The sequence below is a fragment of the Micromys minutus genome, assembly GCF_963924665.1.
Source record: "Micromys minutus genome assembly, chromosome: 1".
NCBI classification, from domain to species: domain Eukaryota; kingdom Metazoa; phylum Chordata; class Mammalia; order Rodentia; family Muridae; genus Micromys; species Micromys minutus.
Genome location: NC_137969.1, coordinates 231660043 through 231732131, shown reverse-complemented (window position 1 = coordinate 231732131; position 72089 = coordinate 231660043). Strand labels below are relative to the sequence as shown.

Sequence of the window (72089 nt, the reverse complement as noted above, 5' to 3'; positions counted from 1 at the left end):
GCTCCCCAATACAGATTACTACTGCCACCTGGAAGCCAAGAAGAGGATGTACCTCCAGAGAACCAGAGAGCCGAAACTTGGCCCATTGAGTTTCAAATCGAACACCACAGTTGGTATTGACCTGGGGCTCTCAGCTCTGAATCCAGAGAGGTGGGAGACGCCGGCAGAAGCAACCATGTGGAACAGGGCAGTCAGTTCTTAGTGGGTGCAGCTTCATGTACCAATTCTGACTTGCCAAGTGTCTTGGGTACTTTTTTATTCCTAAGAAGAGATGCTATGACCAAGGCAACATTCATTGGATTTATTTGGAGCTCGCTTGCTGTTTCAGGGGTGTATCCATGACTGTCCTGGCAGGGAGTATGGCAGCAGACAGGTACACACATCACTGGAGCGATGGATGAGGGATTTCATCTTATTCACAAGTTGAAGACAGAGAGCAAGAGACCGGCCCTGGCATGGGCTTTTGAAACGACAAAGCCCACCCTGAGTGACATATATCCTCCACAAGGCCATACCTAATCCTTCTCCAAACAGTTTCACCAACTAGTGACCAAACATTCAGATATATGAGACTCTGGGGGCATTTCTTTTCAAACTATCACACCAGGCCAAGGATAAATCTTAAGATTGTGTTTTGTTAAGAAAGTCCTTAGTAATGCCCTGCTACTGATCCATATAAGGCATTTTGAGTGGCATGCCTTTAAAGGAGAACCCATGGGTTATATAGCCTTGGTGTTATTAACCGTCTCCAAGAGGGAAGGATCAATGTTTCCAGGAGATGGTTTGCAGAATTTAATGCTCTCATGATGCTCTTAAAAAACAGAATGTGCTATGGTCAAGGTTGGATGGGCTTGGAAAATACTGCACTCTGTATGTGTACACCATGCTTACAAGCAAAGGCATCGCCAAGTCCTATTCCATTATTGTGCCCTGTTGTGCCCCAATAGGATGCCCTCTCAGAGTCAGGGAAGAGTTAGCCTGGACATAACCTACATGATTATTCCAAAGTGAAGAACCATTTAAGGTATCACTCTAGGGTTCTTAGGGTTAACTGTAAAAGGAACCGTGAATCCATCCATCAGTTTCAGAGTTCTTAAGCTATGGCTGTTTAATACACTGTACTAGGGGTGGTTTGGCCATTTGCCTTTCAGGAGAGAAAAAAAAAAGACTCCCAACTCTCCCATAAGCTTTGCTCCTTTGCACAGAGATCATCTCAGTGATTCACGCTCCTGCATCCCTTCAACACCTGTCTTCAGCAAACACTTGGAGAGGATCCAGGAGACAGACAGAAACCCAACAACAAGACTTAGCATGTCAGCATGTCTGTCTGTACAGATGCCACACACCAGACCTGTAGGAAGATATTATTTCCTGTTGCTGATATAGTTTGGACATATTCAGCCACTAGAGCACCAGTATGTGTCATCCTTTTTACAGTAACTCTGCCTGTTCAAGAAGGGACCCTAATACCCCTTGAACATGAGTCTGCCCTCTCGGGGATACCTTCTCCTCTTCCCTCTTTTCCAGTGAGGCAAGAACAGAGATGCCAGGGTGGTTCTTTAAAGGCTGACCACACAGCAAGAACTCAGAAGTAGAAAAGGGTCCCCAAGGGGAACACTTCCAGTACCAGAGTGCTGACACCACAGAAATGTGCTGAGGTGAAGAAACAGGTCCTTTGGGACCTCATCCATGTAAAGGAGTCCAGCAAAGGCAATCTAAAAAGCTTAGCAACCAAACTTGGTAGGTCCAGTGAAGTTAAAGAAATCTTTTTTTCTATAAGAGGTAATTTATATTCTAACCTTATCCTTAAAGGGTTTCCTCAACAACAAAACTATAGAAAAGCATTAAAACCCAACTGCAGTTCTTCTATCTTACTAAATTTATAGTGCCAAAAATCACAGCCTCCATGAGAAACAGTCACAGAAACCTACATGGACTTTGGTTGCAAGGTTTCCCCAGGAGTTCAGGAGCAAACAGACCAAGAAACAGAGGGACTTGGAGGCTGGAGACATGTCTTGTTAGATAAGGTGCTTATTTCACAGGACTGAAGACCTGAGTCCTGTCTCCAGTGACCATGTAAAAATCAGGGGCATTGTCGTGCGCCTGTAACCCCAGTGCCAGGGAGGCAGAGATAGGAGCATCCTCGGGACTTGCTTGCCAGCTAAGTTAGCTGACTCGCTGGGCTCCAAACTCTGTGACAGATGCTATTCCAAAAACTAAGTTGAGAGGAGACTGAGAAAAACGCCCTAGATTGATCTCCAGCCTCCATGGTTATATACACACACTCTGAAACATGTATACACATACATACACAAAGGAACTGATAAACTAACCAGGTATTTCATTTGCACAATCCATTGTTATAGAAAATACCGTAAACTCTGCCTCAGCATCAGAACACTGAAACTCTGGAACAACTGAAGAGACTGCAGACCTTCCCAAGACAGCCAAAATAGTTTATTTTTTGAATGATTTTGTAATGTTCATTTAAAAACACACATTAGTGAGACTGACTGTCTCGTTAACCCTTTAAGTCATTAACTGTAGGCCAATAGTACTACAAGCTAATAAATCACATGAAACACCTTGATGGCTCTCTTAACGAAGGATGGCCTGACAACACAGACTAGGCAGAGCTGAGGTCCCAAACGAGAAACAACAGACAAAAATGTAGACTGGTGACATTTCTTGGATCTATGAAGGGACAAAGGCATAAAGTGCTTCAGAGAACTTTTAAGTTATTGCTTCTTAACTTCAACTATGTCCACATCAAACCAGCTGACGAAGAAGCCGGAGTACGTTGTGTTCTTTAAGGATTTCAACATTCTTAGAATAGTATAGTAGGGAGGACATCAAGTGACGTGTGATAATCACATAGCCATGAATGAAGACTGGTCATATGAACACAAATTCTCTTTTCTGGTACAACTGCACAAAACTGTCTCCCTGTCCAGTCCTACTCCCTGGATCCCCGTGTCAAGGGCATAGGATTGGGTTGAAAGAAAGGAAAAAAAAAATGACCAGGTAGAAAGAAGTCGGGGAAAGTCATTATTTTAATTAACCTTTTCAACAGCTGCCTCAGCTTCCCTACTTTCTACTCCTTTATCAGCCCTTGTAAACATCAGAAATGAAGTCCAATATGAAAGTCATCTCCCTTCCAAAGTTGATTTTTGACATCTAGTTAAAACGATGGGCTTGGGGAAGCTAATGCTGGAGTGCAGGTCAGCCATCTTGTCCACTTAGTTCATTTCCATGTCTCCCAACTTTCTAGCAATTGGAAAGTCACTTCTACTGACTCAGCTTCTTATTTAAAATAGCAATGTCTTTAGGGAAGTTAATTCTACCAGTTAGTCACACCTGAGTATGAATTACTGCTTCTCACCTGATCCTACTGCATAATTGGAGGCTTGCAGGGGGAGGGGAATGCAGAGCTTTTAGAACAAAGACACTTGGAAGAGCACCTCAGTGACCTATATAATTACAGCATTCTTTAGAAACTCAAACTGCTTCTGATGCTATATTAAGCCTACCAGCTTAGAGTAAAACATGTCTGTTCTAACTAGTTTTTAAAATTTAGAAGATGTCTTATAAAAAAATCCTGACAAATATAAAACATTAAATTCTTAAATAAAAATAACTTCTGTGTGGCAAAGAAGTCACAGTATTGTGAGGAGAGAGATAATAATCAGCAAAAAATACCTCCTACTCTTATCATAAAGAGCCTATATTCCTAATATATAATGAACTATCAAAATCCGCAGAAAAAAATAATAACAGAATGGATAAGAATAAAGTCCATTTAAAAATGGAAAAAGGGTGTTAAAGTTTGCTGAAATAGAAATGCAATGATTCTTAAGCCTATGAAAAGATGCTCTATCCCTACTGTAATGAGAGAAATTCAAATTAAAATAGACTTGATACTATTTTTCTCTCATCAGATTGGCACAACTCCAACCATTTGATTCTCTATTTTGTGGATGAAGCTCTGAGGAAACAGTTACTCTCATATATTCCTGGTGACAACAGGAACCCATGCAACCCTGGCAGAGGACAATTTGATAGCAAAATCTATCAAAATCATAAATGAATAAGCTCTATAATTCTGCAGTTCTATTTCTAGGAGTCTGTCCTAAAAATATGCTCATATGTTTACAAAATACCATATGTACAAGGTTATTAATTGAAGCAGTAGTTCAACATTAGACTGAAAAGTGATTGGAAACAGTCCAACTCACCAGAGATAAGAATTGGAAAGAGAAACTATCAAACACCACACAGTTCTGTAAAGATGCTGCCTATCAATAAACATTGCTAAGTAGCAGAAAACTAGGCATGCTGTGATTATTTCAATTATAAAGTAGACCAGAAATTCCAAGCAAAATAAATCTTCATTGATATCTATTTGCATGCAGATCATTGATATCTATTTTCATTCGGAAGCTTATCTAAGAATCTAATGACAGAGTGCTTGGGGTTGGAGCTATTATTGGATGGTTGAAGGCAGGATGGGGCCAAAAATCTTGAACCATTTGAGTACAGTATTCCTCCTTTACCAGTAATTTCCCTTTCTAATGTTTCAGTTACCCCTGGTCAGACACGTTCCAAAAGCATGAAATAGAAAGCTCTAAGTGCTGTTATAAGATTTCATGCCGCACCACCCCATCCCATAGAGGATGTGAACTATGTATGCTCTGCCTAGCATATTCACTGTATATACTGCTCATCTGTCAGACGCAAAGGAGCTGTGTCAGTCAACAAATCAAGGGTCAATGTAACATGATGTTTGTGTTCAAGTCACCCTTAGTTAATAAGTAATGATTCTGGTAATTTTATCACAGTGCATTGTTATAATTGTTCCAGTTTATTTTTGTTGTTAATCTCTAACTATGCATAATTTATTGGTTAAACTTTAACAGGAGCATGCATTTAAAGGAGAAAGCCTGGCATATGTGGGTTTGATACTATATGCTGTTTGGGAATCTGTTAGGGTCCTTAAACATACCTGACAAACTACTACATAGTACCCATTCAAAGATTAATTTGCACAGTATATCAAGAAAAAAAGATCCTGACCCTGACTCAAAGAGCTCAAGCAGTGCTTGTAAGTTTCCAAACATATCCATACAAAGCAATTCACAATGTACCTTCAGAACCCATGTTGCAGCCAGAAAATGAATTAGGTAGCCCAGCTACAGGCCTCAGGCCAGTTATTTCTCTGTTGACTGAAGTCATCAGAATCATTACACCTCTACCGCCAAGGCTCACTCAGGAGCAGGGGCCAGCTATACCTCCTCCCGGCTGGAGCTCTGCCATCTTTAAAACATAGAGAGGACGCCTCTGTGATCACCATGTATACGCCCCAACTGGCAGGTAAAGCTTTCTCCACACCCAGAGCCAAGCCCTTCTTCTGCTTCTTTTCCTCCCATAGGTGTTTACATCAGAGTGAGAGGCAAATACTGTTATAAGTTCCAGAACTTTCTTTATCTGGTTACCTCACTTTAGACTTCCCTAATGCATTTCTGGAGACAAATCATAGGAGCAGTTTGACAAAACACCTTGTGGCATGGAGAAGATACAGGGAAGGGAGTGATTGTAAAGGAGTGTGCCAGTGACCATGTCACCACCTGAGGAAGACTGGGAGTCCTCACCACCAGGAGCATCCTGAGAGGCAGTGAGAGCACACAGCAGGATTGGTTCCCTGGAGGAGAGAGCTGGGACACTGGCCTACCCTCATCCCTCCATGGCAACTCAATGGTGGTATTTTACTGCCTTCCATCTTGTGAAAATGGGCGATGGGCTTCTTGGGTCTAAGAGTGTCTGTGGACAGAGGAGCAAACAAGGACATTATGTCCAGGAAGTAAAGTAGCCTTGAGGTAGGCTGAGTAGACATGATATAAACCTTGGCCAAACCATCTGTCTTTAAAAAAAAAAAAAAACCATAAACGAGGTAACTTACCACAACCAGATGTATTCATTACAGTTTAAAGGATAGAAAGCTAAGATCATGATATAGCACTTGTTCCATATTTGATGAATTTCCAACATCAGCTTCCCTGATGTGTCTTCTTAAGGCAGAAATAAAGACCACCTCACTCATACCTCTCCTAACAAGGGCACTAACCCTGCCCTTGGGGGATATTTTCCAAAGGCTTCTCCACTTTTACTGCACTGAGAGTTGGGATCTCAATATAGAAACCTAGGGGTACACATTCAGCCCATACCTTACTCAGAGCCTAAAAGATTGAACTGAAGGAGAAAGGACATATATGTGCTAAAGTACACTGTTAGGGAAGGATGAAGAGAGTGGGGGACATATGGCCCATGGAGGTGTGGCGAGACCTGGGGGCAAGGGAGATGCCTCTGGGGGGCTCATGTTGGGAAGCCCTTCCCCCTAAGGGACCAGCCACACAACAGTATAGTACAGAATAGAGTTTATTCAGGTCATGGGAGAGTTAAAAGGGTGCTAGAGGCGGGGGGGGGGGTGGGGAGGGAAGGAGGAAAGGAGGGGTAGGAGTGAGAGAGCAAGAGAGGCAAGAGAGCCAGGAGGCAAGAGCAAGAGAGAGAGGAGGGGTCAAGCAGCCCCTTTTATAGGGTCAGGTCACTGGGGTGGAGCATACCTGGCTACTGCCTGGTAATTGAGGGGTGGGGTATACCTGGCTATTGCTAGGTAACTGAGAGGTGGGGTTTACAGAATCCCAACATACACCATGGTAAATATGGTTAATATACATCTCAGACACTTATAAGAGTGTATTTTAAATGTTCTTATCTACAAATAAGTATTTGGAATAATAAATATGCTAATCAACCTGTGAAAAAAAACCCTAAGATCACCTCAGCTTACTGACTAGAGAAGCATCCCTGCCTCAATGCAAGGGTTTTATTTGGTTGGTTTAAGGATTTGGGGTGCTGGGTACTGAATCCAGGGCATGCTAAGCTCATGTTCCATCATTGAGCTATAATCCTAGGCCCCCAAAAAATCAATTTCAGAGCAAATACAATTATCAGGCATAAAGATCATTTCACAAAGGTAAAGAAATTATTTGTTAAGCTAATGTAATCCCAATTATCTAATATCTAGTATTCAAGCAACTGATAATATTGAAAGGAAGATAGACAAATGCACACGTGCTCATATGTTTTCATCCCTCTTTCTCAGTAAGCAATGACACAAGCAGATAGTTATCAGGAGTAATATAGATGACTTTAGTGACATCACTGCCTCATTTGACCTAGTTGACATTCAGAGAACAAGGCACCCAACAGCAGAATACATGCACTTTTTCTTTGAGTACACACAGAATATTAGCCAAGATAGAATATATTCGACATTACAAAAGAAAATAACTTTCAGTAAACTTAAAAGCATTTAAGTCACACAAAGTACGTTTTCTGTTCATATGCATTTAAATCTGAAATCTGTGTCATAAAGATTTCTGGGAAGTATTCAAATATTTGAAAACTAAATAATGCATTGAGACATCTATAAGTCAACAAAGCCATCAAAAGAAAATGCAGAAAAGTATTTGTAATTGTGTGCAAAAGACAATAGGACATCTTAAATTTTATTGCATCCTACCAAGGTGGTACTTAGAGGAAAACACACAACACTAAACACCAACCACTTATATCAAGAAAGAAAGAGGAACTTAAAACCAATCACCTTGAATTCTGCCATAATAAACTAAGAAAAGAACAAAAAGGGGGAGGGAGATCCATGAAAACAATAGCTAGTTCTTTAAAACAATGATTTTTTAAACAGATAAAATTTCATCTCTCTATAGGTAGACAGATTGTTAAAGAAGAAAGATACAAACCACTCTTCAGTGGAAGAGCACACCTCCAAGAGTGAACAAGCAGCAATACTGGATTCAATATATTAAAATAAAAGTGCACAAAGTTGTGTGCAGAGAGGAAAGTGGGTGAATCTAGGCAAAGATAAGGAGGAGGGGATTATATCAAGACACACTGTACAGAATCCCCCCCCAAAAAAAACTAATAAGAATGTGAAAAGGGAATAAGAGACATAGAGCCTCTTCAAAGGTTCTAATCAAATCAAAATTGTAATAACGTAATATCAATAACTTTGTGCTAATAAATTCAACGACCTTGTCAAAATGGCTGAAATTTCCCAAAGACACAAATGGCTAAAACTCACTCTAAAACAAATGTCTAATTGAAGTAGTCTTCTATAAAAATTTACACACACACACACACACACACACACACATTGCAGGCATGGTGGATTATACCTGCAATTCCAGTACATGAGAGAATTGCCATGAGTTGGAAATAAGCTGGGCGGGGGCGGAGAATTCTTTGGTCCTACCATTGGGAATTCAATGACTCCATTGGTGAATTGTACCAAATCCTCGGGAAAATAATTCTACTAATTATATAAAAATTAAAAAATTAAAAAGAAAAGGAGAGTAAATCAAATTTAAAGGAGGCATAAAAATGAAGTAATAGAAATAAAAGCAAAACCCATGATAATAGAAATTATAAAAAAGAAAATTCATAAAAGCCATAGCTAGTTCTTTAAAACAGTTCTTTTAATTTCCCACAAAACTAAAATAGAATGAAAATTTAATATATCTCCTTCCAGACAGGCAGTATTTTTCAAACACAATACAGTGTCAATCAAATACAACCCAACAAGAAATCGACAGCCAGCATTCCTCGTGAATGTGAGTGCAAACAGTCCTTAAAAATAATTTAGTACGTTCAACACAATAATATGATTTTTTAAATTCATGTATTATAATGGAGGTTTGTCATAGAATTCAAGGTTAGTTTGATATCCAGTCACTGTGATTCATTACATTAACAAACTGAAAGAAGAGACTAACCAGTAATATCAACAAAAGCTTAAGCATTTGGGAAAAAATCTTGGCTTCCAAATTCTCAGCAAGTTAGGAATAGAATTTTATCAACCTGACAATATCAACATAGTTAATAGTTTTTCTCTAAACATGTTACAGGAATCTTACCCACTATAGTTGGACAAGAAAAGCAAACAAAAATGATCTAAGTTGTGTTTATTAAGCTTTGTTAGCACCCAGTGATGATTTCATTATGATATTTTTATATAATCATTGGACTTTGCTCTGTCATCCTCATTATCCTCCTCATCCTTCTCCACCTCCCCTCACTCATTTCCTCCCCACATAATCCTTTTTCTGCTCTCGTGTATCTATATCCACATCATATGTAGTTTAAACTAGATTTCACATATGCAAAAAAACCTGAGATTTGGTAAATTGCCTATATTAGAGAAGGTAAATTTATCTTTACATGTAGAGATATGTACCTGTGTTTTGTTGTTGTTGCTGTTGTTGTTGTTGTTTTATTGCTGTTGTTAGTTTTTTTTTAATTATTGGGTTCTCAAATTTTTGTTTGATTATTTTTTGATTTCTTTGTGTAAATAGTTTTCATGGGATATATTTTAATAATGCTTCCCCTCCCTCAACTCTTCCCAGATCCTCTCCATCTCCCAACCTACCCAATATCTATCTACCTCTATTTATCTTTTTATCTCTAAAAAAAATTAAAATCAAAATAAATGGATAAACAAAAACTAAGTAAATCAAAAAACACCAATACCAAAACAAAACAGAAGGCAGAGGCGGGTGGGGTGGGGGGTCTGTTTTGTGTTGACCAACTATTTCTGGGCATAGGGTTGCTCTGCAATGTGGTTTATGTGCCCACGACAATACATTGGGGGGGGAAACTGATTCTTTTTTCTTTCCCAGCAGGTTTCTGTTATACATAGCTTCTTGGTGTCGATAGATGTGATGACTTCTTCCCTTCCTGTTTGACTGAGGGGACATTATTCTAGACATATCTGTAGGGAGTTTCCAGAGAAGCTTAACTGAGAAGCCCCACCCTATGTATGAGCCAGATGCCCCGACTGAATAAAAGAGGGGGAGAAGCAGGAAGCCTGGTGAATATTGATGTTCATCTCTCTGCTTCCTGAGCGCAGATGCAGTGTGAGCCACTTCACACTCCTGTTGCTGTAGCTTCCCGACCAGGGTAGGCAGCTCCCTCAAACCGCAATCCAGAGTAAACGCTTTCTTCCTTGAGTTGTTTCTGTAAAGAACTTAAACACAGCACCAAGAGAAGCAGGTAACACAGTAGGACTGGTTTCCTCCTTGGTTCATAGCACGCTGCCTTTTTCTGTCAACATATGGTCTTTTCTAGGCGTGTGTCTGTGTCCAAATGTCTGCTCCTGTAAGAACACAAGTCATATCAACACAGATCCCATTCAAACAACCTAATTTGCACTTCCTAGTCTCCTTAAAGACTATATTTCCAAATATAGTTATATTTGGAGGTATTGGAGGTTCGGGTTTCAAAGTGTGAATTTGAGGTGGACAATTCTGCCTTTAACGTGCCCTCGCCCCCTCTCCTCCTTCCTCAGCCCCCTCCCAGGTCTGCAGCTGCTAGAAGACCCAGGGTCCTTGTCTGTTCCCTTCACCATCACAGATCAGGTCAGACAGAAGTAGGCTATTCTTACACGAACCATCTTCCGCTTGGTTCAAAGCCCACAGACATTTCTCCCCCCAGGCCCTATCATCAGATTTCCACCTCCCCCACCCCAACAGGGACCCCCAAACTCCAAGCTTCCCCTCTCCTTCCTTTCTACCCCAGTGATGCACACCGCCCTCCCCCACCCCTGCTCGACCCATCTCAGGATTACCACATTTAGGAAACCAAAATGACCTATTTAGGCTGTGACCCACTTACAACAGAAATGCCAGTCACACTGTCCAGAAGGGGAAAACCGGATGGCCACAGATGCAATTGCCGGAGATATGAGAGAAGCTTTCAGTGGCTCACCTACCTAAGATGCTATTGCACAGCATCCTGAAGGATGGCTCCTAAAGAAATATGAGCAATCGCCAGGAAACCCCAGCCCCACAACCCTGCATCTGCGCACTATGTGAGGGTTGCCAGCCTTGTATACGGTCAGGAAATGAGGGAAATAGGTTTCATTTGCCTTCCTTTGTTTGGAAGTGGGATGAACATCTCCAGCCATCTGGAGTAAATATCTCCTTAAGAAACATGACAGCTCATTTACTCAGACAGGTAAACTGAGGTATCAAGAGGAATCCTTGTACACCAGCCTTCCCTAACTCCCTCAGACCAAGGAAGGGCAGGATTTGCCTGGAGGCTTCGGGATCTGACTCTTCTCGGTAAATGTCAATCTGGGTTAATGCGGGACTCGGGGCAGTGGTCTTACTTTTCGAAGGGAGTGGTCTGTTTCCCAGGGACACTTGTGTCTCCAGGATCTGAGGCAACCCTAAGCTAGTTACCCTGCCCAACGGGAGTTTAAGTCGTAGGAAGATAAAAGAAAACGGCTCTGTGTCTTTAGGCTCCTCCAAGACTTCTGATAATAGGACAGACTCGGACTGAACCAGAGTCTGTCTCTTCTGATGACGGGAGCGACCTTCCTGGGTTTTACCCCTCGGGCTTGTATTTAGCCAGATCAATCTACTCATTGCCATCAAAAGAGTCATGAATGGCGCAATTTTGTTATTATATTCAGACCTCAAAATGTAACCTGTGGTAGTCAATAGCTTTGTTTTAAGCCGGAAGGGATAAACACCTAGTACGGGCCCCACCCTGGTGTGTGTAGCTTTTGCTATTCCGCCTAAACTCCGGGAACAGGCCGCACTACCAGCCCCCGGCAGAGAATATTGGATCCAAGGATTAAAAAAAAACACAAACACACGCAGTGGCTCCATTTTGACCTGCCTTATTGGCTCAACTGCTGTAATGGTTTACAACTATTGTAAGGTGGTAGCGCTAACATAGCAATCCACAGAGCATGACTCTCGAGCTACAAAAATAAAAAAACAAAAACAAAATCGTGCTTTCAGCGGACAGCTGCCCCTTATTTGGGCAGCACAGCAGAGCTAGCCCCGGTGGACGGGATGCAGTTGAGCCAGCCCCAATACTTGACTGCCTTGAGGTGGAGAGGGAACCGGAGCGATGCCTTCCCCACACCCAGCCCTTGCCACTGGAAGTAGTTGAGAGAGCTGACCCTGAAGTCATGAGGGCAGGAGGACCATCCCAGGCCCCTGCCAGCTGCAGCACTTTGGACAGTAGGACCCGGACCTTGACTGTGCTTCACCCTAGAGCTGGCCCTGGAGATGTGGGTGTAGGTAAGTCATCTCCGAGGGCATAAGATCAGAAGAGCTGACCCTGCCTACTGCAGTTGGTGGCATTGACCCTACCCACTGCAGTTGGTGGCATTGACCCTGCCTACTGCAGTTGGTGGCATTGGGTGGCCTAGCAAAAATAGTGCTGGAGAGCTTGCCCTGGTAGTTCAGATAAGAGAAATCTGGCAGGCTGACTGGCTCAGCTACCATGCAGGTCCAGACCCAGGGGACTGAGTTGACCCACCCCAAAATGTACATCATCTGTAAATGTTGGGGTATGGGAAAGGGCCAGTCCTGCAGATCCAACTGCAGGATCTCAGGACACCGGGCAACAACAGGATAGCAGGGAGGAGTTCAGGTGAGGGTTTAATATTGACTGTGTCATAAAAGCCAGAAGCCTTAAGCCAGATCAGTGACTCATTGCAATGAACATTTGCAAGCAAAGATGTGTGGACAGAGGGGTATGCTATGAGACATACTGTGACGTACTGCAACTTCTATAAGATGTTGTTGATGCTTTGTTGTTTGTGTGTCAGTGTCTGTGTGTCTGTGTCTGTCTCTGTGTGTGTGTCAGTGTGTGTGTCGGTCTCTGTGTGTGTGTGTCGGTCTCTCTCTCTCTCTCTCTGTGTGTGTATGTGTGTGTGCTTGTGTGTGTCAGTGTCTGTATGTGTGTGTCTCTGTGTGTATTGGGGGAAGGAAGGAGGTTACAAGGGCAGATTCAAGGAGAGAGGGAAAGGAGTGGGATTGGGATACATGATGTGAAACTCACAAAGAATCAAATAAAAGTATAAACACCAAAAGAACAACAACAAAAACACCTGTGCTTTTAGTACCCAATGGCTACAGAAGTACCCTGGATCTACATGGGGGTGTCTGAGATCTGGCCTGCTAGAAGAAAACCTGGGTCTCCTAAAGCAGTGGCTTTTTCAGCATTTCTCCTGACTGCATAACCCACAAAACACTCTGACAGAGAGATGAGAGCGTTATAAAGATCAGGATGTCCTCTTCCTCCTAGAACTCAACTCCCAGTACACCCTCTTACCCTAAACTCTAAGTCCTCTTATCTTCAAAGGGAGCAAAATAAATTAACCACATCAGTATCCTTTCTCCTCCTTCGCCTAAACCTAGCACCTCTGTCTTTGGTTTGTCACCATCTACACTGACCATCCAGAACATGGTATTTGGAAGATTAGACAACCCTCTAGTCTTGGTAGATGTCTAAATCCCTTCCATTCATGTTTTACTTTTCAGAGGAGGAAACAAGCCTTTACAGGTGTTAGCACACTTATAAATTTAAATGAGCACAATAACAACTCTATTGACTCTAGTTATTTTGTTCCATTTTGTGAAGTGTAACTGCTGCAAATAAAAACGGACTGTGTGGAGTCAGTGTACATCAGTCCCGATAATGACATCGTCAGTCCCATCGTGTGTTTGTTTCAGTTCATGTTCCCTGGGCTTGCAGAAAAGGAAATGGACTGCTTCATGGAGCATTTTCTAAGTGCTCCAGGTAGATGTGAATGGGAATGTTTATTAGTGTCATGAAATGCATCCGGAGACTATAGTGCTATTTCTCTCACTCCAGACAGAAAGGACACCCCAAGCCATGTGGTGTGTGCGCAGGATCTGCCATGCATGATACCTGGGCCCAGAATAAATGGTTATGACACGGGCCCCTGACTTACAATGGTTCAAGTAATGACTTTGTGATTTTACAGTGAAGTACATTCTGTAGAAACCAGATTTACAGTTTTCAATTTTGCCCTCTCTTTATGCCAGCAACCTGTGACCATTCTCACTATTTTTTTTAGTGAGTATGGCTAAGTGTTTGTATATAGGTAGCTGTGAGATGCACAGGAACCTATGTACATATGTGTGTGTACATGTAGACCAGAGGTGTCAGGTATCTATCTCTCAATTGCTTTCCACTTCATTTACTGAGCTAGGGTCTCTTACTGACTCAGTAGTCTAACTGGTCTACCCTGAATATCCCCTATCCCTAGGATGATGGGTAGGTTACTGCACCTATCTAGCTTCTGCGTGGGTTTTAGGGATCTCACACTTGCACAGATAGCACTCTATCCACTGATCCATCTCCCCTGCATCGTATATAGTAACACTCTCACAGTAAAGAGCAGCAGCAAACTGAAGCTTCCAGTCAGCTCTGCAATCATGACAGGAAGTAACTGGTATTCCAAGGTGTACTGAGTGGTTCAGCCATGAAGTTTGGTAGTTTACACATATGTAACACTGTTTGGTGTAGGATACAGTAAGCTTAACCCCACTGTAAGTCAAGGCAAATATTCTTATTTAGATCTGTCTTCTGAGTGCAGTGTGGCCAATGGCAGAAAGAATATCTTTCTGTTATGAGCCTCTCTGGATTCAGGTTAAGCACAGATCCCTCCTTAGCACTGGACTATGTATATTCAAATCTCCGCCCTGCCTTTCGTGAACAAACATGGCAGAACATCAAGTGTGCAGAAGCATGTGCTTGAAGTCTGAAGTTAAAACAAAGTGTCTAGATCTCCTAGAGTCAGCCATTCCTTTAGAACCTCACATTTTTCATCTCATCGGTGGAATGGAGATAACAGGGCCTACTGTGGAATTGATGTGATAGTTAAATTTAAAATAAACCACCTAGCATGCTTAGCTCTGGGCCTGGCATTTTAAAAGTCAGTGTAAGCTTCTGCCAGCATCAGTGTGTGCTAGTCAATGCCTTACATGACACTTGTGTTTAGTCTCCTCTTTTTCCAGCCACTACTGCAGCAACAAGTTCATAATGCCCATCTCCTGGTCCATACAGATACAACCTGAGAGCCCAATAACTTCAGATATATATTATGGTTTCTCACCTCCTACCCCAAATGTATTGTTCACATGAAGAAGGACGCTGTTTGCTACCATGCATGCATATAGGCATTTAAATCATAGTGTTCACACAGTGGGGAGAACCTTAAACCATGGTGCTATGACAGAACTATATTACATATCTTTCACAAAGATATGATGATGTCCTATCCTAAGACTATTTAGCTCCATTCTCCATCACCATAACCAAATACCACAGACTGGTTAGCTTGCAAAGAAAGCAGGTTTTATTCAGGTCCCAATTCCAAAAGCATGCTCACCAGTAAAAGGTTTCGTATGGCGCTGCATGGCAGAGGGCATCTGGTGAAGAGAGCCTACATAAGAAAAAGATACAGGTTAGCTTCTTAAAGATACTGTCTCTGAACATAAACTACGTAATTGTTCCTGCCTGCAGCAGAAGACTCCGCAAAAGTAATAGTTTGGGTTTATTCCAGTGTCTGGCATGAGAGTACACTTTGATGGGGAAGGCATGGCAGCAGGAGTTTGAGACATCTGGTCACACCACCTCTAAGGTCAGGAAGCACAGACCAGTGAATGCTGACAATCAACCTCATTTCTCATTTTTTATCCAGACCAGACCCTAACCCATGCAATTGTGCTGACCACATTAAAAATGGGTCTTCCCTCCCCAATTACTCCACCTAGAGACTCCCTCAGAGAGATGCCCAGAGGTTTGTCTCCTTGGGAATTCTTGCTTCTGTCAAGTTTCCCGTCAATATTAATTAGCACAAACCATTAATTTGTTAACTTGTTAATAAATATGTGGATGACTACATTCATGAAGAAAACCCCTCCTCATTCTCTTTTCAGAGGTGTCATTCCTCAAATACTATTAATGCATAAAGCTTTGTGTATAAAACTTCTTACATAAGAAATGTGGGGGACACATTTAAGCACTAACACCTTTCAAAGTAACTTTATATGGATGTAAATCCATCAAATTAGATAAGAATTGTGTGACACCTGAGTAAAGTCATTCCTAAAGCTAGTAACTTGTGTTCACTAAGGGGAAGCATTTGAAGTCACAAAGAGGGGAGATTCTGCTATGGAAAGACATAGTGATCCCTCTTTAAGGCAAAAAATGCCAAGGGCTGCCAACAACCACCAGAATTAATAGTAATAGAAGTAATAGAAAAGAATCCTTTCTGAGAGCCTTGAGAAGAAATCCAACTCTTCCAACTACCTGATTTCAGACTTACAGTCTCCAGCCCTGTGAGAGGATAATTTCCATTGCTTAAGCCACTAGACTATGACACTTGTTGTAGGAAGAACACATGCAGGACAGGAGCATGTGGTCATGTGTTTCTCCCATACATTCCCTGAAGAAGGTTACACTGAGACACACTTCATACAGATGTCTCATGGGATCTGTTGCCCAACTACCAAAGCCGGGCATCATTGCATTAATTTTTATTCTTCCCTTTCTTGGGTCTTTCTTCCTCTTGCTCTGTGGGAAGAGGCCTTCAGTTTATTCCACCTATTCTCCACTGTGACTAAGAAATTCAGAATGGATTATCTTGGTTTCTCTGTTACCTGACAAGCTCATCTTTTCCCCAGAAGCCTAACCCCAACCCCAGGTCTTAACCATCCCCAGGCATTAATGTAGGTGTTTCAGTTATTGCCTAAAACAGGAATAAAAATTAACCCCGGCCAGCCCTGAGCCAAATTCTTCGAACTGGCATGCAGTTTTTATTACTTTCACTATACTCATAAATAAGTAGAACAGCCCTTTTTCCTCATGAAGACCTATAAGAAAGTCTCCTATAAATGCTTTGAGCTGACCTCTTAGCTTTCTTATGTCCCTTTCTTTAGAATGCATTTAACCCAATATCAAGACATTAGAGAAATGCCCTTCAGAATATTCACTTGCTGTCTCTTTAAGAATGACTCTAGCCATAAGTTCAGGCAGACCAGATACCCAACCCCTACTTGGTGTTCTATAGATATTTACTGAGTGAATGGGCAAATAAATGAAAATATCAAAGAAGACTCGCTGCTAAACAGCCAAAATGAAACAAACGTACTATAAGAAAACAAATTATAGGCACATTTGGAGAATAACAAACTTAGAATTCCCAGGATGTTTTCTGGCTTAGCATGTAAAAGGATGACTAACCAATCAGTCAGGTTTCTGTGGCTTTGATCCCTGCCTCCTTCTACCCACATACCAGGTATGGTTCTCAATAGCATACCACAGAATCCATCCTGGTGGTTTAAGAAATGAAAGTGTTCTTATTAAAGATACCAGGGAATTTATAGACTTCCTTAAAAGGTGCAGTCTCAGAACAATATGGAATGACACCATGAGGGTTTCTCTGAGGAACGCATGTCCAGGGGAGAAAATCACAACCATAAGTCAGCTTCTTCTGGCCAAGTAAACTGGTTTCCTTCTGTGACCCAAAATCTAGAAAATACCCAAAACAGCTTTGGCCTTGGGGAGATGTACATAATCTATACATCACTCCATTATTGAGCCAAATACAAGAAACTGAATCAAACATGCCTCTCTTACCCCATTGGTCTTATGTTAAAATCCTAAGCCCTTTGGGGAAATTCTGAGTAGTATCTCTTTTTAAGACTTTCAGACAATCTTAGTCCATTTTATACTGTTATAACTGAATTTCCAAGGACTGGGTAATTTCTAAATAAAAGAAATTTATTCTTCAAAGTTCTCGAGGCTAAAGGAGTCCAAGTCAAAATAGTGTAATCTAATGAAAGCCATTTTACTATATCATCCAACTGTTGGAGAACAGAAAGGCCAAAAGAAAAGAAGACCAGACCCACAACCTCGATTCCTTTTATAATCAGCATAAATCTATCCATGACAGTGGAGCCCATGTGACATAAAGACCTCCCATCAGGTCCCCTACCAGTGCTGTTACATTAGAACATAATCTGCAGTGTGTTTCCTGGGAACGAACATTACTAAAAGGCCCAAGCTGACTATTCTAGCCCAGGGTCACTGATGCTCAAAGTCTGGTTGGTGGACAAATGGTGTTAGAATTACCCAGAGCTTGTTAGAATTACAGTATCTAGAGCTCTATCTAAAGCAGCTGAGTCAAAATCCAAAGTTGGACACAACCCCTAGATTAATCATGTTAAAGTTGATGGATTCCTGATGTGGTACACTCTCCTCCATTGCAAGAGTGCTCAAGTCTATTGAGTTATTAGAATGCCCTAGGGAGTATTTTAAAAATAGATTCCCAGATGTCACTCCTCATCTAACAGGCCTGAGGTGTTAGGGTAGGACCCAGACTTCTTTATTTACATCTTTTAAGATTTTTGGCAAGTTTTTTTGTTTAGCCAGAGTTGGAAGCTACCACCCCACCATGTGAAGTTCTAATCTTTCAATAACCGTCCTTACCGATTGGCATCTTTTCAGTCCCGGGAATCCCAATCTCCATCCAGAGTCATCCCAAGACTCCATCTTGATAAGTCACTCAGGAAACCTGAGGATGTCAGACCCCACACAGAGATCCCTAAAGAATTAAGCCCTGATACTCCTAGCACTGGGCCTCACCCTACCTTATGACAAGGACACTGGAAGCCACCTGTAACCCACACTGAGTCCAAACAATATGAGAGTGTGTAAGAAGGAACTGACTTATGACTAACAAGTTGACAGTTACAGGTTCTTGGTATTTCATTAAACACTTGTTCATTTTGGAACTTTCATATGTTCTGAGCAGTGTTCTATTTTCCTCAAGGGTAAATGTTTCTTTGAGCCCAAGAGGAGATAATTTATGCATTCTCCTACCAGGGACTATGCCCAAAGAACTACTGATAAATAGGAAGGCAGTGGGTCTGAAGCAGGCTCACAGTGCTGGTGAGGTAGTCCTTGGTTTCCATTGTCAGAAACACTGGCCTACAGAGATGTGAGGGTTAGTCACATGACTAGGCTCTATTGGGACTAGCATGGACAGAGAGCCAGTTTGACTAGGAAGAGGAGAGAGGTGAGGAAAGTGTCTTTGACTTCAAGGCTACAGGACCTTGGAGGCTGCAGGACTTGGGATCAGATGTTCCTCCTTGCACGTAGCTAGCTAGCCTTGGATGTCAGTGGAGATGGACAAGCATCATTGATCACAGTGTCTGGACAGCTGCAGAGAACATGAAGGTACCAGCTCCCATACCACCTTCACTGGCACAACAGTTGCCTCCTGCTGAGGCTAGGGAGAACAAAAACACTGTGTGCCCATGTTCTATCCTCCTTGTCATTGTTACCAAGCTGAACATCTAGGCTGGAAACTTGGAGAACAGTGAAAGTTACAGCTACCTGCTCTATACCTAGTGGGACCCTGGAGTTTCTCTCCCTCCTTACTCATCACAGCCTTTCCGTGCTTATTCTACTGTGACAGAGTCACCCTCTTGTTACAGCATTGCCATTATTGCTCTGTGGATCTATAATTGGTGTCCAGGAAAGACTCAGAGTATATTACAGAAAATTGCATGGAAAATGCTGTGTCAGAATGAGCAGGGGTCATCTCCAGATAGAAGAAGGACCATGCCTAATATTAGTATTGTTTCTATTTGTACTTTCTTTTCCCTATACAGAATCTACTTTTAGCTATGTAAAGCTAATTGGCATGTTGTGCCCTGGGTCTTTTTATATGTTGAGAGTGGGGCCCTCTATCTACATCATTCCTAATGACAAACCTCATGTGTCATCAATTACCTAAGGATAGGGATATCCTCAGGCTAAAGCCAAACCTAATTAGAAGGCACTAGAATGGGAAAGACCATATGGAGCATTAGAGAATCTGAGACCCATAAAGATACATGGGCTGAGGTGGCATTAGAAATTTGTACACGAACTACATGTACTCAGATCTTATTCTTCCCTCTAGTTTCCCTTAATGCTCCAATTTCATTTGAATTTCTGTATCTCTCCCCTTCACTAAATAACCAATGAAAGAGTTTGTTTGGTCTTAGTCCAATCTTGAAGGGAGGACTAGCATTTCTCTGAGCCCCTGTTTCAATGGTCATAGTCATCAGGTCTCAAGGATCCTTCGCTGAAAGAGAGTTGAGAAAAAGCTTTTAGTGGAACCCATGTCATGTGCTCCTTTCCTCCCTGTAAGGCTGCATGACTCATGCTGAAGTATGTCTTTTAGCTATAACAAACAGTTTTAAAGTGGGGTAGTTCTAACAGGATCATAACTTATGTATATACACACATACACACACACACACACACACACACACACACACACACACACACACAGTTGCTCCTGGAGTGGCTGCTATAGAGCCCCTGAGCCTTACCCTCTCCTCTAGTTACTTCCCAAATCTCTGATACCGCAGAGAAAGGGAAAGAGTGGAAAGTGCCTACTGACCCTTGAAGAACCCATCTTTGGGCATACTCATTGATACTCATCTTTATCCCAGATAAACAAGAAACTATCCAATGTTTACAGACAGTAAGACTTGGGTCTTCCCAACTGCCAGACCTCTTCAAAGCACCTCCTGTATGTCTGCTATGTGCCAAGCCCCAAGAAAGGGCTGTGGAAATACACCCATAAATCAGAGAAACTTCAGTACTTGCTTCTACCTGTACATTTGGAATCATCTGAACAGGGTATTTTTTAAGAAGTCCTGGCCAACATTCCAAAACATTCCACTTATGAAGATCTAAGGCGAGACCTAGGAAGTTTGTGCCATTTAAAGATTCCCCAAGGTTGATACAGACATTTCAGGAGACAATTTAGTTTCCTTTCTTATTACTTAAACACATTTTTAAACAATGCGATTGTATGAATGGCATTTACCTGGTGTAGGAAGATATCCATTGATAACAAAATGAAGCTCCCTAACTTTTAAGGTTTTATTTTATCTACATATATGTGTTTATGTCCGTGAGAGTATATGCCACATGCATGTGGGTCCACAGAGGCCAGAAGAGGGCTTCAGATCTCCTGGAGCTGGATCACATGCAGTAGTGAGCCACCCAACATGGGTGCTGGAAAACAAATCTAGGCCCCTTGATAGCACAGTAAATGTTCTTAACCACTGAGCCACCTCTCTAACCCCAGTGTTTCCCTAATTGTCTTAGTTTACTTTTCTATTGCTGTGATCAAATACCATGACCAAAAGCAACTTGAAAAGGAAAGGGTTTATCCTGTCTTACAGCTTGTAGTCGAGGGAAGTCAGAAAAAAAAACTGAAGCAGAAGCCATGGAGGAACACTGTTAATTGGTTTGCTCTTTATGGCTTGCTCAGCCTGCTTCCTTACAGCACCAAGGACCACCACCCAAGGATAGCACTGTTCACAGTGAGCTGTTCCCTCCCACACCAATCATCAGTCAATAAAATGCACCACAGGCTTGCCCACAGGACAATCTAGTAGGACATTTTCTCAATTGAGGCTCCCTCTTCTTAAATGACTCTAGCTTGTGTCAGGTTGACCTCAAAGTAGCAAGCACACTAAGTAAAAGGCTCTCTTGATAATTCTGAAAGTACAGTCAGGTTTGGGGGCTGGACATCTGCCAGTGATGCCTTTCTCCAGTAGTTCTTGGGAACTGATGTCCACTTTGATGGCAAGAGAGCAGGGAGGCAAGAGATTCACATAAAAATGTTACAGACTTTATATGCTTCTTCTCCCAGGTGCTGCTGTCTTGGCATAGGCTACTGTTTGCCTCAGAAGACTAACTTCCAAATGGTAAAATATGGATACCAACAAAGCTTGTTCTGGGGCAGAAGAGCTACTTTGACTTCTTCAGACAACATAGGAGCTGTAGGAAGGAAGAATCTGTACATAAATGAATTCCATGAGACCTTGTGCAAAGCCCATATCTGATCAGTGATATAGTTATGTTTCAGCTTTATCCTGTTGCAGGGGGATGGCCTAGTGATTCATCATCTACGTGGCAGCTGGGCTGCCTGAGTCAGTGGTCAACATGGGGGTACCTGACCTACAATACTGGCTTATTCTCAAGTCAACAAGGTAAGCCCAGGGTTCCCTACAGACAGACACAAGAATAGTGGGAACAGGCCCACACCCCCACACATATGGAGTGCTGACTTTTTGTGGTCAATATTTCTTTGTAACTCGGTGAGTGAGAACATGGTCTATTAGTGGGTTGTGGTTGTGGACGCAGCCCACTCTTGTCTCGGGAATCCTGTGCTCTGGCTTAGGAAGGAAAATTACTATGACAAATGTGAAGACAGGTTAAGAGAAGAGATGCAGGATGGGATAATCTTGAGTACATCCTTCCTTACAAAGATAATAGTTCGCTTAGGTCAGAGCACCTATATACTGTCACGTGCCCAGTACTTTCCTATGCACTTAGTGTGTAATGACACACTCAATTCTCAAAGCAACTGCTATGGTTCAAAGGCATTCCTCAGATTACTGGAAACTGGTACCTAGTGAAGCAGCTGGAACCTCTGGGAAGTGACTAAGTCATGAGAACTCTGCCTCAACCAAAAGGTCAATCTTAGGAACTAATGGATGTTACGGGAGATGCTTTGTAAAGATATCAAACTTGCCTTAGGATGCTTGCTCTCTGGTGTTGTACAATGGCCTCCATCATCAGATGAACACAGTTATCTAACAGTGCACGCTCTTGGATTTCTAAACTATGAGCCAAATAAACTGTGCTATATAATCACCTAGTCTCAGGTAGTTCAGAAATAGAAACAGAAAATGGAGTAAGATAACAACCTAGAAGGATTCTTGTTATACAAGAAACTGATACTTGGTGCCTTTTCTTCAATAATTCAACTCAAACAACATGATTCCAGAGCAATGGTATCTGGTAAATGTACAATTGTCATCACAAGAGGTGGGGACCTGCTCGGTTTGACAATTTCCATGATGTAAATACCCTACCACTGCCAATTCAAGCTATAGATGTAAAATTAAAAGACTCAGAGATAGGCAATGGCCCATCATCCTTTAGAAGTCCCATCATGTACATATGCTCCTCCTAATGTCAAGGACATTGGTAACAGTAAAATATAGTAAATATTTAGAAATGGGTGAGTTTCATGTGTTTACATTTATTTTATTTTAACTATGAGTTGTAAAATTTAATTTTTAATGACAAATAGCCATCTCCTAATTCTTTTGGGAATTGGTTTTCAAAAGGTGGTACACACTGCCCATAACCAACTGAGGGTTACCACATTATACAAAACATTGAGATAAAAGAAGGTATCACTGCCACTTTAACACCCTGAGTAAATTTCACTTGGAAGACTGATCCTATCGCACGTACAATACCAGATTCAAGATCATTGGAAAAAATTTTTAATAAATGTCTTATTCATTTTATTGGGTATTTTCTGTACTTACATTTTGGATGTTATCTGCAATTCCCTCCCCCGCCCCCTTCTATTGCCTCCATGAGTGTGCTCCCTCTCCCAACCACCCTCTCCCACCTCAGCACCTTTGCATTCCCCTACATTAGGAAAGTGAGCCTTTGCTGGATCAAAGGCCTCTCCTCCCATTGATGCCAGAAAATACTATCCTTTGCAGCATATGCACCTGGAGCCATGGGTCTCTCTGTGCAAACTTATTGGTTGGTGTTTTAGTTCCTGGGAGCTGTGGTAGGTTTGGTTAGTTGATCATTTTGTTCTTCTCATGGGTGTGCAGACCCTTTCAGCTCCTTCAGTCCTTTCTCTAGCTCCTCCACTGGGGTCCTTCTGCTCAGTCTGATGGTTAGCTGCAAGCATCCTTCTCTGTATCAGTATGGCTCTGGCAGAGCCTCTGAGGAGACATCCATATCAGGTTCCTGCAAGTAAGCACTACTTGGCATCAGAAATAGTGCTTAGGTTTAGTGGCTGCATATGGAATGGATCCCCAAGTGAGACAGTTTCTGGATAAACTTTTCTCTAATCCCTGCTCCTTTATTTGTCCCTTTATTTCCTCTCATGAGCATTTTATTCTCCCTTCTAAGAAGGACTGAGGCATCCATCTTCTGGCCTTTCTTCTCTTTGAGCTTCATAATTTCTGTGAATTGTTTTTTGGGTATTCTGAGCATTTAGGGCTGGTGTCTGCTACAGATCAACTATGATAAAAACTACATAGTATTGGTACAGAGACAGGCAGGTAAATCAATGGAATAGAATCAAAGACTCAGAAATGAAGCCACACACCTATGGCCACTTAATCTTTGACAAAGGAGCTAAAAACATTCAATGAGGAAAAAAAAAAAAAAAAAACAGCCTCTTCAACAAACAAATGGTGCTGGTTCAACTGGAAGTCATGCAGAAGAATGCAAATAGATCTTTTCTTATCTCCTTGTACAAAGTTCAAGTCCAAGTGGATCAAAGATCTCCACATAAAACCAGGGACACTGAAACTAATAGAACAGAAAGTGGCAAAGAGCTTAGAACACGTAGGCACAGGGGAAATTTTCCTAAACAGAACTCCAGTGGCTTATGCTCTAAAATCAAGAATCAACAAATGGGACCTCATGAAATTGCAAAGGTTCTGTAAGGCAAAGAACACTGTCAAGAGGACAAAACAGCAACCAAAGATTGGGAAAAATCTTTACCAATCCTTCATCTGATAGAGGGCTAGTATCCAACATAAACAAAGCACTAAAGAAGTTAGACTCTAGAGAATCAAATAATCCTATTTTAAAATGGGGTAAAGAGCTAAACAAAGAATTGTCAACTGAGGAATCTCGAATGGCTGAGAAGCACCTAAGGAAATGCTCAGCATCCCTGGTCATCAGAGAAATACAAATCAAAACAACCCTGAGAGTCCATCTTGTTTACATTTCTATTGCTGTGGTAAAATAATATTATCTAAAGCAGCTGGTAGAGGAAAGGGTTTATTCACTTCTACTTCCAGGTGAGAATCCATCACTGAAGGAAATCAAGACAGAAATACAGGACATAAAAAAATGCTTCTTACTGGCTTGCTCTCATGGCTTTCTCAGCTTCCCAAGGAGGTACCCACAGTGGACTGGCAATGCCCACATCAAGGATAAGAAAATATCCCACAGGTTTGCCTGAAAGCCAGTCTCATAGAGGTGTTTGCCCAGTTGTAGTTTCCTCTTCTCAGACAACTCTACCTTATGCCTGGTTAAAGACAACAACAAAAATTAGCCAGCACAACAGACAGAACTTTCTAAAGATGTTTTTCATGTATCTGACCTGGCTTATGGAAAAAGTTCCTAAGCACAATGGCATCAACAATGTGGTTCTCTCATAACAGTAACAAGCATGGCACGATAACCTCGAAGGCTGCAGTGGTGGCACTCATACCTTGGCAGTAATTATCAACTCATTAATTGTATTTAAGACTCACTCAGTAAGAGGAAAATCATGCCTGATACTGGAAACCTAAGCAGCTACCCAGGACTGGTGAAGGCATGGATCTTGGAGAAGAACCTACAACTACCATTTTTCTAATCCAACATAGTCAATAACTCTATTCTAATCACACAAATACATGTGGTCCTCACCCCAAATCAAGGACACTTAGTTTTACAAAAGATGGAAATAGAAAGCCACAACCAATCAAAATGCAGAGATACTGAGTCCAGTCCCAAAGGATACATCTGTAGTACAACTCCCACATCTAAGGCTCAGGGATCATTGCAGAAGGACTGAAAAAAGATTTTAAGGACCAGATGAACACAGAATTTGATGTGAAATTGAGTCTCCTTGGGAAGTCAGGAGCCATATCCATAAACTTTCACCAACGTGGCTACACAAACATGAGATGAACAAGGATGATACCGATTGACATGCTAACATGGATAAGGGAACACTCACTAGGCCCCAGTACTACACAAAGAGCTACAGGCAACTAAGAAATGCTGCAAGTGGGGGAAATGGTCTTCCTCAAGGAAGAGAACAGCAATTGGTTATCCAATATAAAATAGATAATATTTTAGTCAATATAGAATGATCAGCCAAGCAATGTCTATAAAAGGGTTTGGAGAGGAACTTGGAGGAAGGGTTAGGGTTAGGATTAGAGTTAGGATTATGAAAGGGAAGGGGGAAATGATGTAATTATAATTTTAAGGAATAATAACATTTATGAGCAATAGGTATTATTGTGGTATCTCTCTAGATGCATCCTCTGATCATGTTTAATCCATCTGTTATTTTTTATTTTCCTACCATATAGTCCTCTCCCCTTTTTGCTTTCTCGCTTTACTCATTTATTCTGCCAAGACCCTCTCTTCTCACTCCTTTCCCTGACCTCCTGAAGTCTCCTGAGACTGTTCCCTATTTCATTTCATACCTCAGACTCAGAACAAAAGTGAACCAGTAGGAAGTGAAGCCTGCCTGTTTTCATTGGGAGTATTTGCTTTTTGAGCACACTGCCTACTCATCCTGAAAATGACGGGATTAAAGTTTGTTCAGAAATCTTGGAGATGGGAAACAAGTAGAACTAGGATGAAAAAAAAATCTCATTATGAATTGCCTAAAATTCTGAAAAATCTCAGAAAACCAAATCAACTTTAAAAATCAATTGTATTTCTACTAACAGTCTAAACTTGAAAAGCTAAGTTTATTTATTATGACATCCAAAAATAAAATACTTAAGGATAAATGAACTATAAAACTTAAATACCCTAAAAAGCTATCAAAAACAGTTGAAATCAATTAAAGAAGATCTAAAAACTAGGAAGATATTCCATGTTCATCAATAAGGAGACTGAAAATTTACTAAGGCAGCAAACTTCCTAAATTGATCTACATAATCTACAATCTCAATATAAACTCTATCAAGTCTCTTTATTTTAAGTGAAATTGACATGCTAATTCTAAAATATATATATAGGAAATAAGAGATCTAAAATAGCTAGAATCTTGAATTTTAGAAAGTAAGGACTTATTCCTTCCTATTTCAAAAATCACTTCGAAGCAACAGGAACTGGGACAGTATGAAGCCAGATACAATGATATGTACCTGTAATCTTAAGCACTCAGGAGGTAGAGGCAGAAATATTAGGAGTTCAAGACCAACATTGACTCCATCATGTATTCAAGGCCAGTCTTGGTTACATGAGATCCTTCTCCCCCAAAACGATAAAACTTACATAAAGAAATAAACTTTTCTGCTGCTTGGCATATTCAGGTACATAGTCAATGTTCTATTGATGGGCCCTGGAGGTTCACTTTCCCACAAATGACTTTCTAATCTATTTGACCAAGACATGTGATGGAGGAGCCTGTGGCAGGGGTGCAAGTCTTATAAGAGAGAAAATAAGCAAGGAGATCAGTAAATGAAAACACACTAAAGGAAAGGTACCTAAGCTCAAACTATCAATCCCATACCAACAGAAACCCTTCTATTCTCTGATTCCTACTCACTAAAGAAAGTCAAGTCAGCCCATAGTTTGTACTACCCACAATGCCCCTAGAAGCTAGTTTTGAAAGTCTAAACTCAGGTAAGATGGTTCAGCAGATAGAGGCATTTACATCCAAAGTTGACTATATGAATTCAAACACTAAAACGCATGTGGTAAAATCTGACCTCTAACCATGATGCATGCGTGACATATAAGCATGCACAAAGATAGATAGATAGATATGGATACATATTTGTTAGGAATATAATTATATGTTTATACATGCATTTATATGCATACACACAGGTACATAATACATATGCACACACACTATATACATATATACATATATATATATACATATATATACAGGTGTATAAGTGAAAATTATTTCATAAATCTAAACTCAGGGATAAACAGTTGCCTCAACAGTTAAAAGTTCTTCCATCTCTTGCAAAAGCCTTGATCAGTTCAGTTCTCAACATCCAAGCCAGGTGGCTCCCAATTGCCTTGAATTCCAATTCTAGGAGGATCTGTTGCCTCTGGCCTCCAGGAGCATCTGTTCACTTGGGCACAGGCACTCTATACAAATGTATCACATAAATTAAAAGCTAAGGGAATTGAAAAAATGACTCAATGGTTAAAAACATCGCTGCTTTTCTAGAAGACCCAGGTATGAATTCCAGCACCTAAATAATAACTCATAACTCCTGTCCTAGGGCAGCCAATGAACACCAATCACGCACATAGGGCACATATATACATGCAGTCCAAAAATCTCATACACATAAAATAAACTAAAGATAAATACTAAAATAATAAGTTCTAAACTCTAGGAATCCAGCTTTCACGTTCATGCTTTTAAATTGATATAGTTTGCCTCAGTGTGGTTATATGAATGAGAATGGCCCCCGAATACAAATGAAAATGATCCCCTTAAATAAATGATAATAGCACCCTTATATGCATGAAAATGGTGCCCACAGGCTCATATATTTGAATGTTTGACTCCCAGTTGATAACCTGTTTAGGATGAAATATGGCCTTTTTGAAGGAGGTGTGTTATTGGGGGTGAGATTTGAGGTTTCAAAAGTCCACACCACACCTCTCTCTCTCTCCCTCCCTACCTCCCTCCTTCCCATGCCTCCCTCCATCCCTTCATCCCTCTTTCTGTCAGCAACTGTGAAGACCATGTAAGCTCTCAGCTACTGCTCCAGCACCATGCCTGCCTGCTACCACGATCCCACCTTGATGATCACAGACTCCCCCTCTGAAGCTGTAAGTAAACCCCCAATCAATCAAATATGCCTTCATATATAAGCTGCCTTGGTCATGGAATTTCATCATAGTAACCCTAAGCCACCATGAATATAAATGTGACCAACAGTGGTTTAAATGACAAGAAGAGTTATTACTTCCTAGACCATCCATAGAGGTATGTGGGTCCAAAGCAAGAATAGCAGCTCCACCAGGTCCTTCTTCACAGTCACAACATGGCTGCAACACTGGAGGCATTACACCATCACACAACAGTATACAAAACATTTTTTAAAGAAGAAAAGTTGGCTTTTTCCTTTCATACTTCCACATCTCAGGCAGGAAATGCCTTTCCCCAAGGCTCCCAACAGTCTTGATCTTATGATTTCTTATACAAAACTTACAAAGGCGAATAGGAAGGGAGATTGGCCCTGCATACAAACTGTTGTCTGGCCAGGCTTCAGAAAAATCTCTACCTAGTAGAGAACGCTTTCAGGTTAGTGCTGAATCTGTCAGCGTCCACCATGTTCACAAGAGAATAGCTGTGGGGAAGAAGGCTCCCTGAACTGTGTTCCAGTGTTTAGCTAATGCTTGGCCTTCTACTCTCAGGGATCCTCTTTGTTACATTGTCCCATCTTGGTTCACACACACAGGCTTCCTTTCTTGACATGTTTGGGTCCTTTCTCTCACTTCTAGTGCCTCCCCTTACATGTCTCTTTTCTGTTACTATAATAAAATACCTGAGACTGGAGACTTTACGAAGAGAGGTTTATTTAGCCTCGCTTGGTATCTTATGGTAAAATAGCTTATCCCATGAGAATTCCTTCTAAGAGCTGTGTCTCAATGAGCTAGTTACTTCCCACTGAGCCTCGCTCCTAAAGGTTCTGCATAAGAGCTCTAGCATAAGAGCATGGGAAGGGTCACCCACAACTGAAGTACAGTGCCCCTCCAGCCCCTCTAGCCTGTATCTCCCTCCTTTGATCATCCATGACGTTGGGGCCAGGAGCCCTGAATAAGACCAGGGGTACAACCCCTAACCCAACACTTAAATCCAAAGCCACCTGGACAATTGCTTAATCCCAATGACTTGGTTTCCTGTCTACAAAATGGAAATGATGATGCCCCTCACATTGTTATGAGTGGATGATCATAAAGTGACCTGCTTCAAGCCCTCACAGATATCCATCATTGCTCTGACTTTACAGTTAGAAACAGTAACCAAAATGCACAGAAGCCCAAAAAGTAAGTTAGCCTTGTTTTTAGTCCTGATTAATATTGATTTAGAGATGTCTTCCCTGTCCCTACCTTTAAGGATTCACTCAATCACTCACTCACTGGATACTCATTCCTGTTTCTTCACTCATGGTAGCCCCAGTCTGGAATAGGGGATACACTGGGTGTGGTTGTTTGGAGGAGAATGGTCTCCATAGGCTTTTCTATCTAAGTACTTGGTCCCTAGTTGGTTGGGAGTGTTCAGAAAGGATTAGAAGGTATGACCTTATTGAAGGAGTTGGGTCACTGAGGATGAACATTGAGGTTTTAAAATCCAGCATTATTCCCAATCTCTCTGTGTGTCTCTGTGTCTCTCTCTGTCTCTGTCTCTGTCTCTCTCTCTCTGTCTTTCTGTCTCTCTGTCTCTCTCTATGTCTGTTTCTCTATCTCTCTCTGTGACTCTCTAACTCTCTGTCTCTTTATCTCTCTCTGTGTCTCTGTCTCTCTGCCTCTCTCTCTGACTGGAATGTAAGCTTTCATATATTACTCTAGTGCTGCATCTATCTGCCAGCTATCATGACCTTACCATGCTGATTGTGACCTCTAACCCGGTAGAACTATGAGTCCCAATAAACATTTACTCTAAGTTGCCTTAATTACAGTGTCTTAGCCCAGCAGTAGAAAAATAACTAAGTTACTGAACCATAGGCGCTGGAGATGAAACAAGACACCCCTTTCCTTGCTGGGCTGCTAAAGCCTACTCAGAATTAGGGTGTGCTGATGGTCTGTGATTGTGCACTGTGATGACATATGAAACTCCAAACAAGGGATCCCCAGTACAGGCTGCCATCCACAAAGCTGGTGCCAAGTTCTTCTAGGGGCACACCACACCTGTGGGAGGCAGCAAATGGGATTTTCATCTCCCCACTCACTGCCAGGGCCTCCATATATATACACACACACCTCCATATATATATATATATATGGAGGTGTGTGTGTATATATGCCCCAAGTCAGAGTCAGAGAGGGAGCTAAAGGAAATATAGAGAAATGGGGCCTTGCAGGTCAAAATTGAGAGCTCCTGGCCTCTTCCCTGTGGCTAACAGAGCTTTCTGGCTGGTTCTACAGCAGGCATCACAGTCTCCCCTCCCTTGCTCCTGAACACTATGAATATTAAAATAGTTATCAGTAAGAAAATGTTTAAAATCCCCAAAGTGCAGCATCTGTGGAAGGAGAGAGTGTTCCCTGTGTCACTTCCAAGGTAGAGCAGATGAAGGGGGCAGAGGCTGTAGGCTGTGGGCTCCAGCCAGCGTGCAGCTGGGCTGTGCTTGGCCTGTACTCTGTGGGCTGTGCTTGTTGTTTTTTTTAATGCACATTTGCCGCCAGAATGTTTAAACCAGAAAATTTCACATTTAAAAAAAAAATCTAGATATTGGTACTGAAAATGAGAAGAATAGCAACAATTAACCTCAGTTGAAAAGCTCCTGCCCCTCACCCAGGACTGAGAGGCCCAGCCACCAACAGACAGCATCTTCTATCTCTGTCTCTCTGCATCTCTGTCTCTTTGTCTCTCTGTCTCTTTGTCTCTCTGTCTCTTTGTCTCTCTGTGTGTATGTTTCTGTTTGTCTCTGTCTGTCTGTCTCTCTGTCTCTGTCTCTGTCTCTCTCTCCCCCTCCCTCCCTTCCTCCCTCCCTCATCCCATGTGTGTGTGTATTGTGTGTGTCTGTCTGCTTGTGTCTCTGTCTTTCTTTGTTTATGTATGTTGTATGTCTGCCTGTGTGTTTCTCTGTCTTTCTCTGTGTGTATATGTTGTATGTATATGTCTCTGTGTGTGTCTGTCTCTCTCTTTCTCTGTGTGTTTATGTATGTGTCTGTGTTTGTGTGTATATGTCCTATGTCTGTCTGTCTCTGTATGTGTCTATTTTCTATTTATTCATCAAGCCTTCTTTTGTGTGACAAATATTTATTGGATTACTACTCTAAATTAGGCATTCAGCAAACAAAATAAATGAAGCAGATAATAAAAGTAAAGAATAAAAGAAAAATATGATTTTCAAATGTTGACCAATACCATGCAAGAAATAAAACGTCAATGGGATTTCAAAGGGGACTTGGGGGGTCAGGGTACTGGAGCTCAGGTCCCCCACAAGGGGCTCAGGAAAGTGACTTCACTGGGTTATTTGGAATTAAAAGTCTGGAATTCAAACACAATGCCACCAAGTGTCTGGTGGGCACCACTACAACAGTTTTGTTAGGTACCTAAGATAGATAGAGGGAGTTTGTGGGAGACAGTCTCCCACAAGCAGGTGGGACCCAAACATCCCTACCACCACCCACCAGTGCCACACTTCATCTCTGTTTTCAAAGCCTTGTAATTATCCTCTATAAATACAGCCTCCGCAGACAGAGAGCAGGCTCGGGCAGGAGGATTTAACCCTTAGATGGGTCTCCCCAGCACTTTCCATGCCAATTTCTCCTGCCTCCTCATTCTTCTTCCTCCCTACTCTACCATTCCCACCTACCCCTAACAGCAGTTAAGTCAATGTTTGACCTTTACAGACAGCTGCCCCATTGCAACCTGGGAGGGATTCCTGGAGAAAATGAATAGAAATCTATTATTTGATAGCATTTATTCTACAAGTTTTATCTTTTGATGTCAGCACTCCTGCCAACCCAGCAGGGGATCATAGGACAGCCATCGATGCTGAGATCATCAACACAATTGTCTCTAATGTCATTCCTGCTAGGTGCTGCAGGCCCGGGATTGTTACATAAGGATAGCCAACATTTGTTTATATAAAAGCCAAGCTTAGGTTTCCAGCTTCCCCAGTGGTGAGCAACCACCTCCCTGGCTTACAAGTCTTCTCTTGATTCCCAGAATGGCATAGCTACCTCCCATCTCAAAATACTTCTGCACCCACTAACTAGACAAGGCCCCTCATTTCTAGTTAAGGAAGCTCTACCTGGTACATCAGCCTATATCAAATTCCCTTAGACAGATTTGTGTGTCTTATGCATGGCAGGATTTTTATTATGTACCCACTCCTCAATATACTGTAAATCTATGTGTCTATTATAACCCTCTACCAAACCCTATACCAATGGAAAGATGGATGGATAGATGGATGGATAGATGGATGGATGGATGGATGGATGGACGGACGGACGGACGGATGGATGGATGGATGGATGGACAGATGATTGTGTGAGCAAGTAAATGAATATTTATGCATAATGTTTGCTCTACAAGCTGTTCAGGACTATACTACTTCTCTAAAATATAAGTGCATGGAATCCAAGGTGGGTCTGCCTTGCTAAATAAACACTGTGAAGTACCTTGCCTGGTACCTGGAATATGCTTTGCACTCAGTGGATGCTTAGGGAACGAGTCAAAGGAATAATTGCTTTTGCTGCCAGAAAACTTATTTAGGATGAGCCCAGAAATGGGCTTTTCAGCAACCCTGCAACACAGTTCAGAGCTGCTTTTCAGAAACACAACCACAATAACACAACAAAGCAAGCTGTAAAGCTGGTATTTTAAAAATCCACCCAGAGCTAAAGAGATGGTTAGGTGGTTAAGAGCATTGACTGCTCTTCCAGAGGTCCTGAGTTCAACTCCCAGCAACCACGTGGTGTCTCACGACCATCTGTAATGGGATCTGATGCCTGCTTCTGGTGTGTTTGAAGCCAGCAACAATGTACTCATACATTAGATAGATAGATAGATAGATAGATAGATAGATAGATAGATAGATAGATAGATCTTTACAAAACACCCCACCAAATTAATTTTAAGCATTAATAATAAGACAACCGGTGGTAACTGAGTATGGACTGAATGAGAGACATGAGTCCCTGGAGAAGACACTGTGGTAGACTGAGATAGAGGACTAGTGCCCATCAGAAGTCTTCCAAGTCAAAACAGGCTAGCCAGTCATCATATTTTTTAATTTTAAAGGTCTTTTCTTGTATATTATGGTTTCTGATTCCATGTTTTCATGGGATCTCTGTGTGTGAAAGAAGTGTGGGAGTCTCTGTGTGTTTTTCTTATGCTTTTTCTTTTTTGACTCTTTTTTTTTTCTGATTGATTATTTGCTTTGTCCTATTCTGGTTCATTTGTCTGCTTGCTTTTATTGCCTATTTGTTTTCTAATAAAAGTGGGGGGAAAAGGGATGTGAATTTGGGTGGATGGGTAGATAGAAGAGACTCTGGGAGAGTGTGATCAAGAATATATGACATGAAAAAATCTATTTTAATAAAATTAAAATTACCAAAACAAAGGATGCTACAGGAAAACACAAAGTCAGTATCTGGTGGGAGCATTTACTATAACTCAATACCTATCAGATGTTATCACGTGTAAAGAATCTGATACAGGGCTGGTCTGTGGGCTATAAGATAGAGTGGAGATGGTCCTAGTTTCCTTGGAAATTTTACTCTAGCTAAAGAATAAGTAGATTAAGGTCAATTCAGAAGACCATCACCAAGAATCAAAGGACCACAAGAAGCCAGCTTGAGACAGAGTGGCCAGGTGAGATGACAGTAGGTTGGCTATCCAAAAGCCAGGGGTAGGGAACAAGACAGGACTCGCAAGGACCTGGGATAAGATGCTCATACAAAAATCCTGCTCAACTCAAACCAATGAAGCAATTTAAGGAACAAAAAGATCATTACAGCTGGACCACAGAAAACATGCTCCAAAGATGAAGGCACAATTGCCTATTGATCATCCCTGGGCCAGGCATGAAGGAACATGACTGTAATGCTAGCTATTTAGAAGTCTGAGGCAGCAAAAGTGTGAGTTCAAGCCCAGCTTAATTACACAGCAAGGTAATGCTTCTTAAAGCCTTCATGATTCCTGTTATAGACTTGACGCTTGTGTCCTTCTCCCGCAGATGTATAGACTGAAGCTCTAACCCCTACCGTGCCTGTATCTGAAGATGGGACTGACAAAGTAGTTATGGTTAAATAGGATGGTTAAGAGTATGCCCCTGCTGCAACAGCATTAGTAACCTTATAAGGGGCAGTCTGCCAGAGAGTATACATCTTTCGGCCCTAGCCTTGCTGTGCTGTCAAGTCATGTGGGTTCACAGGGAGCTAACAGGCCCTACAATGCAAGAAGAGGGGCCTCAGAATTAAAACTACCTGTGCAGACACCCTGATCTTGCAGATCTTGCAGATCTTGCCGTTGTAGCCCGTGGAACTATGAGGCATTTTTACATACAGCATCCAAACTACACTAGTTTCCTAGGGCAGTCTAAACACAAAAAGACAAAACTAAAAGTGATTTTAAAATTTTTTTATCAACTTGGGGGAATGATACAGATCATAACCTTACTATTGCTATTAGACCACTCGTGGTCTTCATTTATCTACCTGTATGTGAATAAGTCTATGTTTCTCTGGTGAAATATAAAATGTTCTTTTGTCCATAGTATGAAAATATTAAGATATATTGGTCTATAACTGGATTGGGTTTTTTGTTTGTTTGTTTGTTTGTCTGTTTTGTGGAGGATTTTTGTTTTTTATTTTTTGCTTTGTTGTTGTTTTGTTTTGTTTTGTTTTTTGTTTTGCTTTTTTGAGACAGAGTTTCTCTTGTGCTGCTGCAGCTCTGGCTGTCCTGGAACCCACTCTGTAGACCAAGCTAGCCTTGAATCTACCTGCCTCTGCATCTAGAGTGCTGGGATTTAAGGCCTGTGCCACCAATGCCCAGCCTGAGTTATCTTTTTAGAACCCAAAAGAACCCTGAACTTCTAAACATATCTATCACAAAGATCTTGGCTAATGAACCAGTATCCCTTTAAAACTTCAATCATAGAGGGGTCCCTGGTTCCCTATGTGTGGTGACTTGAATGAAAATGGTCCCCGTAGACTCCAGAGGAATGGCATTATTAGGAATTGTACTACTCCTTTTTGGAGTAGGTGTGATCTTGTTGGAAGAAGTACGTCACTTGAGGTGGGCTCTGAGGTATCAGATGCTCAACCCAGGACCAGTATAGAAGTCTCTTCCTTCCTTCTGTCTGCCAATGAAGATGTAGAACTCTCAGACACTTTTCCAGCACCATGTCTACCTGAGTTCTGGCATTCTTCCCTCCATGATGATAATGAATTAAACCTCTGGATTGTAAGTCAGCCCCAATTAAATGTTTTCATTTATAAGAGTTCCTGTAGTCATGGTGGCTCTTCATAGCCATAAAACCCTGGGAAAGACACTTTAAAAAATGCAAGTTGAAGAGAGCTAGATGGGAATAACCCTTCCTCATCACAAAGCCCTCAAATTGCTCGCCACTGCACAGGATGGGGTGGAGCAGAACACAGTGTTCCCAAGTTTACTAGACAAGGAAGGAAAGTCACCTCCCTGGACTACGTTTTAAGGACATGACTTCCAGAAGAGCTAAATGTACAAGACTTTGGAACTATTCTCTCCTTCATCTCCCTGAGGACACCCATGACTCTTCATAAGATTCACAGGCAAAATTGAATGTTCTTTGATTTTGGAAAGTATAGCCTCAGAATAAAGAAATTTAGAGGTATTCCTGTCAGAAGAGTCAAGAAGCTTGTTAGCTCAGGCCAATCCTCCCTACATCTTCCAGGCCTGGACAGCAGGCTGGGGACAGAAGCACAAACACTCTCCAGCCACTGTCCCAGGATAAACATTACTTTCTTACCCCAAATCCACAACCCAAGTCTAGCCATAATACACACTTCAGACAAAACCCAGTCAAGATATCTTCTACAAAATGACTGACTGGCTTGTTAGTCTTCAAAGCTTTCAAACCAAAAACAAGGTCATGGAAAACAAGAAATTGCCATGCCCAAGTGGAGCTTACATGGAATGTGATCATCTACATGGCATATTACACTAGAAAAAGAAAGAATGGGTAAGGATTACATTACATAAACCTATAGTACCATAGTGCTGATTCTAGTAAAAACAGTATGCCTTGGTGTATTTGGGCTGCTATAACTAAATGTGTATACTGGGTATTTTATAAATGTTGTGCATCAGTTTCCTCTAAACTGAAACATTCTTTCCTTTAGGGAGGAAGGAAACTCATAAGATTCAGGAAGTGAACAGAATTTACCAGGCTAAGATCATACAAGCAATAAACATTTGGCTGGCAAGAGGTTCGTCAGTGGGGCTGTCTATAAAGTGGGCAGATAACTCTAGAGTGAGTTATCAGCTATGCTGGGGTAGGCTTCTCAGTGACACAGCCACCTTTAGTCACCCACAACTCTGTAAGTCATTCTGGTATACTCATTATTCACCAAGCTAGACATGGGTGAGTAGTTTTCTTAAACTGTTACCAATACCCTTAATGGGGTTATCAATACCCTTAACTGGGTTAATATTTTGATTCATATAACTCTAAAAAAATGAGAAAAGTGAACAGCATAAATTTACTCTCTCATATCTGGAGGCTGGAAGTCTAAGCTCTAGAAACAGGTGGATTTAATAGTTAACATTTAACAACATTGAACATATGGGGACCCATTTCCTACTGCGTCTTCGCTTGGTAGAAAAGGAGAAGACAGTTCCCTGAGCCAGTTTTATAAAACTAATAATCTTATTCATGTTCTAATCAATCACCAAAGGTCCCACATACTAAAACCACACCACAGATAAGTTTTCTGTGAAATATATATTTATGTTCCAGATACAATAGGATTGATGTGCATATGAACTCACAGAGCCTAGCAGCATGCATAATGCAAAGGTTCAAGCCAGATGGAGTCCTGGCACTGAGGGAGGGGAGTGGACAGCATTCCCATTTCTAACCAAGAAGCTATTTGCAAGTGATACTTGATAGCGAAGGGGAAATCAGTTTTCTCCAATGGAGTGTCACAAGGTATATCAGCCACATTCCAGGGCAGACTCCTTGTCCAGGAGTGATTGACTAACACAAAATAAATTTCATAAGGGGTGTGTGTGTGTGTGTGTGTGTGTTGGTTTTTTATTTGTTTGTTTGATTTTTTTTTTTGTCTTTGTATTTACGGGTTTCATTTGTTGCTGCTGCTCCTGCTGCTGCTTGGGGTTGTTTTGGTTTCTTTTGAAAGAGAGAGAACATGAAGTTGGGTGGGAAGGAAGGTGTAAAGGGTCAGGAAGAAGTTGGGGAAGAGAAGAAACAAAATCAAAATATATCATATTGAAAAAAGTTTCATTTAAAACAATCTATTCTATAAATAATACACTTTAAAGGTTGAATGTAGGAGTCTTACAAGTCATCCCTAAAACAGTGAGGCAGGAATTGCTCTGTGGCAGCTGGATCTGTCCATGGTCTCCCTCACTCTGAATCAACTTTTTCACATCAAACAACTATGACCCTTTTCTCCTCCAAAACATGAGTTCTGCCTTCCAAAACATGTAAGTCATCTCTAAAGTCTAGACCATCTCCTCTAATCTAGCCTCAGCTGTTTCAGAGTCATGCCTCAGCAAAGCAAAAGTACCTGCACACACCCTGAAGACCCATTCTTCTTCAGCCCCAGGGACAGGAAAATGTACTGACAATCATACAGGTACCGAGGCCCAGGTCTACTCTCACTAGCACAAAGTTCTCTCCTTCGAGCATGCTTCCCAATAGGAAAAAGACAAACCACAGTTCACTCTCTGCTGAGCACATTCCTTCCATAGTTCATCCTAATTTGGCACATTCAGATGCAAATGGGAAGTGTCCTACCAAGAGCTTACCAAGGAGCTTTGAATGGCTCCCCTACTAACTTCTTTAAAGATGATGCAAGAATTAAAGATGCTAAAAACTACAATGTGTTAGCATTCAATCCTAACTAAAGGTGCTCTAAATTAGATGAAATACACCAAAGGGAACTAACCAATGTCTCTTTGTGGTGTGAAGTTATAATAAATAAGTGTACCTTCCTTAAAGGAGCCTGAAGTGCATACCAGCTAACCAGCCCATGTATTGAGCATGAATCTGCACGCATCCTCTTGCCATATAAATCATTAAGGTCACCACCATAGAATCCAAGTGCCCATGGATATCAAAGAACTGTGAAGGGCAACGGTTTAAAAGAGCATAGTTTGACCTCCCAGCGGACATCGGTAATGTTTGCATACATTTGGGGTTGCTACACTTGGGACAGAGGTTCTGCCTCTTCCTGTAACCTTGATCCTGAAAGGAAGGCTAAGGAAGCCACTTGTGGATTAACAGTCACCAAATGCATTATAAGCTATGATCACTTCATAGCACCATGATTTATTAACTGCAATTATGTCCCAAGAACTGGGAATATGAAGATAATAAAACACTTTTCATTTAGGCTCTCAGTTGCATCCCAGTAAGAAAGGATTCCAGGTCAATAAAAAGAAAGTCACAGAACCATGTGACTAACAGACCAGAAGTGTGAGATCGGATAATAGCATCTAATACATTGTGAAGGAAGTAAAATGTGTTTCTTATTACAATGGTCTCAGAAAGTCGCATGTACTACCCATAGAAACAAGTCCGTCTCCAGTGGCGGAGACAAGAGATTTGAGCTCACACCGCATATCTCCAAATCCATACTTTCCTAAGCAGAACACTAAGTTGTTGACACATATTTTGAAACTTGTTTCCCATGGTCAATTAAGTTTGAGACTACAATATGCTACTCTTTTCTCTAGGAAATTCAACCCATTTGTCTGAACAATGAAAGCTCTAGGAAGCCTTTCAGTAAAATATTGGTTTAACCCAGTAGTGTCCTAAAAAAATAAGTGTGACTAAAGTACTCTTTTTTTCCTTTCAAATAATTCTAGAGAAATTATGTTACAGGGACTACTAATATGACTCCCTACTGTCACTCCCCAACTACACAAATGTACCCATCATGCCCCTGAAAAACAAGCCCAACTCAGGCTTGACAGGCTAGAATGTAACAAAGCTGAAATATCCATTCATATAAGAACATAAGCTGTGAGACTCTGACACAGTTCAGCCTGGGACACATAAAGGAAAAGACAAAGTTTGGGACAAGAAGTCTGTGTTCTCCTCCAGATGCTGTTCTTTATCCAAGTCATTATATTCTTTATTTCTGTGTCATTGTAGCCCTGGACCATAATAAGCCAAAGAGGAGACAACTGCAGAGAACCAGGAAATTCAAGTCAAAGAAACAAAGCACAATAGGAATGAGGTTAAACAAGTTCTTTCCAGAAAAGGCAAAAGGGTTCAGTGGCAGTTTTCAGGAACTACTCTCAATTACCGCATGCTACTGACTAATACATGCTTATTTCTTCTTTCTTGTCAATATCTCTAAATACAGGTTTCTAAACTATGGGACTGTTGACCTGTGGGGCCAGACAAACATTTGGGATAAACTGGATCCTGTGCACTGTACAATGTTTAGCAGTAGGGGTAGCCTCTACCCTATGCCAGTTAAATGCCCAAAGAAACCTTGTCCTGAGTGTAGCAACCCAAAATGTCTGCAAACATTGCCAACGTGTCCTGGGGGACCAAAATGCTATTTTAAACCATTGCCCTGCATGGTTCTTTGCATAATTCAGAAGTTGAATGCTTCCCAAAGGTAAGGTTCCTATATTAAAGGCATGCTTCCCAAGGTGACACTCTTGGGAGGTAGGTAGCAGAGTCTTTCAAAAGTGGGACCTAAAAGAAGTCTTAGGTATTAAAGATATGCTCTCAAAGAGACCCCTGGTCTCTTCTTTTTTATAATGCTTCCTGGTTCATGGCATAAGTAATTTTTCCAACATATGCTTCTACTATGGTTTACTACCCATATTCCTAAGACAATGGAGCATTCATCAAAGACTGGAACTTCCAAAACCAATGACGTTTTCTCTTATGAGTTAATTGCCTCAGGCATTTCATTCTAGTGCTGGAAAGCTGGATAGCACAGCTACTACCCTATATTACCGTGCACTCCAAAGAAGCAATACTGTCTCACAATACAAAGGCTTAACCCTAATGATCGCTGCATATCATCACGTGGGCTTCATGCTGCTTTCTGTGTCTTAGTTATGGTTTCTATTGCTACTATGAAGTGCCATGACCAAAACCAAGTTGAAGAGGAAAAGGTTTATTTGGCTTACCCTTTTGCATTGTATTCCAACACCAAAGGAAGTCAGAACAGAAATCCAAACAGGGCAGAAACCCCCGGAGGCAGGAGCTGATATAGGGGCCATGAAAGGGAGCTGCTTATTGTCTTGCACCCTATAGCTTCCTCAGCATGCTTTATTATAGAACCTAGTATCACCAGCCCAGGAATGATCCCACCCACAATAAGCTGAGCCTTTCCACACTGAACACTAATTAAGAAAATGCCCGACAAGATTTTCTATAGCCTAGTCTTATGAAGCATTTTCTTAACTGAGGCTCCCCCACCCCACTCAGATGGTGTTAGCTTGTGTCAAGTTGACATAAAACTATCCTGTGCAGATTCTCTCTAGAATTTCTTTCTCTAAACTCACAGTAAGTGTCTTACCTACTTCTTGATCCATTCTACATGCTTGGGTACCACCACCACTCCCTAGAGAAGGCATCATGAACCATGTTAGAGTGAAACCGAGATGAGCCAAGCAAGAAAGCAAGAAAACAAGCATGCACACGTTCCTGCATTCATTCATCAAATTTCCCTCCACCTTTGACTGTGGCTATGAGTTGACTAGCTGAAGCCCCTCCCTTATATTCTCTAAAATGAGGAACTATAATCTAGATTTATTTGTTGAAATAAACCTCTTGAAATGAAACTAGGACACCCTTGCTTTATCTCAATAAAGTAGAAATAGAAGTTACAGTCCTATATAGCTACTGTTGCATGTCCCCTATGGGATCCATGAGAGTAAAGGCAGAGGTTTACAGCTGTTTGTGTCCACTATAGAACTGAGCATGTTCTGGGTGCCCAAGAGAGTATGCTAAACTGGAGCAAAGGCAACAGAGCTAGATCACCCCAGATAAAGCCAAGATCTCCAAAGAAAACCTACTTGCACAAAGGCAACCAACCAACACCCCTCTCTAGAACTCCATTTAGGCAATGTTTATAAAATGACAGTAAATGCACAGAGCGGTCATTCTGATTTGGAATGGGGGAAGTAACCCTGTATAGTTCCTTTGCTGCAGTCAGTTTTATGTCGCACCTTTGTTTTGGGAAATCCCAAAGCCTGTGGTCCAGTAATCTAATACAGAAAGTACAGGGAAAAAAGAATATACAGTATGAGTTCAGTTGGCGGAACATTTACCCAGCATGGATAGAGACCTGAATTCACACCTTAGCACCACAAGAAAGCAGAGGTAGTGGTCCATGCCCATAGTCCCAGTTTTGACCGTTCGCAAAGGTGTCCAGATGAGAGGGGGATGCAGGTCTTGCTGAAGAAGCCTATGTGTGGAAGAGAAGATCCAAGAAGATAGATTTTTATCCAGCTTGCAAGCCTTGGAGAGAAGACACTGCCTGGAAAGAGGTCTTGAAGGTTGAAACAATAGATAAAGAATAAGATTAAAGCATTCCATCTAGACAGAGGGACAAGTGGCAAAGACAGATGACTTTCCTGTGCAAATAGAAAAAACCCAAAACCATACAAACACAATTGCCCATTACACAGCCTGCCTAGCATGAAATAAAAACAAACAAAAACACACTGAAAATCTCTAGCAAATATTGCTATAGCACCAATTTTCAGTGTTGACAGATCCATATATCATGCATATGTAAATATACTCACTTCTAGGCAGGTAAAGCCTTCAGCCCTAAAAGAAACATACAGGAGAAAACCCCAGTCTCTCAATGAACTGAAAGCATTAACCTGTCACCTGAAGTTAGCTACCTGTGCTATAGAAGAGAGGGTCTCAAATGGGCTTCCTAGACCTAGAAACCCACTGCAAAGGCAAATCTCCAACTTCAGCAACGTCTAGTCAAAGACTGCACTATTGTGCATGTTCACACCTGAGTCCACATGTGAGGAGCAGAGGAATCCCTGAGCAAGTGAAGGCCTATACGAGTGTATATTTGACACGGGCCATATCAAGGATCCCCAACACCTCAGACTAAGAAGGACTAAAGACTGCTCACCGACGGAGATCATCTAACCCTGCCTTCTTCTTCAGCTCTATAGAACAACCATTCTTCCTTTTTTATTTGTATGTAATAACTCTGCTTCCTTGTTCAGATATATGTAATAACTTTGCCTCCATGTTCAGTTTTATATATAAATATACTAATCTTCTGAGGTGTTTCAGCTACTCCATCAGAGCCCAGTCCACCCAGTGCCAGCTTTCCTATGTCTACATGTATATTACCTATTTTTCCTGACTCCCACATCCCCAATTATGGGAATCTCTGGGGTCATTTAAGGACTCAACAGATGCACCTGCTACATATGTGGGCCAGTGTATGTGGAGGTCAGATACAAGTGTCAATCTCAGGTGTCATTCCTCATGTGCTATCTATCTTATCTTTTTGAGACAGGATCTCTCATTTGACCTAGAGATCACCAACTAGGCTGAACTGGCTGTTGCCCTCACCAGTGCTAGAATTAAAAGCATGTGCTAGGCCATTCACTTTGTTTTCACATGGTTTCTCGGGATCATACCAGGTCCTCATCCTCTACTGGCACCTTATCTCCTATCTTAGTGTTCTATCACTGTGAAGAGATGACGATCATAACAACTCTCATAAAAGAAAATATTTATCTGAAGGATGGCTTATAATTTCAGAGGCGAGTCACTTATCATCATAGTGGGAAGCATGGCAGCAAGCAGGCAGCTTGGTGCTAGAGAATTGTGAGATTTCTACATCTGGATCCACAGAAAGCAGGAAAAGAGAGACACTGGGCCTAGCATAGGCTTTTGTACCACCAGTGACACACTTCTTCAACAAGGCCACACCTACTCCAAAAAGGCCATGCCTCCTAATCCTTCTCAAATAGTGCCATGTGGCAAGGACCTTCCCCTAAAGAATAAAAATTTTAGGAAACCAATCACTGAGCAAGGAGTAGATGGAACTTCCAGGTTGAAGAAGAGAGAAGAAGAGATATGTGGCCTTTTTGAAAACAGAGAGACCTTAGGGTATAAGATGTAATGAACTAGAATCCTTCAGTTAGAGGTGTATCTGCCAGTACCTGCCACTGGAGAATTCAATTTAGTATGGCTTATTAATTACTATGTTGGTAGTTACACCCAGCAATTGAGTTACCTGCTGATTCTAAACTAAGTTTCTGTGGTGTTTTCCTTCACACAGCAACTCAATTGAGTTCAAGAGAAAGGTACAGTGGCAAGGCACCTCAGCAAGCCACAGAATTTGATGTGTGGGGCTAGAGTGGTAGCAACCTGCATGGGAACACAGTGACTCAGGTGGAGAGATTTTAGAGCAAAGGGTCAGAGAGTCTGCAGAGATGAGAACACCTCGCCAGTGCCATGTGGCCCACCAGTACCTGGTGTAGTGTGGGTGAGTAGAGGGAGATTATTGTGTGTGTACTTTTTATCTAATTGTATAATTTAGTTATACCCACCAGTACCTGGTGTAGTGTGGGTTAGTAGAGGGAGGTTATTGTGTGTGTACTTTTTATCTAATTGTATAATTTAGTTATACCCACCAGTACCTGGTGTAGTGTGGGTTAGTAGAGGGAGGTTATTGTGTGTGTACTTTTTATCTAATTGTATAATTTAGTTATACTAAGAAATAATTTAATTAATTTTTTACAGCCTTTTCTAATTTTCACTTCCACTAGAGATATATTTCTCATAAAGGTTAACAATGACTTGAAATAATTGCCGGTATAACCCTGGGCTGACATGGGGCCTTTGTCCTTCACCCCCCTTTAAAGAGCATGACCCCATTTTTAATGCAAACATTTTGCAGTGAAGAATCACGAGCTTTTCTGAATGAAGAAAACCAACCAGAATTAACCGAATATGGTTAAATTTTCAACACACTGTATGGCTTCTTCTCAAATTTAGCATTTGCAGGTATGAGAAACCAAAGCAGAGTTCACATCCCCTCTGGACTTCTACAACTTCCTACATACCCTCAAGTCAGGCTTCTCCTAGCTCTGCTCCTCTGGTTCAGAGATGATTTTACTTTAGACAAGCTACTCTTCCCTTCCCTTTCCTTCTTTTCCCTTCCCTTCCCTTCATATCCCAGCCTCCTGCCTTGTCTCTTGCATTTCAGACAACACAAAAACTTCCATCCAATCCTTCCTGTAGTTTCTTTCAGTGGTCTAGAATACACTAAGTCATTTCATGGGACTTTACCACCCCAACATGATACACTGTAAAAAACTGCCATTTTCTTAATTAGCTCAAACAGTATGGCTTGGTTTCATTTGATAAAATTAATACAATTCACACACATATACACACATTATTATGTCATTATTAAAAATTCCATGCTTCGTTTGAGGTTTAACAAGGAACACTGATAGAATTTCAGCATTTGCAAATTTTAAACTTGGCAAACACTGTGACATTTGGTCAGTCTCAGAAAGACATGGTGAACCCAGCATGCAGACAATACTGTCTCCACACATATTTCTTCTGATAAAAAATACCAGGTTGTTATGTTCCAAATATTCTATGTAGACACCATTTTATAGGCTTCAACTTAGCAGTAATCTGTATCTTTAGCTGTGATTAACAACAATGACAATGACAATGACGATGCCCCCCCTTTTCATTATTTTCCACAACATTGCCACTCCCTGATGACTAAGCATTCAAACACATGAGCCTATGGGCCATTCTAACTCTTATTCAAACCACCACACATGTGAAGCATCTCTCCAGCCTGTCATCTTTGTTTTAAGAATGCTAACATGATTCTCAAACATACTAATATTTGAGAAGTCCTGCTTTAGAGACACTTGTTTTGTAACAGCCAAAAAGAAAATCAACTGGAGTCCAGGCTGCAGCTAGGATGAGGAGCTGGGTTCGATGCTCTGAAACCCAGGATACAGGTTAGCACAGAGCCTAAGGAGCACAGGTTCTGAGATCCCCAGCTTAGTACTTGCTGATTGAAATTTCCTCTAAGCTGATCTGAAAATCAGGGACATTTTTCCTCCTTCTTGGGGTTATTCAAAGGACAGAGTAAGGGGGTAGCTGTGAGTCACTTAGCACAGAGCACCACACTAAGTGAGAGGTACTCCGGGTAGGAAACTCAGACAACTCCAACCTATTCAACTGTGCTACCATCACCAGGCTTGACACCCATCTGGACAGCTTCCCAGTTAGCATGTCCGTTTTCTTAAGGCTATAGTACACTTGGTTCAGGGGCGTGATGAATCTGCAAGAATCAATATCCAGGACTTGGGAGATATCTCAGTTAATTAAGTACTTGCCTTACAAGCATGTTAACCTGAGTTTGATCCCAGAATACTTCCCTTTTTAAATCCAGGTGTATTGGTGGGCTTATGTAATCTCAGCAGAGATAGGTAGAGCCCTGAAACTCACTTGCCAGCCAGCCTAACCTATGTGGTAAGTTGCAAACCAGACAAAGACCCTGTTGAGAGGGGAAAGGGGAGAAGATGGACAGTGCCTCAGGAAGGACGCACAGTATCCTCTGACCTACATATGCATGTGCACACATGCATGTATATTTGAATTCATGCACACACACACACACACACACACACACACACACTACATACCCCCACACATAATCAACTTCAAAATCTCCAGTTTTCCTACAAATTTTGCTGAGGAGTGTCTTCTTTGAGGGATGTGGAGGATTTTTGCAGTTCCCTACTTCTCTGTTTCTCCTTTATACTAGCTTTTCTCTTGAGTAACAAAATAAAAGCATCACCCCAGTTCTTGATATGATATTTTCTACAATGTAAACTTTTAGGGGTCTAACAAGCAGATAAATAGAAACAGTGAGATTGTGACACACTCTCTCTCTCTGATAACCAGACAACAAACCCATTGACAAGTGAACAAACTAATGGCTGGGTAACAAACTTCTCCCTGGTAACCAGTTTCCAGGTCTGTGGTTTCCATGTAATTGAAGAAGGACCTTATTAAGCTGTAAACAGATAAGTCATTAAAAGTCATTTTGGATTTTAGATCACCAGATGATTTTTAATGTCTGACTTGAAAGTTGCTCAAATAATTCAAATGCATCAAGACCAAATAGCATCTTTATCTACTTACATTTACAAAGGTTTGAAGACTTGTGTCTTAATAAAAAAAAAAAAAAGACTGTTGTAATTGATACCAAATCATGAATATTGGTTACAATACCTAATATTCACCCAGAGATGTATGAGATGCTTTAAAGTCCTATCCATCTCATAGCAGATACATTTCTAATATAATTTCACTTTTTTTGTTTTTAACAATTATATACCAAAAGATACAATATAGTTATATTGTTTTTCTCCTTGGTGTAATTGTTGAAATTTTAATGATAATCCAATCTGGAGGAAAATTTTCAATACCAAGAACCTTTTAGACACATGAAATGTTTTAAAATGTTATAACAAATTATATTCGTGTTTCTGTTGCAAAGAAGTATGATAAAGAAATGAGTAATAAAAACTTTCAAGCATAAAATTGTATTACTTTGGGATAAATTCTGCAGAGAAAGTGAAATGAGAAGTTTAGGGATAGAAAAGGGATGATGGGACATTTTCTGTCTACTGAAGAAAAGCATGTTCGGATGGTTTTTAGAAAATAGCATCAAATCACTGTGGCATTCGAGCTTGAGGGGCGATTTTAAAAGAACAATAGAACATGTTTATTTTTAAATGCCAGCAGTTATGACATGCCAAAAATATATTCTCTAAAGCCATGTGTTTATAATGGACATCTGTGGCTGTCCAGATGTGGACTTCGAATGTGTAGAGGGGTATTCAAGGAAGAAAGATGTCTGCCCTGGAAGATTCTGTCTTAAGCCAGTGAACACAGGAAGGAGAAGCGGCACTCTCAGAGCTGAACTGGAAGCCAAGGAATCTTCCAAACAAGCAGCAGTACTTCCTGGTCTCTGTTAAAGATTGTCTGTCTACAACCATGCAGAAGACAAAGAACAAGAAATACTGATGAGGTTTGACAAAAAAAAAAAAAAAAAAAAAAAAAAAAAAAACACTCAGCCTAAAGATATGACTTCCTGATCTTCTAAAAGATCCCAGTTTGCTTCCATATCAGGTAGTTCACGACTGCCTGAAACTCCAGATCCAGGGAGATTCAATTCTTTCTCCTGCATGTCACACACACACACACACACACACACACACACACACACACAAATGAATATTTCTTTTTAAAAATAATCACTTTTATACTACTGGTCAAACTATAAACTCATACACCCACTGTGGAAGACAATATGAAAGGTCTACAAAAAATAAACAATACATAATATTCCACATGACCCAGCCACACCACTCCTAGATGTTTGTCACAAGAACTGCAAGTAAACAAACATACCACTAAGATACTGTGCACCAGTTTTTTCTGCAAACCTATACACAGCAGAATCATGGAACCAACTTACAGTAGAGGGATGAAATAGATATGGAAAATATGCATGTCTACACAATGAATCTTAAAGAAGTAACACCCCTTGCAGAAAATGGATGAGGCTGGAAATAAACACATCAAGTGAATTAAGCTAATCACTGAAAGACAAACACTGTTTTCTCTCATTTGTGTATAGATCTTTATACAGATATATAAGGTCACATGGGCATACATGACACGAGAGAAGTGTGTCTAGAAGGACAAAGAGAACTAACCAAAAGGAGGTAAAGGAAAAGGGAAGATAGAGGAGTTGAGAGGATGTGCTCAACATAATATATATTTATACAAAAACCTTTACAAGTACACTTTTAAATGATTGGCCAACTACAGGAAGCCATTTGGAGAGAGGGTATCAGACACAGGTCTGGCCCACAGAGTGTTCCAGCTTTTCGTTCTTGCTAAGCATACTGTGATAGTCTGTATATAACTGGCCCAAGGATTGGCACTATTTGGAGGTGTGGCCTTGTTGGAGTAGATGTGTCACTGTAAGCATGGCCTTTAAAACCTTACTCCTAGCTGCCTGAGAGCCAGTCTTCCACTGGCAGCCTTCAGATGAAGATATAGAACTCTCCGCTCTGCCTACACCATACCTACCTGGATGATAATGGACTGACCCTCTGAACCTGTAAGCCAAACCCAGTTAATTGTGGTCCTTATAAGAATTAGCCAGAAGCTGGAACCCAAATGTCCTTCAACAGAAGAATGGATACAGACAGTGTGGTACATATACACAGTGGAGTACTACTCAGCTATTAGAAACAATGACTTTGCGAAATTTCTAGACAAATGGATGGAACTAGGGAATATCATCCTGAGTGAGATAACCTAGTCACAAAATAACACACATGATATGCAGTCACTAGTAATTGAATACTAGCCCCAGGAAGCTCTGAATACCCAAGAAACAACTCACAGACCTTGTGAAGCTCAAAAATAAGGAAGGCCAAAATGTGGAAGCCTCAGTCCTTTTAAGAAAAAAAAAGAGAGAAAAAGAAATCCTGTATTCCTCATATATTGTTATGTAACAAATTTTGTGAGCTATAATAACATTTTATAAAATAAATAAATTTTTAAAATTATATTTAATATTTTAAAAAGCCATTGAAAAGAGCAATGAACACCTTTTCTACATGACAAAGAGTCCATGTTTTTGTTCCTTTTGGTGTTCTGTTTGTTTTCTTCCAGTTGCTTTATCTCTGTAATGGTGGAGATCCACCAAGGTTCTACTGTGTCTCCCTATTGGCTTTGCTTTTCTGTTCCATCATTGATTTATTCTTCAGTCTCCCTGTTCCTAACATCACATGTCTGTAATATTACTAAATTTGGTTATGGCTGAATTGCTCTCCAGTCTTCTACTTCTAGGTGCTAGGTTCTATGATTCTAATAGATCTTTTACCTAAAAGATAGTTTGGTATGCTACAATAATAATGTAGGTTTTGTTTTATCCCCACTAGTGAAATAAAGAAAAATCTATTTATTGAGGTTAAAAAAAAAGAATTACCTTGATCATGGTGCCTGTTCACAGCAGTAAAACCCTAAGTAAGACACACACCTAGATCGTGTTGAGAATTAATATGTATGGGTGAATGTCTCCACGATCCTTCTTCCCAACAGGGCTGGCCATGTGATAAAATTCTGGCTGCTGTATCTACGTATTGATCTGGGAGTCTCCTACTAAAATAATATAGATGACACTGGTTCTGCCTGTCCTTTCTTCTTCCTGCCTTGAATGTCAATGTAATGATGCCTAGGGCTACAGCAATAACAGGAAAACTGTAGGGCAAGAAGCCTGAAGACAAACATCAGGAAACACTGAGGATGGCAACCAAGGAATATGGAGAGAACTTAGCACCCAAGTTCCACTGGTGATCTCAGTGCTAATGCAATGAAAGTCTATCCCTGGACCTGACCACAGTGAGCATGTATTTAATCACTTCTGAAAACCATTACCACCTGGGTATAGATACTTTCATTGTGCAACAATGCTACTCCAAAAATTGGCCACATTTAAAGGATGGTCTATTAAGCTCACAGGTTCTTGGTTAAGAGTTCAGAACATGGCTGAATGAGTTGCCTCTGCCAAAGTGCCTGGGACCTCTACTGAGGGGACTGAAATGCCACAGAACCAGAGCGGCTGGCCTGAAGAATCTTTTTTCCAAAATGGCTTCTTCATCCCTGTATCTATGGCTGATAAGACCAGAGTTCACTCACATTCAGCCTTTCCATGTGGCTTAGATTTTCCCCAGCATGATGGGCTGAGCTCTCAGGGCATACATCTTATAAAATCTAGGCAGATTTTACATGGTCTATTTTGACCCAGATATATACTAGGATCATGTATTTTTCTATACTATACATTAGTCAGCCAAAGTGAGTAGAGTATCAGATTCAACAGAAGAAATCCACTCTCAGTGGAAGATTTAGAGAGCTCGCCACCACGTTAAAAATATTTACTTGAAAATATCCAAATGTTCAGTGCAGTGGTTCAGTGTAGTGTGTGCTATGTGATGATTGCAACCAATCTTTTGACACCCATCACCTACCATGATGTGAATGAGATCCTTAGACTGACTCATCTTATAGCCTGGAATCCCCTTCAACCAACCTAGAAAGATCTCTCCTATCCCATGCCTAGAAGATAATAGTCTATTCTGTTTTTACGCATGTAATTTTTTGTCTTTTTTTTTAATTAGATACTCTGCATTTACATTTGAGATGTTATCCCTTTACCCAGCCAGCTCCCATCCCCCCTTCCCCTCCATTTGCCTTCACAAAGGTGCACTCCCTCCTGATCACCTTCTCCACACCATTGCCTTGGCATTTTCCTACATTGGGAAAACATGTAATTGTACTCCACATTCATGTGAAATTATATTTGTCTACCTGGTTTATTTCAATTAACATAACATCCTCCAAATATGCCCATTTTATTTCAAATGGAAGAATTTATTATCTAACACAAAAATTTATATACTTTTAATATATTACATATTTAATATGTAAACATACTTATATATTACATACCATATATATTGGAATGTTTTGATTCATTCATCCATCAATGGATGATGTTAGTTCATTCATCTTGGCTGTTATGAAAATTTGCTGTTATAAACGTAAAATATAAATATCAGTTTGGAAAACTGATTTGATTTCCTTTGGCCATATACCCAGACATAAGATTACTGAATTGTATGGTTACTCTTTCAAGAAAAGTTTATCCTGTACTCAGTACTGGCTGCACCAATTTATATTCCCACCAAGAACATATAGGGCCTCTCTTTTCACTATAGCATTGCCAAGAATGATAGCTTACATCTTTTTACAATAGTCATCTTAATAAATAAGAGGCGGGTTTGCTGTGCTTTTCTCTGCAACTAAACATGCTGTTAATGCATCCCATGGATTACAGAACGTAAATTGGGTGTGACATTGGGAAGAATACAGAACACAATTGAGCCTAAGAGAGGAGAGAATTGGAAGAGGAGCACTGTCAAGGAAGAAGCCTCCATCACGACCACACATGGATCAAAGGCCCACTAGTACATACACCGGAATTAAAAGCCAAGGAATGTTCAAAATGTCACCTAAGCTAGTCACTAATGCTAGACGTGATTTTAATCCTCCATCTGCCATTTACAAATAACAAAGGTTTCAAAAAAAAAAAAAAAAACAAAAACAAACCCTCCCTGGCCTTCAGTTGCCAGAAACAAAACTCAGAGCATTATCGAGGTTATGATGGGGCCTAACTGAAAAGGGCTAGCACTGTTCACAGAACCTGTAAGTGATCCATCTAGGCCACACACAATTGTTTAGACACAATGCACAAGTGGGATAGTTAAATGAACTAGGCCTTAGTACTCCCCAGACATATGTCAGAGTCCCAAACCTCCCCACGGGCTTGCAAGTTATTCTGAACTCATATACTACAGAGCATAGAAGACTTGGACCAGTTTTCCTGCGGAAGCTTAGGATATGCTTCAGATGTCCTGGTGTCCACTCAAGACTCACACCTTCACCAAGGAAAGCCCATCCCCATCATTGCTGCCAAGTCGAGAAAGAAGGAAATGACAGCCTTTCACTTGAGAGACAAACCAGCCAAATCTGGGTTAAGTTTCTCAATATTTGAGCTAAATTGGTTTGTTTTGTTCGTAAACACACTAGGTCCTGGTCCTCCTGAATGGATTCACTTCTCTCTCTCTGTCTCTCTCTCTCTCTCTCTCTCTCTCTCTCTCTCTCTCTCTCTCTCTCTCTGTCTCTCTCTCTCTCTCTCTCTCTCTCTCTCTCTCTCTCTCTCTCTCTCTCTCTCTGTCTCTGTCTCTCTCTGCAGATCCTGGCTCATTCAGTCACATTTATGCAGCTTCAACATCAGGGAATGCTTAACATCAAGCCTCTGTGATGACTGTCCATGTCTGTATTACACAGAGACAAAATGGAGAAACTGCAAAGTGGGAGGAAGAAGCTCTGAGAGAGCGCTTTGTCTTACTATGTGGCCTAATTTTCACAGGCTCCAAGATCAGAGCAGGCAAAAGGCTCCAAAAAGCCAGACGTGCTGGCCCTTCTCAGTGTTTTAACAAAAGTCAGCAGCTGTTTGGTACTCAGACATGCAGCCAAGGTTCTTTTCTATCTTATCCATTGTAGACCTGTCTTTCAGATGCCATACAGTTAATTATTGCCCAGCAAGAAGGCCCACAGGCTCCCAAAACAATACAGACTGTTATGGCTCTTGGTCGCACACTAGGAATCTGTGGAGAACAGGGTTAAATGTGTGCTGTTGATGCAACCATGCCAAGAGCCATAGCCTCAGATTCATGGGAGAATGCCAAAGCCTTGTCCCCTGCCCCAGGCTCAGAGGCTCAGAGAGATGACAAAGCCATCCACGGACAGATGAATAAATGAATGGATGATAGAATATGCAGAAAACATCCACCATATTTTTCTCTCCCTTGGATGTTTACACTCTAAAGACTGCTTCCCTACAGAGACTGGCCCTGTGGATCTTAGCTAAAGCTGTCTCCTTGATTCGGCTGTACACCATAAGCCCCACCTCCCTTTTTATTCGAATGTAATAGCCCCACCTCCTTATTCAGCTGTGCATAAGAAACATTGTGAGCTTCTAGGATCCTGTGGCTTTGCCATCAGAAATCCCACTCCTCCTGACCCCAGCTTTTTTTTTTACCACAGCACATGCACAAACATACATGTGTACAAACACACACACACACACACACCTAAATGAGAACATGAGAGAACTGATATTATTTCTTTTCTGCCTCTGTGATGAACATCTGTGGCATGACCCAGGCAACTCAAGGAAGAAAAGGTTTATTGGACTTGTGGCTCCAAAGGGAAAGCCCACAAGTGTTGGGGGAGGGGAGGGATGGGCTATAAATTCTCAAAACCTGTCCCCCAGTGTTATACTTCTTCCAGCAAGGCTTCACCTCCTAATTATTCCATAATGTCCCCCAAACAGTGCCACCAACCAGGAACTAAATGTTCAAATAAGTGAGTTTGTCAGGGACCTTTCTCATTCAAACCACCATAGGACTGTCTGGGAGAAAGTACAGCAGCAAGAGTGGGAGATGGTTCAGAGGGAGTTACCAGGAGATAAGTATAATCATAATACGTTATATACATATGCTAAATTGTAAAGGATGGAACCGTAAAAGCTAAGAGCAAAAATAAGGGAAATTTCCCTTTTAGAGTCTGTTTCCCTCCCTTATAATATATAAACACTCACCCTAACCTCACAGACAGTGCCTGGGTCTCTTTCATGTTGCTGTAGCAGAATATATTGAGATTAAGACTTTACTTATATAGAAAAGTTTGCTCATGGTGCTGGAGACTCTATGAGGCAGTTGCCACATATGGAGTTCACCTTAGGGTACTTACTCATGGTGGAAGGGCAAATGACCTCCCACCCATCTAAAATGTCTAATAGTCTCCAGAGCATCTTTCTAAAAAACGGCATAGGGAAATTCAGGCTTGCATTGACCCAATATGAGATGGCTTCAATATTAATATATATATATATATATATATATATATACATATATATATATATATTCAAGAATAAAGCAACAAGAAATATCCTCAAGGAAGCCATTCTAAGGCATCTTATCTGAAGAAGGATGCTAAACTTAAAAGGATATTTGGTCACACTAAAGACTCGAGAATATGTCTTACTTGAATTCCTGACCATCTGGGTTCTAGGAAAGGTTTGATTCCTTTAACAGTTTGCTGAAAGGTAGTTCTTACAAAGATGCAGACTTTGTGTCGAAGGAAGTAAGGAAAAAACAGAGTTTTTCTAAGAAAAGAGAATATAAACCATTAAGAAGATGAATTCCGCAGACAGGAAAAAAGTTGAGAACGCTGATGACAGCCATGAACACCACGGGTGGAACTGAAGTCGCTCGCTCTAACTCCTTAGTAGTAACTCACCACCATCAGGTTTTACATCACAACATAACGTTGTCACAAGCTATAGAACAGCCAGAAGAGACAACAGAACTGAGGCAGAACAGTGCTTCCATGAGAAGCAGGAAAAGGGCACATGAAGCTTAAGCAAGTCTTTTTTTTTCATTACTGGTTATTTTATTTATTTACGTTTCAAATGTTATCTCCCTTCCCAGTTTCCCCTCCACAAACCCCCAATGCCATCCTCCCTCCCTCGTCGCACTTCTATGAAGATGCTTCCCCACCCAACCACTCACTACTGCCTCATCTCCCACAGGACCAAGGACCTCCCCTCCCACTAATGCAAATAAGGCCATCCTCTGCTACACTAGCAGCTGGAGCCATGGGTCACTCCATGTGTATTCTTTGGTTGGTGGTTTAGTCCTTGGGAGCTCTGGGAGCTGTGGTTGGTTGACATTGTTGTTCTTCCTATAGGGTTGCAAACCTCTTCAGCTCCTTCAGTCCTTCCCCATTTGAGTCCCTGTGCTCAGTCAGATGGTTGGTTGCAAGCATCCATATCTGGATTGGTCAGACTCTGGCAGAACCTCTCAGGGGACAGCCATACCTGACTCCTGCTGGTGGTGCACACCTGTAGGATTTGCTGAAGGAGGCAGAGGCAGGAGGATCACAAGTTCAAGGCCAGCCTGGGCTCAAGCACATCTTTTGAACAAAGTAATTAATTTAATAAAAACTATACTGAATATATTTTCCAGTGACACCACAAGGACTGGAAGAACCATCACGGATGAAACAAAGAAGACTTAAGCAAATTCTAAGAGAAAAAGAAGCAGCTCCTGACGAATTGCACAAGAAGATGCACCAAAAACAATAAAATGCCTGTGGGTTAAAGACTCACGTTACTACAGTAGTTCCCTCCTACCTGTCATGGATCCCCAGTTGATGCCTGAAACTGGAGATGATATCAAATCTTGTATAAAACCACTGTAAAGTCGTGACATTTGTTTACTAAATGTCTTCTTAGGTAAATAACAGGCAAGCTCTATACAGCACGGATATACTGAATAAAGTGGATAATTGGTGTCCTCAAGAGAACATTGAAATTCTGTGTCATTTTTGTCATGCTACTCAGAAAAATAATTTAAAAGTTACAGGTTCTTTCTTTCTGGAGTTTCACATCAATACTTAGAAAGCTGTGTGACAAGAAACTAAAACCAAAAAGCAACTGCTAGTATTAAAAAACTGTGCTGTTACTTGTAAGGAGTTCTCAGAGTGTCTGTGTATATAAAACTTGAGTTTCAGAAAGGTTTGAGTCATGACTTGTCAATAATTTACATACTGTATTTTGACTTACTTATTTTGAAAGAAAAGTTTGGGTGTTTTTCTGCAATTCTTCAAATGTGAGTGTTTTGTAAAAAGTTTCTGTTAATGTTTTATCTTCAACTAAGTTCCTCAGGTCTTACTCTAAGAATATTGTGCACTGAAATTCTACAATCCAAGATATAAAGTCAGCTGTAAGCTTAACTTTATCATTGAGTTTATATGTGGATTGTCTGGGTCTTCTTACCCACAAAAATGATACGACCTAAAATAAATAAATAAATAAAACTTAAAAAAAAAGAAAAGAAGACTACTTCCTCATATTGATGAGAGACATCACAGGAGAACCTACAGCTAACATCAGTCTTAAGGGCAGAGAAGGAACACTTTCCCATTAAGACCAAAAACATGGTAAGAATGTCTGCTCTTAGGACTGGTGAGATGTATCAGTGGGCAAATAGTGCTTGCAATGAAGTCTTACAAATGGAGTTGAAGATCTGGAAGCCACATGATAGAAGGAGACAACTAGCTCTTGCACTCTGACCTCCACAGTGCCATGGCATACCTTCAGGTGCACATACACAAGTACTCATGAGCACAGCATGCATAGAAGTATTAACAAAATAATTTAAATGTCTGCTCTCACCTATTACACAACATTATCATGAAACTCTAAGCACTTTGATTAGGCATCCAAATTTGGTAAAATGTAAACTATTTTGCACACATGATATACCTGCCTACATAAAAAGTCCTAAGGTAGCTTCTAATAGAGCTTCTCCCACATCTTCTGAGCACAGTCCAACACTAAACAAAGCAGGAGCCATGATGCCTCTTAACACTGAGTCTCACCAAAAGCATTCCACCACTTCAGCCACATTCTACTGGTCCCACATATAGTGTGTGGAAAAGCAAATATATGAGACATAAAGCCCCACAAGGGATGGGTCATTGGGGGGGGGCACTTTTCAGGCTGATTACCACAAATATCACTTTGGCAGCATCAGAAAACATTAAATGTTGTGGATAAATTTGTTTTGGAAAAATATGCAAATTCAGTACAATGAGAAGAATAAAATATTGTGAAAATATTCTGAAAAAAAGTGAAAGACCTAAATTAATGAAGGTACATGTAATGTCTATCTCTGAGTGGTGTCTGTCGATACTGGGGTGTCAATGCTTTCCAACCAGCAGCAATTCAGTAATCTCAATCACAGAGCAAACAGGTCTTTTTAAAGCAAAAGTTGAGGATCCGATAATAAAATCTATATGTAAATGTTTGGGACTTAAAATAACTCAAATGACTTTTAGAAAGAATAACAAATCTGGAGGACGGGGACCATCTCCTCCTACACTACATCCTAAAATAATGTAAGAACTCTACTATTCTAAGATTTACTATAAAGCTACAGTAATAAGGACACTGTGCTATTAACAGAGGGTAGACATATGGATCAATGGAACAGAATAAAGAGTCCAGAAATAAACCCACTCATCTATGGTCAATTGATTTTTGACAAAGATGCCCAGGCAATCCAATAGGAAAAGATTCCCAAAAGCTGCTAGGACAATTGAATACCCACAAAGAAAAAAATTAAACCTTGAAATTTGCCTTATACTATAAACAGAAACGAACTTAAAATTGATCCCAAGACAAACTAGGCTAAAAACTTATAGAAGAAAACAGGAGTAAAAGAGTCTCTGCCCTCAATATAGGCAAAGGATTCTTAATATCCAAAAGCTTGTATTCTAAAAGAAAAAAATCAATAAATTGAACTAGCTCAAAATTATTCTTTATTCTTTGAAATAGGATTTAAAATAGAAATGAAGGCAAGCCATAGGCAGATATGTATGTATGTATGTACATATTAAATGAAATGCAGCTGGAAAACATGTAAATAAAAATATTTCAACATTGTTGTCATAGGAAAAATGAAAATTTAAAAGTATAGGCTCTTTGGGATGGGGAGATGGCTAAGTGTGGATCCCCAATGTGTCCCCATGAATAAAGAATAAAATAAAAATTCTCTGAGGCTTACTAACTAGCAATCCTGCTCATAGCAGTGAGCTCCAGAGTCAGAAAACATCTCAAAGAATGACATGGCTGATTAAAGTCAAGGTAATATATGATTGGACAGGGGAGAGGTAGGCGGAGAAAAGATAAGAAAACAAAAGAAGAACAGAGATTGAGAGAAATCAAGATGGAGTCGGGTAAAGCCGACTTAGATCCTGATGGCTGTAATCAGACATAGGTAGATATAAATATTTAAAGAGATTCTATAGGTCTTTATCTTATATGGAAGGGCAGTTTGTATCTTTGTCTATTGGATGTAATCTTATTGTGTAGAGGGTTTGTGAATTGAGAATCTATTATATAAACCTGTTTGGAAAGTTACTGGGCTTTGAAGCAATGTTTGTGACAGGCGGTGGAGGAAAGAAGCTGGAGTGGTAATTGCACCTGGGATGGAGGCAGTAAGTAGGGCAGGTAAAGTGAACTGCCCAGGAAGGGAGTCTCGTGGAGAGTCTAGCTCGTGGACAGAGTGACAGAGTCTGTGTGCACGGCTCCACACTTGAGCAGCATTAGTGGAGTGAGAACTCAGGGGCTGATAAAGAGATGTCTTTTATTTTTAATATGTACTGTAACAGTCTAGCCTCCACATATGAGCACATGTGTTTGTGTATTCCAACATGCAATGGACATATATAATCAAACAACTATAACTTCTCACTATCCCTATTAAAACAGTTAAATCTCAGCATCCAGGATACAAAAGCAGAAAAAATCCTCATTTCAGGCAAGTCTTAGATTACATAGTATTTTAGTTAGGGTTTCCATTGCTGTAAAGAGACCCTGTGATCAAGGCAACTCTTTAAAGGACAACATTTAATTGGGACTGGCTTATTGGTACTGAGGTTCAGTTCATTATCATCATGGTGAGAAGCATGGCAGCATCCAGGATGGCAGGGTGCTGGAGGAGTTGAGAGCTGTACATCTTGTTCCAAAGGCAGACAGAAGATTGACAGTCACCTAGGAAGAGAATCTCAAACCTCACAACCAAAGTGACACACTTCCTTCAACAAGGCCACTTCTTGGGTCATGTACATTCAAACCATCATTTTAGGCCCGTCTGTATCCCATAGCAAGATTCTATCTCAAAGAAAAGTCATTGACCTGCATATTTAAAATATGTGGTTTTGATACTATGTCATATTAGCAGAGTAACAGGTTCTTCCCTATGACCTATGACCCCTCTAGCCTCAGGTTCTTGGCTCTAATATCTGGTATGGGTTCCATCTTATGGAATAGAACTTAACCACAATCAAAGTGGCTGGTTACTTTCATGGCACGCATGCCACTGCTGCACCAGTGGGCATATCTTGCCAAGCAGGTTGTTACTATTTGCAAGTGGGAAAGACTGGTGGTCACTTTCTCCTCCAGTCACATGCATAGCACTGTCCAGCACAGTGAACACTATCCAGAAAGGATGAAGCTTCCAGGTCAGTAGCAGCTCCATTTCTCCATGTTCTGTTGACTTAAGTATGTGGGTCTTCAGGAGGCGAGTCTTACCATTATCTTCTGGAGGGTGACTAATATTACAAGAGAAGGCCAATTAAAGTTCAAATAACACAGTTGGCTTGCAGTGAAGCCATGTTAACCTGCTTCAAACACACACACACACACACACACACACACACACACACACACACACACATGCACTTTTAGAAGTTATACACCAATACTATATACTAATCTTTCATCATCTGACTATTGTTTTGATAATGCATAATTAGGGCATTTCTAATATTTTTTCTTTATAAGTGGATTAATATATCTCTATTCTATCACTCAACTGGAGCTTACATAGACATTTGACCTCTTTCTTCTAGGAAGAAAAACTTGTTTTATATGATTACCATTACAAAATACCACAAATTATGTAGCTTAAAACAAAGACCTTCACTTCTCAATGTTTGGGAGACTGGAAGTCCAAGCTTAGCCTTGAATGTAGAGGGTAGACATTGGTGTCAGATGTCTTTTTCAGTTGTTAGCCACATTGTTTTTTGGAACATTGTCCTTTTTCCTTTCTTTTCTTTCTTCAGCTAGCAGGTAATCGCCTGTGTCTTTACACGCCCTTTCCTCTGTGTGGGCTTCCCCAATAGCTTTCTTTTCTCGTAATGGTTACGTTCTTTAGAGTCCCCCTTTTTTGACTTAGCTTAACCTTAATTACCTCTTCAAAGATCCCATCTCTAAACACAGTCACATTAGGAGTTAGGGCCCTGGGATGTGAATTAGAAGGGAACAAAATCCAACTTATGTAGAGGTTAGATAATAATTGCACAAGATGAAACTGTACTTCAAGTTCATGCGAAAATCCTTTGCTGGGTTTCTAGATTTCAGGCAGCAGAGAAGCATGTTTTCCTATGACCTTCAGTACTTCCTGAACTGACTTGCTGCTCCTTACACAACAGGGATAGTTTATTGTACACACTGAATTCCTAGGAAAGAATCCAGAGCTGTGCTTTAATAATTTACCACAAACCAAAAAGAAAGAAAAATGTTTTCAATTTAATAAAAAAATAATAATAATGACAGAGACATGTAGATCCCTGAGGCCTCCAAAATGAATATGAAACATCCATTTTCTCTAACATCAGAACTCAAGAGGCCGGCCACTTCAGTGTAATATATTCAACCCATCGACTGTTTACTGAGCACCAATTATGACCAATAATCACTAAGCTGCCATTCACTAAGACAGAACAGAGTCGGGGTTAGAAGTGCAGGCTCTACCTTTGAAAGAATGAGGTCAATATATATGGAACAATCTGTAAGATAATAAGTGATTTAAAAATAAGGTGAAAAGTCTTATGTTTCAAATGGTACCATTTGTACAAAAAGTAGAAAAGTGTGTGCTTTTTATGCATAGAACATCTCTGGAAGAATTTTTTTAATTGAAAAGCTTTATTTTAAGAAACAAAGATAACTGTACATTTTTGCATAGAAGTATACGAATACATTTTTAAAGGTTGTAATTAAGTATTTATGGGTACATATACATACACATATGTATATATGTAACAATAATATAGGAAGAGAGGGTATTAGTTTAAGGGAACGGAAGAGAAACTGGGAGGGGTTGTAGGAAGGAAAGGTGAATGTGATACAGTTGTATTTTAATTAAAATATATTCTTCTTTTTTTTCTTAAACTTGACACAGTCTGTGAGTTGTTTCTAGGGTGTTCAGAGCTTTCTAAAGTTAGTATCCCATTACCAGTGACTGCATATTATGTCTGTTCTTTTGTGACTGGGTTATCTCACTCAGGATGATATTCTCTAGATGCATCCATTTTCTTGAGAATTTTGTTAAGTCATTGTTTCTGATAGCTGAGTAGTACTCCATTGTGTAAATGTACCACAATTTTTGTATCCATTCATCTACTGAAGGACATCTGGGTTTTTTCCAGCTTCTGGCTATTATAAATAGAGCCGCTATGAACATTGTGGTGCATATATCTTTGTTGTGCATTAAAGTATCTCTGGGATATATGCCCAGAAGTGGAATAGCTGGGTCTTCAGGTAGTACTATATCCAATTTTCTGAGGTATCGCCAGACTGATTTCCAGAGTGGTTGTATTAGTTTGCAACCCCACCAACAGTGGAGAAGTGTTCCTCTTTCTCCACATCCTCACCAGCATCTGTTGTCATCTGAGTTTTGGAACTTGGCCAATCTGACAGGTGTGAGGTGGAATCTCAGGGTTGTTTTGATTTGCATTTCCCTGATGGCTAAGGATGTTGAGCACTTCCTTAGATGTTTCTCAGCCATTCAATATTCCTCAATTGAGAACTTTTTGTTTAGCTCTGTACCCCATTTTTAATAGGGTTGTTTGATTCTCTGATGGCTAGCTTTTTGAGTTCTTTGTATACCTTGGATATTAGGCCTCTATTTGATGTGGAGTTAGGAAATATCTTTTCCCACTCTGTTGGCTGCCATTTTGTTTTCCTGACAGTGTCTTTAGCCTTACAGAAACTTTGCAATCTCATTAAGTCCCATTTGTCGATCTTCGACATTAAAGATCGAGCCATTGGGGTCCTGCTCAGGAAGTTTTCTCCTGTGCCTATGAGTTCTAAGGTTTTTCCTATTTTCTTATCTAATAGTTTCAGTGTACCTGGTGTAATGTGGAGATCTTTGATCCACTTGCACTTGAGCTTTGTACAAGGAGATAATAAGGGTCTATTTTCATTCTTCTGCATGCTGAGTACCAGTTGGACCAACACCATTTGTTGAATAGGCTGTCCTGTTTCCATTGAATGTTTACAGCTCCTTTGTCAAAAATCAAGTGACCATATACATGAGGACTCATTTCTGGATCTTCTATTCTATTCCATTGATCCACATGCCTATTTCTGTACCAGTATGATGTAGTTTTCAGCACAATTGCCTTCTAATATAGCTTGAGGTCAGGGATAGTGATTCCCGCAGATGTTTTCTTGTTGTTGAGTATGGATTTCAGTATTCTAGGTCTTTTGTTATTCCAGATGAAATAGCACATTGCTTTTTCCAACTCAATGAAGAACTGGGTTGGAATTTTGATGGGGATTGCATTGAATCTGTAGATTGCTTTTGGTAAGATGCCCATTTTTAAAATATTGATCCTTCCAATCCATGAGCATAGGAGATCTTTCCATTTTCTGAGATCTTCCTCGATTTCTTTCGATAAAGGTTTGAAGTTCTTGTCATACTGGTCCTTCACTTGCTTAGTTAGAGTCACACCAAGGTATTTCATGGTTTTGTGACTATTGTGAAGTGTATCTTTTCCATAATTTCTTTTTCCACATGTTTGTCCTTTGAATATAGGAAGGCTACTGATTTGTTTGCGTTAATTTTATATCCAGCCACTGTGCTGAACTTGGTTATCAGCTGTAGGAGGGAGTTCTCTGGTGGAATTTGTGGGGTCGCTTAAGTACACTATCATGTCATCTGCAAATAGTGATGTTTTTACTTCTTCCTTTCCGATTTGTATCCCTTTGATTTTCTTTTGCTGTCTAATTGCTCTGGCCAGGATTTGCAGGACTATGTTGAATAGGTAGGGGGAGAGTGGGCAACCTTGTCGTGTCCCTGGTTTTAGTGGGATTGCTTCAAGTTTCCCACCATTAAGTTTAATGTTGGCTATTGGTTTGCTGTATATTGCTTTTATTATGCTTAGGTATGGGCCTTGGATTTCTGTTCTTTCCAGGACTTTTAACATGAAGGGGTGTTTCATTGTGTCAAATGCTTTTTCAGCATCTATTAAGACGACCATGTGGTTTTTTTCTTTGAGTCTGTGTTTTTGGTGGAATACATTGATTGATTTTCGTATGTAAAACCATCCCTGCATCCCAGAGATGAAGCCTACTTGATTATGGTGAATGATTGTTTTGATGTGTTCTTTGATTTGGTTTGTAGGGATTTTGTTGAGTATTTTTGTATCAATGTTCATAAGTGAAATTGGTCTGAAGTTCTCTTTCCTTGTAGGGTCTCTGTGTGGTTTAGTAACGAGGGTTATTGTAGCCTCAAAAAATGAGTTAGGTAGAGTTCCATCTGATTCTATTTTGTGGAATAGTTTGGAGAGTATTGGTATTATGTCGTCAATAAATGTCTGGTAAAATTCTGCACTGAACCCATTTGGACCTGGGCTTTTTTTGGTTGGGAGGCTTTTAATGACTGCCTCTATTACTTTAGGTGTTATGGGATTATTTAGATGGTTTACCTGGTCCTGATTTAACTTTAGAATCTTGTATCTGCCTAGGAATTCATCCATTTCTTCCAGCTTTTCTAGCTTTGTTGAGTATAGGCTTTTGTAGTAGGATCTGATTATTTCTTGAATTTCCTTTGTTTCAGTTGTTATTTCTCCCCCTTTCCTTTCTGATTTTGTTAATTTGGATACTCTCTCTTTACCCTCTAGTTAGTCTGGCTAAGGGTTTATCAATCTTGTTAATTTCCTCAAAGAACCAGCTCTTGGTTTTGTTGATTCTTTCAATAGTTCTTTTTGTTTCTATTTGGTCTATTTCTGCCCTAAGTTTGATTAATTTTTGTCATCTACTCCTCTTGGGTGTATCTGCTTCCTTTTGTTCTAGAGCTTTCAGCTGTGCTGTCAAGTTGCTGATGTATGCTCTCTCCAGTATCTTTTTGGAAGCTCTCAGAGCTATGAGTTTTCCTCTCAGTACTGCTTTCATTGCATCCCATAGGTTTAGTTATGTTGTGTTTTCCTTTTCATTGAATTCTAGAAAATCCTTAATTTCTTTCTTTATTTCTTCTTTGACCCTGCTATCATTTAATAGAGCATTGTTTAGTTTCCATGTGTATGTGGGCTTTTTGTTGTCTTTGTTGATATTAAAGACCAGCCTTAGACCATGGTGATCTGATAGGATGCATGGGAGTATTTCAATCTTCTTATATCTATCGAGGCTCGTTTTGTGCACGATTATGTGGTCAATTTTCGAGAAAGTGCCGTGAGTTGCTGAGAAGAAGGTGAATTCTTTTGTTTTAGGATGATATGTTCTGTAGATATCTGTTAATTCCAGCTGGTTCATAACCTCTGCTAGTTTTACAGTGTCCTTGTTCAGTTTCTGTTTCCATGATCTGTCCATTGGTGAGAGTGGGGTATTAAAGTCTCCTACTATTATTGTGTGGGGCACAATGTATTTTTTGAGCTTTAGTAGGGGTTCTTTTATGAATGGGGGTGCTTGTGTATTTGGAGCATATATGTTAAGGATTGAGAGTTCCTCCTGACATATTTCCCCTATAATGAGTAAAAAGTGTCCTTCCTTATCTTTTTTGATAAAATTTGGTTAAAAAATAAAAAATTTATTTGATATTAAAATGGTCACTCTAGCTTGCTTCTTGGGTCCATTTGCTTGGAATGTTTTTTTCCCAACCTTTTACTCTGAGATAGTGTCTGTCTTTGTCTCTGAGATGAGTTTCCTGTATGCAGCAAATTGCTGGGTTTTGTTTATGTATCCAGTCTGATAACCTATGTCTTTTTATTAGGGAATTGAGTCCATTTATCTTAACAGATATCAAGGAATAGTGGTTGCTGTTTCCTGCTATTTTTGCTTTTGGAGGTTGAATTGTGCCTGTATGTCTTTCTTTTTTTTTTTTTTTTTTTTTTTTTTTTTTGGTTTTCTTGCTTGGGAGTTTTCTTGTTTTTATTAGGATGTAGTTCCCCTTGTTGTATTGGGTTTTCCCCCTATAATTCATTGTATTGCTGGGTTTGTTGTCAGATATTGTGTAAATTTAGTTTTGTCTTGGAATATCTTAGTCTCTCCGTCTATGGTGATTGAGAGTTTTGCTGGGTATAGCAGCTTTGGCTGGCACCTGTGCTCTCTGATATCTGTCCAGGCTCTTCTAGCTTTCATAGTCTCTGTTGAGAAATCAGGTGTGATTCTGATTGGTCTGCCTTTATATGTCACCTGGCCTTTTTCCCTTACTGCTTTTAATATATTTTCTTTGCTTTGGGCACTTGGCGTTTTGACTATTATGTGTCGGGAGGAATTTCTTTTCTTGTCCAATCTATTTGGAGTTCGGTAAGCTTGTTTTATGCTCATGGTCATCTCATTCTTAAGGGTAGAGAAGTTTTCTTCTATAATTTTGTTGAAGATATTTACTGTGCCTCTTAGTTGATATTCTTCTCCCTCTTCTATTCCTATTATCCTTAGGTTTGGTCTTCTCATTGTGTCCTGGATCTCCTGGGCATTTTGGGTTAGGAGCTTTTTGGTTTTTGCATCTTCTCTGACTGTTTTGTCTATGTTTTCAATGTTGTCTTCGGCCCCCGAGATTCTCTCTTCCATCTCTTGTAGTCTATTGGAAATGCTTGCATCTGTGACTCCTAATTTCTTTTTTAGGTTTTCTATCTCTAGGTTGTCTCTTTTAGTGTTTTCTTTATTGTGTCTATTTCCGTTTTAAATTCCTTCTTCCATTCCTTCATCTCTTTGGTTCTGTTTTCCTCTAGTTCTTTGAGTGTTTTTCTTGTTTCCTCTTTAAAAGCTTCTAATTCTTTATGCTTTTCCTCCCATTCTTGTTTAAGGAGCTCTATCATCATCTTGAGGTATGATTTCAGGTCTGCGTCTTCTTTTTCTGGGGTGTTTGATATTCCACTGTTTTTTGTGTTGGGAGAGCTAGGTACTGGTGTTGCCAGGTTTTCCTGGTTTCCCTGGGATAAGTTCTTTCCCTTTCCTCTTGCCATCTTGTTGTCAGTCTTGTATAGATGCCGGGTTTCTGGTTCCCTGAACCGAGCTAGGGCGTCGAGGGGGACTGCCGAACTGCTCTTTCTTGTGCTCTGCAGAGATCTCTCTGCACCCAGGCTGGTCGGAAAGACTCCTCGTCAGTCCTGTGTCCCTGGATCACCGCTGTACCACCGCTGGACCACTGCTGGCTCACCACTTATCCTGGTGGTGGAAGGTCCGAGTGTGCATCCTGCACTTTACAGGGTCCGGCTGGGAACAGCCTGATGCTGATGCCGAGCCACAGGTTCCCTGAACTGAGCTAGGGCGGGGAGGGGGACTGGTGAACCGCTTTTTTCTTGCACTCTGCAGAGATCTCTCTGCTCCCAGGCTGGTTGGAAAGCCTCCTAGTCAGTTCTGTGTCCCTGGATCACCGCTGGACCACTGCTGGACCACTGCTGGCTCACCGCTGCTCCTGGTGGCGGAAGGTCCCAGTGCCAGATTTTTTTTTTAACTACGAAAAGTGGTGCTATTTTGGGTCATGATGGAGTAATACGATCCCTGCCATGCAAAAAAGAAAAAGAGGAAAAGGAATAAAGCATCATCTAGTGTAGGACTGTTCTTTGAGAGAAGAGAAATAAAGGCAGGGAAAGTTGTAATAAGCCCAGCTTACTGTCTGCAGAAGAGTTCCAATCCACTTATTCTGGAAGGAAGAACCAGGCAAGGTTAAGAAACAGTAACTATTAAGAAAGGTCTTAAAAATGGCAAAATGTGCAGACCAGCATAGCAGGGAAAAAAATGCAACTCAGGAAAGAGATTCCACACTTTTCAGAAGCGTTGGGTCTGCCCCCGCGCATGCTCTGATCTGCACAAGTGTAAGAAGTGGCCCGAAGCTGGGGAAGAACCACCAGAAACAAGGAGAACACTTTCTGGATGTTATGTGGATCTATAAATAATGTATAGTTACATAGGTCAGAACGGGAAGGCCACACACTATGCAGGGATCCTCAAATGTGAAGACAAGTTAGCCCTCAATTATTAAGAACTAGTTCGGTAAAAACTTGCAAGTAGGCAGGCCCTTCAGGGTGGTCAGTGGGAGATGAAGCAAAGGAAAAAGATGCTGTGGTCAGCACTAGAACACTACCTATCTCTACATCATATGCCTTGCTGTACTGTTTGCCTTTCTTATGGGCATAGAAATTGCAGTTATAAAGCTTTTTAAAAGGGAAGGTATCTGGAGTCAGACCCCTAGGATGAGAATCTGGCTCAACCACTCAGGAGCTATGTAAAACTTGTCAAATCTTAGGTTGGTTAACCCTGAAATAGACTTGCTTTGGGTTTCAGTGAAGAGTAATCGGACATTTTAAATGCCTAGTAGCCCCTGACTCTTGTAGGCAAACACATCTGCTTCCTTCTGACTTATGCGTGTTTCTGACAAAAGCACTCTACTTTTCCTTCAGGGAAACACATCTGCTCCACCAGTCCAGATATTCCAAGAAAGCAATGATCTAATCCCCCTGCCTCACATCCTGAAATAGACAAGTCATGAAGTTGCTATCGCTCTCACCTCTAGCACAAGAATAAATCAGTCTATGGAAAACAGCTCTATTGCTTCTACTGGGAATGCTGAGAAAGTTCCTCTGGAGAGTTTGTTTTTCTCAGAGAAGCAGACCCTGAGAGGCTGACCACACTCCAGTAGACAGTCCTACACCCATAATCGTACTGAGAGCTCTGAGTGGACTCCAGGGGCAAAAAAAAAAAAAAAAAAAAAAAGGAACACATGAAATTGGAAGGGTACAGAGGAAGAGGAGCTGGAAGTGGAAAGAATAGAATGGGGTGTAGGCTAGATGAAAACATTTTGTACATGTATGAAATTATCAGGAAATTGAAAAAAAAATCATTCAAGCAAATTTTAAAAGAAAAGATATGCTTCTTTTAAACAATATTTTAATCAAGTGTGAGCTGCTGATAGTCAGAAATCCCATCTGAAGATGAAAGCCAAGAAAGATAGAAACAAAACTATAAGAGGTGTGGTCCTAGCTGGGTGTGGTTGTGCACACCTTTAATCCCAGCACCCAGGAAGCAAAGGCAGGTGGATCTCTGTGAATTTGAGGCCAGCCTGGTCTACAGAGCAGGTTCCAGGACTGTTACACAGAGGAATCCTGTCTCAATTGTTAAGAAAATAATGCAAACAAAGAAACAAAAAAAAAAAGGAAAAAAAAAAAAAAGAAATGTGTGGTCCTGATGCTGTACTTTAAACATCTATAACCAGTTTCTACTTGACATCACTTACAACCAGAAGAGGCCTGGAGAACTCAGTAGCAATTATCAGAATGCCATTCATTCAGTGTGTGCACAGCCCAGACAGAACATCAGAAACCATACCAAGAAGTAGGCATTCCAACATGAGGTCCTGGCCTTCAAGATGCTTATAACCTAGCAAAAGACACAACCATGCAAAGTGGCATCTGCTAGAATAGAGATGTTCTCATGATGCTCTACCTGTTGTACAGAGATCATTTAGGGAAATAATTGGCTATGCATACAGTAATTTAAGGAAGTGGTGCTCAAACTGAGGTTTGATGAATGGTGAGAGGGGAAACATGCATGCTATACAAAGACATGAGGAAGCATGGTGTGTTCAATCCGTGTCCAGAGAAGAAATGAAAAGATGGTGCGGCATCTCCTATGTTGGGCCTGAGAATGTAATTCACAGTCTGCTCACTGTGGGGTGCTGTATCAGTTTCTGTTCTCCTTGCTATGGCCAAATGCCTGGCAGGATGCTTGATTTAGTTCACAGTTCAAGGTAACAGTCCATCACAGTGAGGAAGCCATAAAAATCAGAGCTGTGGCAGCTTGTCACGTTGTATCTTCAACCAAGAATACCTGAAACCATAGCATGACCTTACCAGTGGTTACACTGAGTCTTAAAACCTGGCTCTAGAAAATTCTCACAGACAATGCCTAGAGTTACACACACATACACACACACACACACACACACACACACACACACACACACACACACAGAGTGATTCTAAATATCATTGAGTTAACAACTGACATGAACCATCACAGGTGTCTTTCAAAGACAAATCTCTGGGAAAGATATGATGAGATTTTTTTCGTGTAAAGAATGGATCAGAGGATTGGAAAGTTGGTTCCCTTGATAAAGTCCTGGATATGCAAGCATGAGGAACTGAATCAGACACTCAGCACCCAACTGAAAAATGGTTGGTATGAAGATCCAGGGACACAGGCCTGGTGAGACTGTACTGCAAGTATTCAGGGCACAGAAAGGTCTGGGCCGAGTGCACAGAAAGTGCACCCCCCCCAGCCCCCAATTGGTTCAGGGGAGCAGAAATCTGCCATAGAGACTCAGTTTCCACTCATAGGGCCCATGCATACAGACCAAATGCTCAGGCCATCTGCCACCAGGAAGAACAGATATCCAGGGACACAGGCAAGGTAAACGGGAGGCACAGAGACCAATCACTGACAACAAGACGACATATAATAGATGGCAAGAAGAAAGCAAAAGAACTTACACAATGGAAACCAAGACAACCTGGCAACACCGGAACCCAGCCCTCGCATCACAGCAAACAGCAGAATGCCAAACACTACAGAAAAATAAGACCCAGACCCAAAATCATACCTCAAGATGATGATAGAGATCCTTAAACAAGAACGGGAGGAAAAATATAAAGAAAGAGAAGCTTATAAAGAGAAAACAAGAAAAACACTCAAAGAAATCAAAGAACTAGAAGAAAACAGAACCAAAGAGATGAAAGAATTAAAGATGGAATTTATAATGGAAATGGAAACAATAAAGAAATCACTAAAAGAGACAACCCTGGAGGTAGAAACCCTAAAAAAAGAAATCAGTAGTCACAGAAGCAAGCATTTCCAACAGACTACAAAAGATGGAAGAGAGAATCCCAGGAGCCGTAGACAACATGGAAAACATAGACAAAACAGTCAGAGAAGATGCAAAAGCCAAAAAGCTCCTAACCCAAAATATCTAGGAGATCCAGGACACAACGAGAAGACCAAACATAAGGATAATAGAAATAGAAGAGGGCAAAGAATATCAACTAAGAGGCATAGTAAATATCTTCAACGAAATTGTAGGTGAAAACTTCCCTTAAGAATGAGATAACCATGAGCATAAAAGAAGCCTACAGAACTCCAAATAGAGTGGACCAGGAAAAAAATTCCACCCAACACATAATATTCAAAACGCCAAGTACCAAAAGCAAAGAAAGAATACTAAAAGCAGTAAGGAGAAAAGGATATGTAACATATAAAGGCAGACCAATCAGAATCACACCCAACTTCTCAACAGAGACTATGAAAGCTAGAAGATCCTGGACAGACATCATGCAGACCCTAAGAGAACATAAGTGTCAGCCCAAGCTGCTATACCCAGCAAAACTCTCAATCACCATAGATGGAGAGACCAAAATATTCCAGGACAAAACTAAATTTATACAATATTAGACTACAAACTCAGCACTACAAGTATAGGTGGAAAACCCAATACAAGAAGGCAAACTACATTCTAGTAAAAACAAGAAAATAACTAAACAAGAAAACCAAAAGAAGAAAGACACACAGGCACAATTCTACCTCGAAAAGCAAAATAACAGGAAACAGCAACCAATATCCCTTAATATCTGTTAACATAAATGAACTCAATTCCCCAATAAAAAGACATAGGCTATCAGACTGAATACATAAACAGAATCCAGCATTTTGCGGCATACAGGAAACTCATCTCAGAGACAAAGACAGACACTATCTCAGAGGAAAAGGTTGAAAAAAAAAACTTCCAAGCAAACGGCCCCAAGAAGAAAGCTGGAGTGGCCATTCTAATATCAAATAAAGTAGATTTCCAAACAAAGTTATCAAAAAAGATAAGGAAGGACACTTTTTACTCATTATAGGGAAAATTTTCAGGAGGAACTCTCAATCTTTAACATATATGCTCCAAATACAAGAGCACCCATATTCATAAAAGAAACCCTACTAAAGCTCAAAAAATACATTGCACCCCACACAATAATAGTGGGAGGCCTCAATATGGCACTCTCATCAATGGACAGATCATGGAAACAGAAACTGAACAAGAACACAGTGAAACTAGCAGAGTTATGAACCAATTGGAATTAATAGACATCTACAGAACATTTCCTCCTAAAACAAAAGAATACACCTTCTTCTCAGCACCTCAGGACACCTTCATCAAAATTGAACATATATTTCATCACAAAACAATCCTCAATAGATATAAGAAGATTGAAATACTCCCATGCATCCTATCAGATCACCATGGTTTAAGGCTGGTCTTTAATAACAACAAAGACAACAAAGACCCCATATACACAAGGAAACTAAACAAATCTCTATTAAATGACATCATTGTCAAAGAAGAAATAAAGAAAAAATTAAGGATTTTCTGAAATTTAATGAAAATTAAAGCACAACATACCCAAACCTATGGGATGCAATGAAAGCAGTACTAAGAGGAAAACACATAGCTCTGAGTGCTTCCAAAAAGAAAGTGGAAAGAGCATACAGCAGCAACTTGACAGCACAGCTGAAAGCTCTAGAACAAAAGGAAGCAGATACACCCAAGAGGAGTAGACTGCAAGAAATAATCAAACTCAGGGCAGAAATTGACCAAATAGAAACAAAAAAACCATTCAAAAAATCAACAAAACCAAGAGCTGGTTCTTTGAGAAAATTAATAAAATAGATAAACCCTTAGCCAAACTAACTAGAGGGTATCCAAATTAACAAAATCAGAAAGGAAAGTGGAGACATAACAACTGAAACTGAGGAAATTCAAGAAATTATCAGATCCTACTACAAAAGCCTATATTCAACAAAGCTAGAAAAGCTGGAGGAAATGGATGAATTCCTAGACAGATAGCAGATACTAA

At 40.6% G+C, this 72089-nt stretch overlaps 1 pseudogene across 1 annotated transcript; it reads left to right on the top strand.

The window, feature by feature from the left end:
- Positions 1–21921: 21921 nt before the first annotated feature.
- LOC308417701 (ligand-dependent nuclear receptor-interacting factor 1-like) lies at positions 21922–55494 on the top strand (annotated as a pseudogene). Its single transcript has 3 exons — positions 21922–21968; positions 54285–54759; positions 55306–55494. The product of its transcript is annotated as a ligand-dependent nuclear receptor-interacting factor 1-like (transcript).
- Positions 55495–72089: the final 16595 nt, after the last annotated feature.